This window comes from Haliotis rufescens, unplaced genomic scaffold (genome assembly GCF_023055435.1).
Source record: "Haliotis rufescens isolate VD_foot unplaced genomic scaffold, xgHalRufe1.0.p SCAF_2, whole genome shotgun sequence".
Lineage (NCBI taxonomy): Eukaryota > Metazoa > Mollusca > Gastropoda > Lepetellida > Haliotidae > Haliotis > Haliotis rufescens.
The window spans coordinates 67,011,112-67,072,059 of NW_025963890.1; the positions used below are offsets into that span (position 1 = coordinate 67,011,112).

The following is a 60,948-nucleotide window of genomic DNA, read 5'->3' on the forward strand; positions in this document are numbered from 1 at the left end:
GTGCCTGCCAAGATGCAGTATTTGCCTGCCAAGATGCAGTATGTGCCTACCAAGATGCAGTATGTGCCTACCAAGATGCAGTATGTGCCTACCAAGATGCAGTATGTGCCTACCAGGATGCAGTATATGCCTGCCAAGATGCAGTATGTGCCTACCAAGATGCAGTATGTGGCTGCCAAGATGCAGTATGTGCCTGCCAAGATGCAGTATATGCCTGCCAAGATGCAGTATGTGCCTACCAAGATGCAGTATGTGGCTGCCAAGATGCAGTATATGCCTGCCAGGATGCAGTATATGCCTGCCAAGATGCAGTATGTGCCTGCCAGGATGCAGTATATGCCTGCCAAGATGCAGTATGTGCCTACCAAGATGCAGTATGTGGCTGCCAAGATGCAGTATGTGCCTGCCAAGATGCAGTATTTGCCTGCCAGGATGCAGTATTTGCCTGCCAAGATGCAGTATTTGCCTGCCAAGATGCAGTATGTGCCTGCCAGGATGCAGTATGTGCCTGCCAAGATGCAGTATGTGCCTGCCAGGATGCAGTATGTGCCATGATCCTTTCTTCATCAGCTGGAATATTGCTGACAATGGCAGGAAACAACATTCAGTCACTCATTCACATTCAGATTAATCACGAGACCCTTTTTCTGGTAAATTGTCCAATTTCAGGATAAGAGCTGATATTTACGATGATTTAAGGTCTGTTTGTCATGGGCTCACCTAACTCACTCATGCTTGATTCTTCTCTCTTTGTACAGCTGATGGAGCCAGTGACCATACAAGACTTGCTCAGAGTGTTGGTAACAATATTCAGAAAATTACACAAAATGGTAAGTAAAGACTTGTGAACATGATGTTATACAACAAGCCATAACCTAAGTAACTCATTTACCGTATCTCCGTGTGTATAACATGGTATAAGGCGAGTGTTTCGTACAAGAATAAAGAGGTATGTAGTGAAACATTCTGAAAATGCATATTCAAATTTTTGAAATATTATAGCTGAGGTTGGTAGATTGGTAATGCCGCAATATTTTTGCAGATCATTTATCTGTAACAATTATCATCTTTTCTTGTTAAAATTCAGTTGCCCAGATTCAGAGGTTTGTTGCCCAGATTGGAACAAGGGACGACTCAGATGACATCAGGAACAGAGTGTGAGTGTCACCAACCAGTAAGGCCCCCATGAAAGTATTACCGTATTCGACGTAATAAGCTCCCCGCTCTAATAAGCGCCCACGGCGATATTTGCTAATATATTTGCTCGTGAACAATCCCAATTAGCACCCTTTTCGATTGATCAATGTACACAGTACTTATTTATTCGCGCTCGTGTGTTATATGCACCCTTAATTATGGGCAATTAAATTCTTGAAAAATATCTCTCTCGTATATAAACGTTTCAGGCTGTCAGCATAAACCACGAAATTTATCTTTCAACGTTTTTTTCGACAAAATAATATTCTAATAAGAGCCCCCTATTTCTATTTTTTGAGAGCGCCCTGGGCGCTTATTACGTCAAATACGGTATGCGTCTTTTGGTTGGCCTAAAATGTTGAGAAGACGTGACTTTTTCCAACCATTTTTTTTACAAACCTTTTGCATGATACACTACCCCGAACGGTACAATCTTTTATTTCTGGGAGGGGAAACTAAGTTTTCTCTGGTATTGAATCCTTTTCACAGCATTTCTTAAAAGTTCAGTCGAGTGATGTCTGAACTCCACTCGACAAGCCCAAAAGGTCTTATGTCATGTATATAATCTTCCCCCTCAACATACACACGATATGCATCAGTTTGAACTTCGTTTTGGAGAATGGAGGTTAGAGTTACCTGTTCTTGATTAAAATTGGGGACCAGAAACGAAATACTTAGTTGAGGGGCCTAACGCTCAGTTCTGATCATTGGATTTATCCAGCTCACATCCCTTTCTTCACTATAACTGATCAGTACCTATACTACTGAATGTGAAGACAAGCTAGGCCATGTTCATTTTTCTATATTGCTGGTATTCAGTTTAAATTAAGTTGTTTTGTGATTTGTTAGAATAGAAGAAAGAGTAGGTTTTAAGGGGGATAACTCAAACTGAACCATGATTTTTCCTCCCCTGAATCATGTTTGCCTGCTTCAGAGAGCATGATGATAAATCTGAAATCTTGGTTCAAATGACCCTAGACCATGTAGACATTGCCTTAATTAAACACACCTTGATTTAAGCAGCCTTTGACTAACAAACCTCATGACAAAACTGTTAACCTACCGCCTCTATCCCCGTGAAGATCTGGGATAGAATAGGTCTTCAGCAACCCATGCTTGCTGTAAAAGGTGACTGCTTGTCATAAGAGGCGACTGACGGGATTGTTTAGTTGGGCTTGCTGACTTGGTTGATTCATGTCATCATATCCCAAGTGCGTGGATCGATGCTCATGATGTCAGTCACTACATTGTCTGGTCCAGACAATTGTGCTACAAGTCATTGTGACTGAAGCCATGTACCATAACCAATGGTAAGTGTTGTTCCTGGCTGTTTGCAGGCATCAGACGACCCACTACACGAACCAGCTGGCCAAGGAGACCAACACCCATCTGCAGGAACTGGCTCATCTACCTGCCCCAAGCAACCCATCAGAACAGGTCAGTTCCTAGTGTACCAAGTCTATGCTCTTGTAATCTGAGAGCGTCCATCGCTCTGTCATCCAATACTGTAAGCAGTAGGTTAATGTAGTAATGGGTGGGGACAGGATCAGAACAGGTCAGCTCCTAGAGTACCATGTCTATTTGCTTATTAAACTTGAAAAACATTTCTTTCTCTGTTACCGTGGTTACCAGATATCTCCTTGTATAGTAGGGCTAAAACTGGCTACTTAAATGTGAAATTGGCTGATGAAAAATTATCTATCAAGCCCAGCTGGCTAATGCTGTTGAAGAATTATTTCACAGACTGAACACAAACATGTGATCAAGGGGAAAAGAGCATGTGTTCCTGTAACCTTGTATGTTTGTAGTTGTCATGATTGTATTCGACCTGTGAAGATCCGGGTTCGAATAGGTCTTCAGCCACCCATCTTGCTATAAAAGGCGACTATGTTTGTCATAAGAGGCGACTAACGGGATCGGCTGGTCGTGCTCGCAGACTTGGTGGATGCATGTCATTGTATCCCAATTGCGTCCAGACTCGATTATTAACAGATTGTCATCATATGGCTGGAATATTGCTGAATGGCATTAAACAAACAAACAAACAAACATCAACCAAGGCTTTTAACCAAATGCCTTGAATTGGCGTTTTGAAATTATTTTTGCCATATTGATGCTTTATTTCTGAATGTGGCATTAAACAACATACAACCAAATTTCAGAGACAGTTTAAGATGCAAAAGGAGCGTCTGACGGAGGAGTTCAGCAACGCACTGAAGAACTTCCAGACTGCCCAGCGCACGGCCGCGGAGAAGGAAAAGGCCAGCATGGCACGGGCGCGAGCACATTCCGGAACAGCATCCATGAAGGTGGGTGCATCTATGAAGACTTCGCCTGGTGGAATTTCTTAGGTTTTATTAAGCTGTTGGGTTGTCTGGATAGGTACCCTTTCCCTCCTCTTTGTTGAAACAGTGGACCACAATAGGCATCTGGGCCCTGTTCCACAAAGTGACATTAGGGCTACGACGAGCTGAGCTAAGATCGCTTTGTGGAGCGGGGATCTGGTAGGTTCTTGACTGACTTTGTTGGTTGTGTGTCACTGCTTTGAATCTTCATCATGCTATCAACCACAGGTGTTCCTGCCCTGACTTGGTTAATTCCAGGCCGCCATCCTGTGACTGGATTATCACTTACTCCAGCATGATACAACCCACAAATTTTTTAGATTTATAAACATTTCTTGTTGAAGATGTATCTTAGCCAATAAAAATCCTTGTAAAGTATCTCTTGATCAGGTAAGGGGTGATGGGGTAGCCTAGTGATTAAAGCGTCCACTTGTAACGCGGAAGACCTGGGTTCGATTCCCCACATGGGTACAATGTGTGGAGCCCACAATTGAACTAACAATACACCAGGGTGCCGTTGTACAAAGCAATCTTAGCGCTAAAGTGATCATAACTCCCTTACCTTAACATAGACTTACGACAGTCGTAGCGCTAAGGTTTTGTTCAGCAGGACCCGGCATGGCTACCTAAATGTTCATGCTCATGACTGTCTAGCATGATGAGGCACAGTGACTGGTTAATGATGTGTGCTCCTCACGCACTTACTAAAAATAATACAACTTTGATCAGTGTGCTTTAATCATTGTTAATGGAGTATATATTTAATTTGATTTGCATTTAGGGGTGGATGATATTTCATATTTCTTCATTTTCAGTCTCCATTTGATGACTTCCCATCACCAACAGAGGATCAGAGTATGGCTCCGGGGTAGGTGACTATATCTCAGATGAAAGACACTCGTAAACTCCATTGACACAAGGAGCTGTAAACTTGCTGATGCAGCATTAAGTAGTTACATCACTCACTCAAGTATTGTGTCTCTTGCATTGGTATCTTTGGTGAGGGATCAAACTCTGGTATCTTTGGTGAGGGATCAAACACTGGTATTTTTGAGGAGGGATCAAACACTGGTATCTTTGGTGAAGGATCAAACACTGGTTTCTTTGGTGAAGGATCAAACACTGGTTTCTTTGGTGAAGGATCAAACACTGGTATTTGTGGTGAGGGATCAAACACTGGTATCTGTGGTGAGGGATCAAACACTGGTATCTGTGGTGAGGGATCAAACACTGGTATCTTTGGTGAGGGATCAAACACTGGTATCTGTGGTGAGGGATCAAACACTGGTATCTGTGGTGAGGGATCAAACTCTGGTATCTTTGGTGAGGGATCAAACACTGGTATCTGTGGTGAGGGATCAAACACTGGTATCTGTGGTGAGGGATCAAACACTGGTATCTTTGGTGAGGGATCAAACACTGGTATCTGTGGTGAGGGATCAAACTCTGGTATCTTTGGTGAGGGATCAAACACTGGTATCTTTGGTGAGGGATCAAACTCTGGTATCTTTGGTGAGGGATCAAACACTGGTATCTTTGGTGAGGGATCAAACACTGGTATCTGTGGTGAGGGATCAAACTCTGGTATCTTTGGTGAGGGATCAAACACTGGTATCTGTGGTGAGGGATCAAACTCTGGTATCTTTGGTGAGGGATCAAACACTGGTATCTTTGGTGAGGGATCAAACACTGGTATCTTTGGTGAGGGATCAAACTCTGGTATCTTTGGTGAGGGATCAAACACTGGTATCTTTGGTGAGGGATCAAACACTGGTATCTTTGGTGAGGGATCAAACACTGGTATCTTTGGTGAGGGATCAAACTCTGGTATCTTTGGTGAGGGATCAAACACTGGTATCTTTGGTGAGGGATCAAACACTGGTATCTGTGGTGAGGGATCAAACTCTGGTATCTTTGGTGAGGGATCAAACACTGGTATCTGTGGTGAGGGATCAAACTCTGGTATCTTTGGTGAGGGATCAAACACTGGTATCTGTGGTGAGGGATCAAACTCTGGTATCTTTGGTGAGGGATCAAACACTGGTATCTTTGGTGAGGGATCAAACACTGATATCTTTGGTGAGGGATCAAACACTGATATCTGTGGTGAGGGATCAAACACTGGTATCTTTGGTGAGGGATCAAACACTGGTATCTTTGGTGAGGGATCAAACTCTGGTATCTTTGGTGAGGGATCAAACACTGGTATCTTTGGTGAGGGATCAAACACTGGTATCTGTGGTGAGGGATCAAACTCTGGTATCTTTGGTGAGGGATCAAACACTGGTATCTGTGGTGAGGGATCAAACTCTGGTATCTTTGGTGAGGGATCAAACACTGGTATCTTTGGTGAGGGATCAAACACTGGTATCTGTGGTGAGGGATCAAACTCTGGTATCTTTGGTGAGGGATCAAACACTGGTATCTGTGGTGAGGGATCAAACTCTGGTATCTTTGGTGAGGGATCAAACACTGATATCTTTGGTGAGGGATCAAACACTGGTATCTTTGGCCCAGGATCATATGCTGGTGTCTTTAGTCAAGGCTGATTTTATTTTGAGATAGATAAAATTTAATGTTCTGCATTATGGCAATTAAGAAGAAATTTAGTCAAGAGAACCTTGCAATTACCATAATGTTAAACATTATAGCCCCCCTGGTGATTCCAGGTTAGAATTGGTCCCCAGCAAACTTTGCTGGTTGTAAGAGACAACAAATTGATCAGGCTCAGCGAATTAGTTGATTGTGTTTTATCGTACCCCAACAGTGTTGATCGTTGCTCACAATATCAATCACTGGATTGTCTTGTATAGACTCAATTACATATAGTCCTCCATCGTGTAGCTGAAATAATGCCGAGTGTGGTGTTAAACAGACAACCAAACAAAACAAAAAAGGATTTGAGAAGGATGTAGATTCAAATCTTATAACCACCAACCCCAAGGACCTAAGGCGCCCCATTTGTTTCTATCACTGGCTGAATAAGAATAACTCAAGTAACCTTAAATTAAACAAATGGCTACTTCAATTTCAGATTGTAAATGCATCTTGTCGATGATAATTTTGCAACGTCATTCTCGTATTTATGTAACAGTACTGTCACATTTACCAAAACTGTTGTGTTGTGTTTTTCATTCATAAATGTATACCACAAGACATTTTGACCATGAATGACCCTTAGTTAGATCAAATGTTCAAGAACCATACCCTGGTAGTGAGGTATTATGTTTATTTGATGCAAAGATTGTGGCATTATTTTCTTTTGAGCATGTTTAGGCAGTTGATCAGAACATGCATATGTTTGAGTCACATTTAGTGTTCATGACCTGAATGACAGTAGAAATGTGTTGATTTCCAGCTTCTCTCAAACCAAAGCTGTGCTGCAGATGGAGCAGGATGTGGATCTGGATCTGCTGAGGGAGAGGGAGGATGCCATCAAGAAACTAGAGGTCAGCAACAATTTTCAATACTTCACGAATAAGGGAGGGGTGGTCAGGTGGTGCGTGATGTGAATAGTTGTTCAATGAGTCGTACTTTCGATAACTGGGGCGGTCGAGTAGCCTAGTGGTCAAAGTGTTTGCTTGTCACCCAGAAGACCCGGGTTCGATTCCCGACATGGGTACAATGTGTGAAGCCCATTTCTGGTGTCCCCCGCTGTGATATTGCTGGAATATTGCTAAAAGCGAAGTAAAACCTAACTCACTCACTCATGAATAAAGGTAGTGCCTGGCCCTATAGTTTAAGTCACCACCATCCGTTGTGCAGAGTTACGTCCCTTAGTGAACCAGGAATACAAACCCCAGATTCAACATGATTTTATTTCTAGGTTGTCGGCAATATACACATGCTGATGTGTATCACCAAAGTGGAAATTCTCTAAAATCTGCGTCACACCAGACTTTCTTCCCTCATCAAGCGCAGCAGTTACCAAGATACTGGTCAAAGTGGCATTACATCAAATCCACTGTTCAGGCACTATAACCTGAGACCTGACTAGATTCCGTGCCTTTGCCATGGAAGTTACACATCTATGGCCGTCTGTACTTAGGGCTCACTTTCCACATTATGTTGAAATGGCGAAATATACCTGAAATGTAGAAAATACTGAAACTCACTCACTTTCAGGAAAACGTCATAATACAGTAAACTACAGTTATAACGAACTCAAAGGGACCACTAATTTTAGTTCGTAATAACCGTAGTTCGTTATGAGCATATATACAACATATATACAACAAATGACAGGGACTAAAATATAAGTTTGTTATATCGGTCAGTTTGTTATAAGCGTGTTCGTTTTAAACGTAGTTTACTGTACTTATGTTTTCAGAACAGCTTTATTTATATTTGGGTCAAACTTGTATGCGTTATGCTGCAAGAGGCATCAAAATTGCATATGTTATGCTGCAAGAGCATAAAATAACATTCACTTACACATGCCTTTAATAAATAGTGAGTTGAAGCCCATGTCTTGGTCATTGCTCATGTGTACACTGATGTCACTAAACAGGGGCTTGGTTGTTATCATGATTGGAACATTTCTACATCAACTGAAATGAAATCCTTGCTACAATCTTTGTGACTGCTTATGTTACTTTCTGACTCAAACCTTTGTACTTTCCAGCACGACATCATGGATGTAAATCAGATCTTCAAAGACCTGGGCATGTTGGTACACGAACAAGGAGAGGTTCTGGGTAGGTACCTGCCTGGAGAGTCGATCCCTGGCTGCATCATACAAAAAGATGTTAAAATATGGTACTTGTTGTTACCCTGCTGGCACTCAGCATTAAGGGGATAAAACAAGTACTGGTCAGCTCAGAGTCAGTATACTGTGTCTGAGTGGAGTAATCTTCTCAAACATGGCATGGTATCTCAGTGGGCTAGCACTATGAGACCCTCATTAGTCCGGACTAGAACAAGCAGCCACACACACACTTTCATGCACGTCGCTATGTAAGTGCAATAATGTTTAACGTGATGTTAAACCCAATTTCAGGCAGTGGGGTTGCCTAGTGGTTAAAGCGTCGAAGGCCCGGGTTCGATTCCCCACGTGGTTACAATGTGTGAATCCCATTTCTGGTGTCCCCATCCATGGTATTTCTGAAATATTGCTAATAGAGGCGTAAAACCGTACTCACTCACTCACTAACCCCTTTTCACGTCACCAGTTTGGGTCTGCTGAAGCAGGGCTATGGAACACAACCTCCTGTCTCTAACATGCAGCCCATTCACATGAAAAACACATTTTGTCCTACTTTGAAGTTTAAAACCTTTTCCTTCTGGTTCAAGGTCAAGCTGTTGCAGTTAAATTAAATAAGATCTTTTACTCTGATACGATATCTCTCTGGTTGAATATCTGAAGTCTCCTCCATAGAAAATGGTGTCACATCCACCCTAAGCAAGCTTTACCACCCATTCTACATGAAGGTGGTGTGTGTTCTTGAGCCAATCAGTCTAAGACGGCTTTATTTACTTATAATCTAACACAGGACACAAATATTACTCCCAGAAACAGGAGTGTACAAAATATCCACCATATTAAAATGTTATTTTATTATTTACATTTGGAACTGGCCATTTAACTTATTGTTCAAGATATTATGCTGAGCTGAATTTTTTGTCCACGCATACTAAGGATTTAAGAGCCTTGACCATGTTGACACGGATTAGCTAATCAGAAAAAATTCCTGATACTTGTGGTATAAAGTTTTAACAACCTTACTGAAATTAAGTGCTGAAGACAATTTTCTTCATGTGCTATGGTTTTCTTCTTGCAGACAGCATAGAAGCCAACATTGAGCAGACCCAGATCCATGTCGAGGAGGGGACACAACAGCTGGCTAAAGCCTCCACGTACCAGGTGAGTCTCAAGCTGCTTCCCCACACAGAGGAAGGGGGGGCTACACTTGGTCCTTGTTGTATGAGGGGCCACAAGGGTGGCCCAGTCGTCTAAGGCGCTGCGATTCGCTGTGCAGAGTTGCGTCCCTTGGGCGCGCCAGAAACCTATGATTATGGGTTCGAATCCCGGTTCGCCCCGATTATGTTTCTAGGTTTGTCAGCACCATACCTGTGCTCGTGGGTTTCAGTGAAGTGGTCAACGTTTGAGACTTGCATCACTTCGGGCTTTTCTCAGACATTAAGCTGACACGCCACGATATAACTGGAATACTGTTAAAAGCAGCGTTAAACCCAACTCACTCACTCACTTTGTTGTATGAGTCTGGTGGTCATGCTAGGGCTGGGACAGGCAACTCAGGTACTGGGGCCGGTGGGTCCTGAGTAGGACCCAGGTACCCACAAGACTACCCGGACCCATCGTTAGTCACGTGATATATTGTCTAATATAAAAAATATCAAGAACTCCATGGTTATATTACAAGTCACTAATGTTCGCATTTCTTTCTGACTATGCACGCATCCCTTCTGACTTTCAAATGTTTGAATAAGAATAAAGCTTCAGTCAACTGCAGTGTATGCATGACCAGATCATTTTGTATATGTGTATCTCAATACATTTTGCCAGGGCTATGGTCAAACTATTCCCAATCAGACATTTTGTAGGGGAAGGTAATAGGGAGTTTGGTACCTGAGTAGTAGATCTGGACTGTCCCAGCCCTAGGTCTGTTTTTGTTTTGCATGGTTAATTGTGTGTTGTCATACTCTGATGGTTACTGTACCTTGTGCCACAACATGAGTGTTCCCTTGGAGGATGGAAACGTCTCCTTCACATGACAAGTGTAGAGTTTTTATGTATCACATCACAGGTATTGTATTGCGACAATGTGTATCATTACAGCACTGTTGTTAAGAAAACTACCCTACTGTCAGTGTGCATCGCCCCATCTCTATGTATAACTATGTATTTACATGTATTACAATGGAGAAATCATGTCAGAAAGTACTTGTTATTAGTACCCCACCTTGTCGTAAAATGTGGATTGTGTGAACCTGTTTGAAACTACAAATGATTTCATGGTCCCATTACACAAAGCGATCGTTGGGCAACGATAGTCGTAAGTCTATGTTAAAGTATGGGAGTTATGATCACCTTAGCCCTATGATAGCTTTGTGGAACCGTCCCCAGCCCCACTATTATATATAACAAGAATACTTCCACGCATAACAATCTTCGAGATCCCTTGAATTACAGGTTAAACAACATTCCCAAACTGTTCCCATGTTGCAGTAAACACTTGATTGCTTGGCTATTAAGCTGGTGACCATCTAGCCTGTTTGTACCATGGATGTTGTCTGTACGCTGCTAGTTTAGACTAGCCTTCCACCAGAACTTAATGGGAATACGTCAGGAAGCCTGGGTTTGTTGGCAGCTTGTCACTATAGCCCCATGTTGCTGGTACACTGTAGAACCACTAGCCCCATGTTGCTGGTACACTGTAGAACCACTAGTGCTTGTTGCTGGTACACTGTAGAACCACTAGCCCCATGTTGCTGGTACACTGTAGAACCACTAGCCCCATGTTTCTGGTACACTGTAGAACCACTAGCCCCATGTTGCTGGTACACTGTAGAACCACTAGCCCCATCTTGCTGGTACACTGTAGAACACTAGCCCCATGTTGCTGGTACACTGTAGCCCTATGTTGCTGGTACACTGTAGAACCACTAGCCCCATCTTGCTGGTACACTGTAGAACCACTAGCCCCATGTTGCTGGTACACTGTAGAACCACTAGCCCCATGTTGCTGGTACACTGTAGAACCACTAGTGCTTGTTGCTGGTACACTGTAGAACCACTAGCCCCATCTTGCTGGTACACTGTAGAACACTAGTCCCATCTTGCTGGTACACTCTAGAACCACTAGCCCCGTGTTGCTGGTACACTGTAGTTTGGATGTTTGATGTTTAGTTTCACAATCACATTTCTGTTTGTTTCAGTCCAAAGCCCGAAGAAAAAAGTGCTGTATTGCTGTTATTGTTGTTGTGATATTAGTTGTTGTCGGTATTATCATCGCCGTAGCTGTCCCAAAAAATTAAATAATATGAAATATGTGCAGGTAAGCTCCATTGCATGTCTTATTAGTTCTGTTCAGTGGTAGTGCTGCCACAAAGTGCATGTTTGTGTCACATTTATTTATTTCAAGGCAATATCTGTCAGTCGATCAACAAGTTGTCGTGTCTTCCCATTCAGCTGATTGATTAACTGGAATTAATATAATAATCATCTAAACCAAATTGGTTAATGTTATCACTCAGTATCATTTTGGACCTTTTTCCTGACACACTGTGATAAAACTGATAATGCTGTTTCTGAAATGGCTCTGGCCATTCTCACTCACTGCATAATGTAAGCTGCTGACTGGAGATATTGCTTGATAATTGAATCATTGATATCTGATATATTTTGACTGCCATGTTCAATGGAATGTATATTATCTTGCAAAATAATTCACACTTGCTTGCACCTATTTTTGTTCTGAATTATTAAAACAAAACTGCAACAGCCTCTTACTCATGTTTGATGCTGAAATATTGAAATTTATCATAATTTATTCTTCAAATATTTTTCAGAGAAAATCAAGACGGAAAACCTGTATAATCGTTATCATCCTCGCCATAGTGATTACCATCCTGGCCCTCATCATCTGGGGTGCCTCTAGGAACTGATGACATCTGTCAATCAAGCTGTCAACCACCAAAAATTAGCCCCACCCACCTGAGGTGTTGTTTAAGCAGTTGCCATGGTAACCTGTGGACATGCATTTACTCCACAGAGCACAGATGACCTACTTACCCACATCTACCGCAGCATCGCAGCATCGTCGTGTAGGCTTTGTGACCTTGGTGACCTCCCCTTGTGACCTTGGTGACATTTGCCTTGTTAAGGACGGAACATGATTAAGTGACTGGAGATGTGATCTAGCAGTCATTTGACAATTAACTGTCATTCTTGTTTTATCTACAATGACAATTGCATATGGTCATGCTGTTAATCCATTCCAAAGTCTCTTCAGTAGAATATCGTTGTTACCAGTAACGTTACCTTTCATATCAGAGGTTTTCTCATTAAGTTGTAAATATGTTACAAAATTCAGCTACTAAAAATCTTCCTTTATGATGGTGAAAAAGGACTCTCACTGAGCTAGAATGTCGGCAATAATGTGTCATACAAATGCTGTTTAACTGAGAGGTTCCGGTTTACAACTCAGTATCACCTGTAGGTGTCTTGTACAATATTTATCAAGTCTATCGAAGAATGATTATTAATAATTGTCACATGTAAGTATCTTGTACAATTCTTGTCAAATCTATCAAAGAATGTTTATTAATAATTGTCACATGTAAGTTTCTTGTACAATTTATAAGAAATCAATTGAAGAATGTTTATTAGAAATTGTCACACGTAAGTGTCTTGTACAATTTATAAGAAATCAATTGAAGAATGTTTATTAGGAATTGTCACATGAACACCAATTCTCCCCATCTGGAATTCAGGGCGGGTCCTTCTACCAGAAAGTGAATTCATACAGCAAACCCCCTCAAATCTTTCCAGAATAATCCACAGAATATTGTATGCTGGAACTCATTGGAAAATGTCTTGTCTCCCTCGTGTGATATTGCTGAAAATGCAAACGCAAATTTATGTTGTGAATAGGTCCCCAGTAGGTTGTGCTTGTCATAACTGAAGAAGTGAACAGTGGGGATTGCAGGTAAGAATCGCTTCCCAGCAACCTATGCTGGTCACAAGAGAAACGAAAATGATTGGGTGGTCAGACACGGTGATTGGTCGATAGCATATCATCCTGCCCCTGGTTCATTGTTTACACAATCAATCACAGTCTGGTCAAGACTTGATTATTTGTAGGCTGCCATATATTGCTGGAATATTGCTGAATGCAGCATCACAAACCAATAGGTGACTGAATGGGTCAGATGGTCAGGCTCGGTGAATTCAATCACAGCTTTGGGCTCATATTATCGATCACTTTAGTTACGGGAGGCCAAGATATTCCTGGGTTATTGCTGCCTGCTACATTAAGCAACAAACATATTTTGTGACAATGGTTTGCTTTCTGGAGGAAGGTCCTGTTCCTAGGTAGCCCTCACTAGTTTTGTCATCTTGTACTTTAGCATGCAAGTGCTTTGTTGAGAAACAGTGGTACTGGCACAATAATGTGAATCTGTTTTTCTGTAGGATATTAACATGCAGTTTTTGTAGATGAAACTACCAGTTTAGAAGATAGTCCTTCAACTATTGAAAGATAAACTGCGTGAACTTGGGACAAAACATTTAAAAATATTACCCCTAAAATGTTCACCAATGTGACAGAATTGTCGGTAAAGATGGACTAGTGAATAGCTGACTGTATCCCAGCTGTGAATGTATAGACAGTGTCTGCCTGTGATAGTTTTTTATGCATTAACATTTCAAAGTTGACATGAAAATATTGTTTATTTCTCTAAAAAGTAAATTTATTTATTTATATATTATGAGTTTAGTGCAATCATTAAGTCTGGTACATTATTTCAATGTCAAGACAACAATTATATTTTGTGTGTGTCTTTTTTAATTTGAAAGTAGCACGACAATGAGACCTTTAGCTACAAAAGAGTTTGCGTATCCGATACGTTCAGTGGGAATAATGACTGAGTGGCTTGGCATAACTTGAAGGGACCAAATGTTTGATACTAACTTTTACAGAATATTTTTAGAAATTGAACCAAGGTCACTCAGTATACAGGGACTTGAATACATCATGACCATATTTCCTAACAAATTGTGCTTGCTAATAGTATAACTGTTGTCAACAATGATTTTGCAAAATAAAGTTATACCAAATAAAATGATGAGGCAATCGCCCACAGATCCCAGTAGGTCATCTTTCTACCCAGTGTTCAATGTATTCTTGGCAGGAAGTATTTTCTATATTGTTTTTATGTTTTACCATTATTTGGTTGAGCGCTGAAAGAATACAAGTTCTGTCGAGATGCCTAACACAGTTACTAGTGGACAGCAAGCACCTGTTCCTTGACAGGTCCAGTTAATGTATATTTCTCTTATACATAACAGAACCACTAGCATAGCGTGATCAGAGTGCTGACACTGTTTTGTTTCCTATGCTGTAGCATAGACGAGCAATAGTTGTAGCACTGAGATCGATTTGTGCAAGTGTGTCCAAAATTGCTAGAACCACGCTCACGACTACAACAAATAACGCACTATTTTGAAGATGGGTTATGAACAAAGTGTTTGGTTGATTCTTTTTCCACATTCACAAGTTTGAAAATCTCATTACACGCTCACCTTCCCCATGTTAAAACTGCAGGTTGTGAATGTTTCTTTTTGTTGATAGACAATTAAGCAAGTGACTGGCTTTTGATAGTAAATAAGCAAAAAGAGACATTTAGTTCTATTCCAATGTGGGAAAGACAATATTCAGAGAATGCACATCACTTTACTAAATCATTGTGAAAATCTATTGTTATGAGTTATGTCCCATTGCATGGTCAAGATGACCAGATTGACTCACCTGTGCAAAGGTGCTTAGGTTATAGGGCACTGGTTTGTGTAAGTAGAAGAGCTCAGAAGGTGTGTTTACCTGTTGGTGTATTAGACTGTTTTGGTTATATTATAAAGTTTCTGTATTATGCAATATCCGATATATACCACTTTTATATTATGTTTTTACCAAATGCTGAATTTGTCTGCTGTCACCTGTTACAAGTTCACTTTAGTTTCCTCTTGTTTCAAGTGCTACATTTTTTTTGGGTTATGTCGCATTCAGTGGTCTGTACCTGTGTATATTCTTTAAAAGCTGCAGTTTGTGTGTATATTCCTTAAAAGCTGCAGTTTGTGTGTATATTCCTTGAAAGCTGCAGTTTGTATACGATAGAGTACTTTAACTGTTAATCGCTAAACCGTCTTCTGGTGTGTCATATTATTGAGGCCAGACCAATTTTTTCCGTTTTTTTAGTTTTCCCTTATGTTTATGAAAGTACATAGAAATAAAAAATGTGGTTTGATTGAAATCACCTTATTTTAACCCTGCTGGTTAATATTTAAAGTTACTGTTGATCATTCTTGTACGACAAGTACCTTATAATTTACAGACATATCCTCATAAATATTCTGAATTCTGATGTTCTTAATGGAACCTTTTCAAATGTAATCTCTGTAATTGTCCTTCAGTGAATCTAGACAAGTATGTTTTGGACTCTGGTCATCTCTGCATGTTGGACATAAGGGACTGGTCAGTTTATTATAAAAGATTGGAGGGTGTTGACAAAGACCAATCCTATAATAACTGACCAGTCCCTGAGATACCATATTCGACGTAATAAGCGCCCACGGCGATATTTGCTAATATATTGGCTAGTGAACAATACCTATTAGCACCCCTTCTGATTGATCAATATACACAACACTTATTTAGTTGCGTATAATACGGATTCGTGTGTTATATGCACCCTTAATTATGGGCAATTAAATTCTGGAAAAATGTATCTCTCGTATATAAACATTTCAGGCTGTCAGCATAAACCACAAAATTTATCTTTTAACTGTTTTTTTCCCACCAAAATAATATTCTAATTAGAGCCCCCTATTTCTAATTTTGAGAGCGCCCTGGGCGCTTATTACATCGAATACGGTAATCATAAAATGTTAAATAGACTTGGTCTGGCCTTATGACAGTACAATGTCTGATACTGCTTATGTTAATCTCTGGACAGGGTCACGCACACCACATATCTGCTTCTGTATACCTGTTTTGTTTTTGTTTAATTACTATACACTAGAAACTTTCTGATCATTTGTATGAAGAATTTGTTGAGGTAGGTGTTGCACAATGCTTTGACACGATGTAAATATTGTTATGGTTCCCTTAGAGATCCCCAATGGGTCTGTTTTTGTGCAGTGACTTCTGTGTATATTCTGTACAGTAGATACAGGGATTTGTATAGTAATGGAGTAGCATTGTCCATGTTGTTTATATATAATGAATTAATAATTAAATTATTGGCAATGTCATCTCACCTTTCTTTGAATTTTCCGCACACACCATTGTTTCAAAAGCAGGGTTGGAAATTATTTGTTATATTCACCAGTTTGCAAAAACAATAAGTTACTGAGTTGCCATCTATTAGTAAAAGCACTTTTCCCAAGGAAATGACGCTAGTCTTTCCTGAATTTTACTACATGTAGTTTTGGACTAGCGGACTTATGTTAATTTCGAACCCTGCTTTATAGCTTTTAAGTCTTTAAAAACAAATAATCAAAAGTAAATACTTGCATGAATTGATAAGATTGTATACTTCTTAATTACCACGAAGAACAATATGTCATTACTGGTGCATCTGACTTCCTACATTTAGATTTGCATAATACAAACAAAAATCTCATTTTTCATGCAGAGGATAATTTGGGTGTCACCAGCATTAATTAATGATAAACCTTGCTGTGCTAAGATTTGTAAGATTGATTCCTCTTATACCAGTACAGCTGAAGGAGTACAGAAGACATACAAATGATTATAGTGACACAAGAGTAGCGACATATCCTACATTGTTCATGGTTTCTGCAGAATCTTGATCACTGCCTTCTGAAGATCTCAAACTACAGATAATTCAATAGGATTTTGATGCTCACACAGACTTGAAGCTATGTTATCAAGGTTTAACTGAATACCTATTGCTGCGAAGATTCAAGATTTGTGAAATTGCCTGAGGCTGTCAAATTACAAGTAATAGGTATATGGTTTTGGGTTATAACAGAAACACCTCATAATGCTAAAATCTTAAAATAATAACTTAGTATATGCCTCATACATTGTTTATTAAGTATAGTGGTTTGATTTTGTATGATGTATATTTGTTATTTCCTGACTGGAATTCAAATTCCCTTCCCATGTTGCATCATTGTACAGTCCATTTAAATTTGTTTCAGATATCGGATAAAAGGTTCATTATCATTGCACAGACATATTACATCTACTAGAATTTATCAATTCTTTTAGAACAGTGTCATGTTTGAAAATGAAAAACATTCAACTGATCTAGAATACAACTATCAATTCTCAGAAATAGGTAATTTTACTACTGACAGAAATGAGAATGGATGATTCGATTAAATATTCATATTTAACTGGTTTGAGCTTATTCCTAACGTAGTTAGTTGGAGCTAACTGTGTATTGGTGAGATTTCTATATTAGTGTAGGAATTTGGACTTATCACAGTGTATTGGGTATGACATTCAGAGAGCTAACTATCTGCCTCGGTGTGCCTCTGCTTCCATGTGTCAACATTGTGCCAGGAATGCCACTTGTCCATTTCACTCCTGTTCTCTCAAACTTGCATATTGAAAGGTTCATGGATAGATCATACTTGGGACTTAACGCAAGTTCCAAGTAGGAATACAAAGCGATGCATTAGTGTTTTGTTAGGTTGTTGTTTTATGCTGCGCTCCGCAATATTCCAGCTATATGACAGCAGTCTGCAAATAATCTTGACCAAACAATCCAGTGATTGAAATCCTGAGCATGAATCCATGCAATTGGGATACAATAACATGAATCAACCATGTCAGATAGCTTGACTGCCTGATCCCGTTCCAGGCACAGGCGGATCCAGAAGGGGTCCTGGTGGTCTGGAGCCCCTCCTGTTTTTGAAAATCAAATGTAGTATGTTGTAGGCAATAAAATTATCTGACATAGGAGTTTGATATTTTGGACTCTTCCCCCCCCCCCCCCCCCCCTCCTTTTTATAAATGCTGGTATGAACCTTGCTCTGGAGTAAGGATGCACTAGGTTCAGTCATTGAGGACATCCCTTTATGTTTGTGGTTGTGGGTTGGTATTCCACATCCAGGGATCTCAGGCTGACACTCCATGATTTAGCTGTTCAAGCTCACTCACACTTTGGAGTCCAAGCACAGTTGCTAGATTATCATAGATGTCTTGTCAAGTCCTTCTACAATTGATCTGGTTCCAGTAATCCTAACAATCTCCAGTCAACTGGAGAACCACTGGTGGCCAAGTCATCTTAGGTACCACAATTCACCAGAGGCAATTTGCCCAAACCTATCATCTTTGATTCAGATCTTGGTTCACCCCGATTATGTTTGCAGGTTTGTAAGCACCATAACCATGCTCGTGAGTTTCAGCAAAGTGGGAAACACCTGAGACCTACCTCACTTCAGGCTTGCCACCTACATCAAACTGACATGTCATGATATAACTGGAATACTGTTCAACTCGGTGTGAAACCCAACTCACTCACTTTCTCCAGTCATGGTCAGTGACTAGTTCTTCAGCATCTTTGAGGCAACAGGAGTCCCTGTCCCTGTGTGACACATGTATGTCTTCCTTGTATTCTGTGGGTATTTCTCTCGACACACCATTCTCACTGTGAATATCTTTGTCTGCAAGTCATCATTGTCAGTTTCTGTATCTGTCAATGTTAGAAATATGTAAATAAATGTCACTAAATGTACCAAGTTGTTTGTTATTTTTAAATTATGAAAGTTAGATTGGCCTGTCATGCTACAGTGAATTTGCATATATATATTAGGCAGATTTGGGCAAAAGACAGGATGGAAGGAATTCCTTAAGTTTTTGAGGAGGCACATGTCCAGTCTCTGGAAAGAGATGCCTCCCTTAGCCATAACAACAATGAATGTTCATGGGTAAAGTCACATGTTCAATGATCAAACCAAAAGATGTTAAAAGATGGTAGTGTTGTTACCCTTTCTGGCGCTCAGCATTAAGGGGCTAAAACAAGGACAGGTCGGCTCGGAGTCAGTATACTGTGTCTCAGTGGGGTATTCATGTTAAACTGGTATCTCAGTGTGCTTGCACTATAAATCGGCACCAGTCCGGACTAGTACAAGCAGCCACACACACACGTGCATGCACGTTGCTATTTTAGTGCAATACTCTTGGACGCAACGTTAAACCCCATTTCACCTCACCTCACCTGTAATCTGACTTGTTATTCACAATGAATGCCGGTCTAGCTGAAGCAATAAAGAAAAGCCTGTGCCAATAGAAAACAGAATTACATCAAGACAAAGAGTTCGGACAATTGAACTGAACCTTCAGTCCTATTGATTCACTCGTGAGAATTATTGGCAAATCAATAAAAGTTAAAAGTTAAAATAGAATAGGTCTTCAGCAACCCATGCTTGTGGTAAGGCGACCAACGGGATCGGGTGGTCAGGCTTGGTGACTTGGTTGATGCATGTCATCGTATCCCAATTGCTTGGATCGATGCTGATGATTCAAAATCACTGGATGGTCTGGTCTAGACTCGATTATTTACAGACCACGGGTATACAGTTGGAGTATTTCTGAGCGTGGCGTTAAACAACGAACAAACATGCATGAAACAAACACTACATGAACTCTGGTAATATGTAGTCAACTTGGATTCATATCATACTTAGATATTCTGTATTCAGGCCTTAGTAAAAGGTGACTATGCTTGTCGTAAGAGGCGACTAACGGGATCGGGTGGTCAGGTTCGCTGAATTGGTTGATGCATGTCATCGTATCCCAATTGCGTGGATCGACGCGCATGATGACAATCACTGGCTTGTCTGGTCCAGACTTGATTATTTACAGACCGCCCCCATATAGCTGGAATATTGCTGAGTGCGACGTTAATCAACAAACAAACAAGTGGACAGTTAGGTAGTGATAAGCAGGGATTGATGCGTTGCCCAGTTAGTTATCCAAGCTGGACTCTCGGCGAGCTTCATCTCTGACACAAGCCGTTATTATACTATGTATATCTGAGCATGCTCTTTGCTCCTGTTTATTTACGGTATATGTGCCTTTGCAAGTAAATACTCCTGCACAGAGCAGGCCACCGCAATATAAATGTAGTCTGGCCGAATGGGGAGATTAGCAACATCAACGCTGCTACACAGAGCAGGCCACTCGATACACAGGGGCTTGTAACGCAAAACCCAGCAGCAACATGTTTATGGTCACAACCGAGGCTACTAATATTTGCGTTACAAGCCCCTGTGCCCCGGATATAGGTGTACTTTTGTCCGCCCCGATAACGTTTCTAGGTCTGTCGGCACCTAGCCGAGAGCCGCGATGAGGTCCTACAGTCAAGACATGACGTGATGTACGGTCATGCTTTGACTGTAGGAACCGATCGCGGCTCTCGGCTATAGTCGGCACTATACCCGAGGTCCTTGGTTTCATCAACGTGGTTAACGTCTGACACGTGCATCACTTCAAACTTTCCTACCACATTAAGCTGGCACGCCGTGATATAACTGGAATAGTGTTATAAGCGGTTTTAAAACGAACTCACTCACTATATTCTGTCGATTGCGGCGTAAAGCAACAGCCAACACCACCCAGAGGAGGTCATCCCGATACAGCCGGAGACTGCTGCGAACATTCAGCACTCCCAGACAGAGAAGGCCACCCTGATAGGGCCGGAGACTGCTGCGTAGATCCAGCACTCCCACACAGAGCAAGTCATCCCGATACAGCCGGAGACTGCTGCGTACATCCAGCACTCCCACACAGAGCAAGTCATCCCGATACAGTCGGAGACTGCGGCGTACATCCAGCACTCCCACACAGAGCAAGTCATCCCGATACAGCCGGAGACTGCTGCGTACATCCAGCACTCCCACACAGAGCAAGTCATCCCGATACAGTCGGAGACTGCTGCGTACATCCAGCACTCCCACACAGAGCAAGTCATCCCGATATAGCCGGAGACTGCTGCGTACATCCAGCACTCCCACACAGAGCAAGTCATCCCGATACAGCCGGAGACTGCTACGAACATCCAGCACTCCCACACAGAGTAAGTCATCCCGATACAGCCGGAGACTGCTGCGTACATCCACCACTCCCACACAGAGTAAGTCATCCCGATACAGCCGGAGACTGCTGCGTACATCCAGCACTCCCACACAGAACAAGTCATCCCGATACAGCCGGAGACTGCTGCGAACATCCAGCACTCCCACACAGAGTAAGTCATCCCGATACAGCCGGAGACTGCTGCGAACATCCAGCACTCCCACACAGAGTAAGTCATCCCGATACAGCCGGAGACTGCTGCGTACATCCAGCACTCCCAGACAGAGCAGGCCGCCCCGATATAGCCGGAGACTGCTGCGTACATCCAGCACTCCCACACAGAGCAAGTCATCCCGATACAGCCGGAGACTGCTGCGTACACCCACCACTCCCACACAGAGCAAGTCATCCCGATACAGTCGGAGACTGCTGCGTACACCCAGCACTCCCACACAGAGCAAGTCATCCCGATACAGTCGGAGACTGCTGCGTACACCCAGCACTTCCACACAGAGCAGGCCACCCCGATATAGCCGGAGCTTGCGACGTACACCCAGCGTTCCCACACAGAGTTGACCACCCCGATATAGCCAGAGCCTGCGGCGTCCACCCAACACACCCACACAGAGCAGACCACCCCGATATAGCCGGAGACTGCTGCGTACATCCAGCACTCCCACACAGAGCAGGCCACCCCGATATAGCCGGAGACTGCTGCGTACATCCAGCACTCCCACACAGAGCAGGCCACCCCGATATAGCCGGAGACTGCTGCGTACACCCAGCACTCCCACACAGAGTAGGCCACCCCGATATAGCCGGAGACTGCTGCGTACATCCAGCACTCCCACACAGAGCAGGCCACCCCGATATAGCCGGAGACTGCTGCGTACATCCACCACTCTCACACAGAGCACTCCGCCCCGATATAGCCGGAGACTGCTGCGTACATCCAGTACTCCCAGACAGAGCAGGCCACCCCGATATAGCCGGAGACTGCTGCCTACATCCACCACTCCCAGACAGAGCAGGCCACCCCGATATAGCCGGAGACTGCTGCGTACATCCACCACTCCCACACAGAGTAGGCCACCCCGATATAGCCGTAGACTGCTGCCTACATCCACCACTCCCACACAGAGCAGGCCACCCCCAATTAGCCGGAGACTGCTGCCTACATCCACCACTCCCACACAGAGCAGGCCACCCCGATATAGCCGGAGACTGCTGCGTACATCCACCACTCCCACACAGAGCAGGCCACCCCGATATAGCCGGAGACTGCTGCGTACATCCAGCACTCCCACACAGAGCAGACCACCCCGATATAGACGGAGACTGCTGCCTATATCCACCACTCCCACACAGAGCAGGCCACCCCGATATAGCCGGAGACTGCTGCGTACATCCAGCACTCCCACACAGAGCAGGCCACCCCGATATAGCCGGAGACTGCTGCCTACATCCACCACTCCCACACAGAGCAGGCCGCCCCGATATAGCCAGAGCCTGCGGCGTCCACCCAACACGCCCACACAGAGTAAGTCATCCCGATACAGCCGGAGACTGCTGCGTACATCCAGCACTCCCACACAGAGCAAGTCATCCCGATACAGCCGGAGACTGCGGCGTACATCCAGCGCTCCCACACAGAGCAGGCCGACCGATATAGCCGGAGACTGCTGCGTACACCCAGCACTCCAAAACAGAGCAGGCCACCCCGATATAGCCGGAGACTGCTGCGTACATCCAGCACTCCCACACAGAGCAGGTCATCCCGATATAGCCGGAGACTACTGGGTACACCCAGCACTCCAACACAGAGCAGGCCATCCCGATATAGCCGGAGACTGCTGCGAACATCCAGCAATCCCACACCGAGCAGACCACCCCGGTATCGCCGGGGACCGCGACGTACATCCAGCACTCACACACAGAGCAGGCCACCCAGATAGAGCCGGAGACTGCTGCGTACATCCAGCACTCCCACACAGTGCAGGCCACCCCGATATAGCCGGAGACTGCGACGTCCACCCAGCACTCCCACACAGAGCAGGCCACCCCGATATAGCCGGAGACTTCTGCGTACATCCAGCACTCCAACACAGAGCAGGCCACCCCGATATAGCCAAAACCTGCGGCGTACACCCAGCACTCCCAGACAGAGCAGACCACCCCAATATAGACGGGGACTGCGGCGTACACCCAGCACTCCCAGAAAGAGCAGACCACCCCGATATAGCCGGAGAATGCTGCGTACATCCAGCACTCCAACACAGAGCAGGCCACCCCGATATAGCCGAAACCTGCGGCGTACACCCAGCACTCCCAGACAGAGCAGACCACCCCGATATAGACGGGGACTGCAACGTACACCCACCACTCCCACACAGAGCAGGCCACCCCGATATAGCCGGAGACTGCGACGTACACCCACCACTCCCAGACAGAGCAGACCACCCCGATATAGCCAGAGCCTGCGGCGTCCACCCAACACACCCACACAGAGCAGGCCACCCCGATAGTTGTACTCACGCCGACTGCGGCGTTAAGCAGTATTCGTCACAACAATGCTTGAATGGTACAGCGTTGTAAACACATTGGAACAAGAACGTCATACGTAGTAAGGCTTTGATCCGTTGATTCTTTGTACACGAATCATTTGTTATGCAATGTTGTGTGAGCACCGACAACGGTAGTGAAGGACGAACGACAACTTATAATTAATAGTACACTCTATATCAGTCTTGTATTTACCTGTTATACCTGCATATGATAGATACCTTCACGTGCTACGACAAGACCGATAAAAACATAATGGAACCTGTAGTGTTCAAATGGTAATCATCAACAACACCAGGGGAGCAAAGAATTAAAACAATCTTATCCATTGCTTCAACAATGTACGACCATTGGTATGATATACAGGTATAATATTATAATAAATGTCGGCGATTAACATCTATTGTATATATCTGTAGAAAAGCATTATTTTTATAGCAAATAAAACTGCCCCATTCTTTGCATTAAACCTCGGGTACATTTGGCGTTGATCTGGACTACTATAAAAACTAAATGCTCGGTACTACAAAAATGTAATACAGAACAATCTTGCTACGTGTCATGACAACTATACGCTGCAATGTGGCGTTCTTTATGAAAACATGAACCCGACGTAAACCCCATTTCACCTCACCTCACCACCTCACCTTTTTAAAACAAATTTATTCACTGAACGTCAAGACATATAGTCCTATACGTAGCTCCGTCACTAGGAACACGAACAGTGAGTGAATGTTGTTTAACGCCGCAGACAGCAATATTGCAGCTATGTCACATCAGCCAGTAAATGATCGAATCTGGGTCAACCATTTGTTGAAAACATGAACAACGTTTACGACAACACGTGATGAGCCAACTATCCGTGTCTGACAATCCGATACACCTATTTAGTCTGTTCAGTCGACAGACATTTGGTGTTTGGTGACCTTGCCCTCCCCGGAATCTGCTTGGTTGACGAGCAAATGAAAGCGACCATTTCAAGAATCTTCCATCACGAATCACTGGATGATGTGTCACACTTGTTAAAAACCTATTTGTTCCAATGCGCCTACAACGCTCACTGAAATCACTCTTTGACCACCAGACTCATGCGAAAGCGCCTTTGAACAGATCCAATCTGGAAATTGGGGCTTTATAAATTTATATATATAATATATATATATATTATTACTTCCGGTGTTGGTGAAACAGATGATCAAGCCAGCCCTGTCCGTTGTCTGGTCAAGGTAATATTTCTTATCATAATATATTTGTAAACATCAGGCTTGAGAAATAAATTTTCTTATCGGGATTTTAGATGTTTAGCATATATATGAACAATGAAAAGATTAAGTATTTGAATATGTAATGGAGAGATGGGGCGAATCTGTGGATGCCGGACGTGGAATCAGAGCCCCGAAAGGGCGAGCTGATTCTACTTCGGAAATCAGCAGATACGATTGATAGATATCCCTCTGTAGTTTTGCATAATGACCAATAGTGTACTGGTGCTTAAGTTTTACTAGTTAAAATGTACGTCCAGTGAATCCCTGGCTCAGAATCAACGGCAAGAGTAATAGCGTGACGTCATCATAATGGTTTCATTGAGGTGGTAACCTCCCAAAACCCCTACATCCCATTTCCCCTACAGCTTAAGACAACAAAGTTCTCGGTCCATGGCACTGCTAATCCCTAGTCTGTTACCTATTTCATACAATGGAACAACCCAAGAAACTCGAATAGATTGAGATAAATATTTAATTACGATTACGATATTATTCAAAATTCATAATACATTATAATAAAATGTTCATTTTTCAAAATTCATAATACATTATAACAAAATGTTCATTTTTCATCTCAACTGTAAATCGTCTCATCTCAGTTTCTCAGTGTAATAATTGTTTCTTCCTATTGTTATTTTTGTAATTTCTAAAAATTGTCTTCTCATCATACAGGCATCTTTCATTACACTTACATTATTTTATTTTTTTTAACTTTCCTTTAAGGCCCCTAATCCCCTAAAGCTCTACCCCTTTCATTTCTACTACCTCTACTCCAGACCTTAATCTCTCCTTTAGGTGAGTTCATAATGCCAGACAGGTAAATGCCGCGTGTTGTTTTAACTAATTGTAGGGGAACTGGGTTGTAGGGGAAATGGGATGTAGGGGTTTTGGGAGATAACCATTGAGGTTATCCAATCTGTACACTTATTTAGTCAGTCGCCACAATACGTTCCTTAGCAGTGGTTGCGCCTGACGATTTCAAGTCTGGAATTAATGTGTCATGCCATCAAGATTCGATATGGGCCGCCATTTAATAATCCATCTGCTGGGAAACCATTACGCTGCCCCATGTAACACTCACAACGCAATAATAATCTTTGTTTACACAAGATGGCGTCGTCACGCAGATGAACATGCGCAGTTGCCTCGGGTCGCGTATAGTTATCAATATTCACTTTGTCTGTCAGTCATCCACATCCATGACAAATCAAGTGCACTGAAAGAGTTAGGAATAATATTAGCGACGAGTGCATTTCCTTACGAACAACATCCGTCATAAAAAAATACTCCTTTTTCCCTTGTGTTTACATCGAAATTCTGACAGTCAGTACCATGTAAAGTTTTCAAATTATTTCCAATGCCCTAAAGATGGTAAATGCTATTTGAGATTGATTATACATCGCAAAGGATACAGGTCAGATGACACAGTATGCCTCGTTTATTTCTTTGTGTGTGTTTTTGACGCGCTCAGCAATGTTCCAGCCATATGGCGGCGGGCTGTAGATAATGGAGTCGAGACCAGATAATCTAGTGATTGATATCATGAGCATCGGTCAACGCAACTGCATGGGATACGATGACAAGTAAGCGAGCCTGACCACCCGATCCCTTTACTCGCCTCGGGTTACAAGCATGGGTTGCTGAAGACCTGTATCTTCACGGTTTTCTCGATGTTGAAACTATATTAATTATAGCTTATTATTAATATACTTCAATTGTCTAAGAACAGCGAGGAACCACAGACCATCTGACTCTGAGTGGATGAGTGGGATAGCTCCGTGAGTAAGTGGATGATTATTTACAGACCGCCGTCATATAGCTGGAATATCACTGAAGACGGCGTTGAACAACAAACAAGCCAAATAATACATTTGACAACCTACAAACCTATCGGTGTTTACCTTGTACAAGTAGATCGTAAAACTGCTCAAGAGTAAACAACATGCATGACAGTACTTTTCTTCTCCCTCCAGTATGTATGGAAATACTCTGTCAGAGGACGTGACTACCCACCCAGTACACAAGGGTCCGATAATGTAAAGACGGCATTCGTGAATTCTGAACCATGAAATAGGGGGTCAAAGACCTCCACCTGTACAGATAGATCATCATAGAGATCTACTCATACAAAGTAATGGAGCACCTTTAGAATTCAACACCACAACTTCTCGTGAGGACAATCTCTGTCGTAGGTCACATGTCTCCCGTCCATTGAATAATACGCCTAATGCTCCGTGGTTTAACACACCAATACTTTACATATGAGGTTATTTATTTGGTTCTCCTCGTACAGGGGACCTTTGTGCACGCTGCATTATGGGACTGCGTGTTCACATACTGCTGTGAGAGCTCCTGGTGCATCCAGGTCTCGTACTGTTTGTTGATAAAGGGGATTAGGATTCATTGGATTTAATGTGCCTTTGCCGTCTTCAAGCAGGACGAAGGACCCGAGCCACGTATATTATAGGGACGCCATTGGGGATATTGGGTTTAGCCATTCGTGTATCTGTTAAACCCCGGGAGTGGAAGGTCGGTGGTTCGATCCCTTGGCCGCCTCATACCAAAAGGTGTCAAAAGATGGTACTTGTTGTTACCCTGTCTGGTGCTCGACGTTAAGCGGATAAAACAAGGACTGGCCAGCTCGGGGTCAGTATTGTGTCTGGGTGGTATAACTCCGGCCTTGTACAAGCAGCCACACACGTGCGTGCACGTTGCTATATAATTGGAAATAATCTTGAACGAGACGTTAAACTCCATTTCACCGCACCTCAACACTGCATAAACAATCCACTGAATTCGTTGGATGACGAAACAACGTTAAGGCTTTTAAGTACTATATTTCTGAGAAAAAAAAAGAATTTTAGACACCACAATACAAAAAAACAAACTAGAAATTGTCAAGTCAAAATAGTTTACTTCATTCAAACATCAGTGATGCTCGCTTGAGCAATGAGCAATGGTTCGGTAATACTGATCGACAAACATGAAAACTGTGCGCTGAATATAATCGGCAAGATGAAAACAACACTGATACTGCAGTAATCAACATACAACTATTCATTTCAATTTTACTTCTAATACAGTGTCCCGATCCTCCAAGCGACCTCAGCGTTACTACACGCTTTTTGTACAACCCTCCGGCAACCGAAGTGCTAAGATCGCTTTGAAGACGGGGGTCATTTCAACAACCGATTTCTGAATACCAGAGTCTCATTATATCCGAGCGCGACTTAGCTGAACATAAAGTTCAGTATTCTTTCTCTTTGAGAGTTCCATAAAACTAGGCGTATCTCTACAGTCTAAAATTGTACCGTTAATAGAGACGACTAATATTTTAGCCGGAATTCTGAAGTGTAACGATATGTAGTGGATGGGGCATTCGCTGTATCACCAGGGCTCGCATTTCGCTAAACCCACCCTAACCCCTGGATCCATTCACGTGGTTCTTGCGTTCATAAACAGCTTGATTTTAATTAATATTTAACCGACCAATTAAACGTCGAGTTAAGGAAAAAGGAACTGGGTAGGGAAGGCGGACATGGACATAAAGACATTATTTCAATCAAAAATAGTTTTGAGGGCTTACTTTTGTAGATCAGTCAGTTTTTTATTGGTGAATATCTCGAAAACTCTAACGTAATCAACTGGACTGGACCCAGTGTTGTTGATAACGCAAACCCAAAATTAACGCTGGTTTGTTACTCGTATTCTGGTTGGTCCGTTAGACTGAGTAGCGTATCAAATTGACTAATGAAAATCAAGAACAGGTAATTTAAGGCCGCGAGAACCAAGGGAATGGGTCAAGGGTTCAGTGTAAGTTTACCGAAATGCGAGTCCTGGTGACATAGAGGATGTGGATGGGAGGAGAATACCGTATTCGACGTAATAAGCCCCCCGCTCTAATAAGCGCCCACGGCGATATTTGCTAATATATTGGCTAGTGAACAATACCTATTAGCACCCCTTCCGATTGATCAATGTACACAACACTTATTTATTCGCGTATAATACACATTCGTGTGTTATATGCACCCTTAATTATGGGCAATCAAATTCTGGAAAAGTGTATCTCTCGTATATAAACATGTCAGTCTGTCAGCATAAACAACAAAAATTATCTTTCAACTCTGTTTTTTTCCACCAAAATAATGTTCTAATAAGAGCCCCCTATTTCTAATTTTGAGAGCGCCCTGAGCGCTTATAACTTCGAATACGGTATACTACTAAGTAAGTTTATAATTGGCTGACTCCTCCCCTCTGTGTACACGTTAAAAACGTGACAGTGTTGTAAACAACACACGCTGACAATGGCTTGAAATAACTTACATGATAATTTACAATGAGGCATTGCATATATACACTATATACACGTTTGTACTCATATGTTAAATATTAAAAAGCAAACAAATGTAAATAGCTTCGTCATAACAATTGATAAATAGGTTGACAAAACAATCGGTAACGTTAAATTCTTAAACTTGTTATCACAGTTCAATTTCCACAGTGGAGCGTGCACTCTGGTAAGCGATTAATACTGACATGTGACTGGCGCGTATTTGTTGGAATTGGAATCAAACAATGGTAAATAATTACGTCATAACAATAGAGCTATGAGCTTGATAAAACAAGTAACGGTAAGTTCGTAAAAGTACTACCACCGTTCCCTCAGATTTGTGGAGCGTTAATCACTGTGCGTACACTCTGGTATACAACTCTAATACTAACAAGGGAGTGGGGTGGAGCGTCAGGTACGAAAGACATTACATACCCGTAATTACAGTTATGAAGGTGAATGCTGGCATCATTGTCAGAAAACGTTATCATCATCATCATCGGACGCAAGGGGATTTATCAACCTCGCCATCGGTTTTGAGAATGCATAATCCTTGTTCAAATTAGATCGACAAACAAGGATACTCTTACAAGGAACGTACCAGGAAGGTCTTCATTATGGCGACAATCCTTATCACTGCTATTTTGCCATATAGCCACAGTCTTGACCAATAACAAATTATGTATTACCATTCATGATTTTGGTCTTCATATAACTGAACTTCGTTGGTACATCACGCTTGATACACGTTTAGGTTAAAGTTGTATTCATTTCACGCCATTCTATCTTTCTGCAATACTTTCTCTCAAGCATGTCTAATGTCCTGTTACCTCCCCTACACAGTTGGCTCGAACGCAGGGTTATCTGAGCCATTGTCATTCGTGTCGACATGCGCTAACTTCCTTCTCCTCACTTCCTCCGCGTGCTTCTCCTTAGCTTTTATTTTGTCTCTAATTTCCTTCATCCTCTTCTCCCTGTTGTCCATGACCTGGTCCATCTTCTGTGTCGTCTGTTCCACCTTCTCCTGCTGGTGCTTGGCGAAACTGTCCAGAGCAGCCAGGTGGTCGCTCTTGTCAATCTCCTTGATCTTCTCGAGTCGTTCCTGCTCTTTCCTCTGGAAGTGGACATAGAAAAAACATATTACATGGTGTCAACAGTATGTACTGTATAACAAGGCAGTAGTCGGAGGGTGCATGTTGTTTCATGCCACTGTCGCCATTAATCCAGGGCGGCATATAAATAATCACGTCTGGACATGGCAGTGACGAACAGTTATCGAAAGTGTGAGTGAGTGAGTATGGTTTTACGCCGCTTTTAGCAATATTCCAGCAATATCACGGCGGGGGACACCAGAAATGGGCTTCACACATTGTCCCCATGTCGGGAATCGAACCCGGGTCTTCGGCGTGACGAGCGAACGCTTTGACCACTAGGCTACCCCACCGCCCCAGTTATCGAAAGTACGACTAATGGAACAACTATGCACAGCTCTTCATAGACAATGTTAAATAGTCATGAATGCAGTTGCAAACCAATTTTATCATTACTCGTTAAAGAATCTAGCTAGATGACTGGCCATCTTACGTCTTGAGAAAAAACATACAAGTGGAGCCGGTTAGCCAGCCTGTTCCAATGTCACGACCTCATAATATTTGATGAGACGTCCCTTGAGTTCGCATGACGTTCTTCTGATGGCGATGAGAAAGATTTAATTGTCACGCGCATGTACTGCCCCGGAAATAAGTCTTGTAACTCGTAAACTCGTAATGATATAATTATTTCCATGTGCCTCTAGCGGAGTGTATGGGATCTAAGAGCTGAACGTTCATGTACACACATCGAGTTTCGGTGCCGTGGTGTACAAGCCTGTTCCGCTCTAAACACCAGGTACACCCCGCTAGTGGCACATGTAACGAATCTTATCATTACGAGTTTACGAGTTAAAAGACTTATATTAGGGGAAATATTTGTGCGACCATTAAATCTCGTAACACAAAACAGCTAGGGTTATTTAACTACAGACTTGGTGTTTAAGTATATACGTGTCCTCTTTGATCTTTTGTTTGATGAACGTCATTGCGGTCAAGAGCTAATAAATATTTGTCGTTGTAATTTGCCATGACATGCTGTATCGCCTTTGAAAATATATTTAATAAAGTACAGTACTGCATAAGGAAGGCCTAATAAGTCTTTATCGATCTTCTCAATCAACAGCAGCTAAACTTGAGTCCACTATTTCCTTCACAGTTCTCTGTCAATCATGATTCCGTTCCTCATTCATAAGTAACACACTGGGATAGGTACGAACTCGTAAGGCACAGTTGCCGAGAAACGCAGAACATGTTTACAGACTTCACGAAGGCGCGTGACCTCCAGCCTTGCCATCGATTCTTTTACTGATATGCCAAGAGTCTTGACACAAGTCCAGACTGCATCGATTGTAGCCGGCAGTGTATAACAGGTCTGATCATTCACTGAGTCGAGGGGTTCATGCTGTTCTCTGCAATACTGACTGAACCTGACATTAATCATGTATACGGCTTGTTACATTACGGCAACCGGGATTATGTGCCACGCCGAAGGTGTGATTGTATTAACATATGAAGTAGAGCAGAGACCAAATACCGATATCGATGTGTGGTCTCTGAGCAGAGTTACAGAAACGCAGTATCGACATTGACTATTCATTTACGATTATAACCATGCAGTATTTGAAAAGGGTTTCTTTATTCCCATTTAGGGCCCGATTTAATATTCGTGAATATCTGGCAAAAAGTGTGACTTCCGCTGTTACAAGTCAGTTATGATAATGATATCGGGTCGAACTAAAGTTGAAGGTGATGGTAGTAGATGTCGAGTGTTGAGTGGGTGTTGTTTTAGGTTACAGAGAGGGACATCTCAGTCTCAGCCGCACGACGTCGGCCTCTCAATAATCCTGTTGTTATTATTATTTTAAATTATTATTATGATAATGATTATGATTATTATTATTATTATTATTATTATCGTAAGCAACGATCCGCGCTGTTTTGGCAGGATGGCATGAACTCACCCAGGTCAAACATTGTAACCTCCCTATCCATATTAGTCAGCTCTTACAACAAGGGTACGGCGATTGTGATCTTCTGCCATGGAATGCCCACTGCATGGGTCAAGTCGTAGAGGAAGTAGGTGTATATGCATATGTAGTTTATTTTACGACGCTATACATGGCTGAAATAATGCCGATGCGACGTTAAATTATAACTCTCACTATTTTACCGTATCGTTCAAGTGTGTATTGGGTTTTTCAAACGCTAAACTCCTACCACATAGGGGCAAAAACACACCTTTCGTCTCCTTTCTGCTCTCTCGAGTTTCTCCTGAATTTCTTCCTCTGTGAGCGTTTTCTTCTTCTTCCTCCTCTTTTCCAGCTTGGCAAGCCGTGGAGGGGGTCTGGCTGCCTCCTCTTTAGCCACAATTTCAAAACTCACTCCGCCTGTGGATTCAGTCTTAGTCTTTGTGATGAGGCCTTCCTCTCTTAGAGCCTGCATAATCATGGACTCTTCAAGTCGATTCTTGTCCTTGGCGCTCAGTCTCTTTTGACAAGGTTTTCCAGTAACCATGAGATCTGGAAAAAGGTTGAAAATATAATAGATTATTCTTGTGCCGCATTAAAACGATTTTTGAAAAAAGGGAGATATTTGATATTTTGTGCGATATAAAGTGTGCAATTTCTCCCGAAGACATGTATCTTCTCAAGGCATGGTATATCTGACTACATAACCATGGGGGCACGGGTCGACCAATCCAATATCGCCCTGCAAAGTTGCGTTAGACGTTCCAGAAACATATATGATCGTGGGTTCGAATTCCAGATTCCCCGTGATGTTTTGATTTGTCGACACCATGACTGTGTTCGTGGAAACAACGAAGTGGTAAACGTCTGACGGAAACACTAAGAAAACGCGATGACAATTACGAACAATTTATAGAGTTTATTCTGATTGTACAGTCTGTACAGGTACGTCAACACTGGATGTCAATACTCAACAATAGCACCTGGTATCTGATGTAGAGAAAAGATAAACCAGAGTTTGAACCTGAAGGATATTTGTGTATTTACAACGGCAAATAGATTCGCATTGATTTTATTACATAATACATTAACGACAGGACGAGGTAGATGCCAATTCTATTGAAATCATGTTTACGTATGTGTCCATTTTGCAATATATTTGTTTAAGATGAATATCATTTCGTATTGATCCGTAAACATTATATTGAGCTACGTAAAGTATATTTGCCAGAATTGTACCGGAAATTTCCAACTTTTTATAAATTCAAACTTGGACTTCTACAGCAATCTGCATGTTGTGACTCATATCACTCTGACCGTCCAGTCGCAAACCGCCTCCAATTTGGGGTGAATAACGTTAATCAATAGAAAGATAAAACATTTTTCATAATTTGTTTCTTCCTGAAACAATAAATCGTATAAAACTACATAATAATGCATGGACACGCATGGAAATCACGGCAGTATAATCCTATTTAAATATGTTTCTGTCCGGTCAAACCCGCAACTGTGATGTTGTCTGACTGATATATATTAGTAAGACGATATATATAGGGCAGTTAATTAGCCAGCTAGCATGTATTGATACGGAATAATGACACAATGCGTTGGTCTCTAATTAGCGTGAGGGCTCACAATGGCATTTGCTGCAGAGTTAGCGTGTCTGGTTTCCCCTGATCACATCCGAGACTGGTAAGTTTCCGTAATGCCTCAGTGTGGGGTAGGCAGGTGCTTGAGTGACAGCAAACTCACGACAATGACATCGTCAACGTCTGCGTACCAACTACTTCATATACAGCTCAAGTCAAGTGGGAGTTGTTTAGCGTTTCTCGGAGTGTTTTTATTAGACTTTGCAATGTTGTCCAAACAACCTGCACGGTTGTCGGAACATAATTCAGTATTGAAATTAGAGCTTGACAAAAGGATTAATAATACTACTACTACTACTACTACTAATAATAATAATTATTATTGTTGTTGTTGTTGTTATTATTATTATCATTATTATTATTATTATTAATCCTTAGAACAATCCTTATTTCTGTAGTGTTTGTGAGACCTTAAACAACCAATACCATTATGAAGTTGAGAATAATTTGTTCTATGCCGGACACTGGAATTGAGCTAATAAGTAAATGCTCAGGACCTTTTGCTGAAAATTGAAGATCATAAAGACAAATTTGGAATCAAAAGTCTTTTAGAGTCAATAGTTCCCCCAAAGTTGATGCGATTGCTTTAATCAGATACGTGTTACTGCTATTTGAAACCTCTGATTTTACTAATCACACCTAAGCATTCTCTAAATCTACGGTGGCATTAAAGGTATTATATACTGACGCACCCATAAGATCTACTTATAATCCATACAGTCCTCGATAAAGCAACGGTTTAGTTCATGTAATCCGTTTTACGGTCAATAGAGGGTTATTATGCTGAAAATTACCGCCAACAGGGACCAATATCACTCCAGAACAGACATGTCAAGAAAACCCGGCGTTTCTTTTGAATAGGCAACTATTGAATTGTACAATGTTCCATAACGATTCTGAATATTCGTAAAGCCGGTAATCCTAGATTAGTGAGTATCGCCTCATTTCCAAATAACAATAGATTCAGATTGTGAGTGTAGGTGGAGATGACAGGGGAAACAATGATGTGAAATAATCAGGGAATGTTCAGATTTGGATACTGTTTGGTAGGGAATATGCGTGTGAAATATAGTTGATATTTCTTACACATACACTTACATCCTCCTTTTTGACCAACAGTATTGTACATATCAACATGTCATTCTAATTCACATGCACTGTGCATCTATAAAGAAAAGTATAAATGCACATATTATCTAACCTTGAAATTGCGTCTTAAAAAATAGATAGTTTCTATAATCATAATAATAAATTTAAAAAATCTATATTTGAAACGTGTGCTCTTAGTGTAACTGCTTAGTTTGTCGCTGTTTTAAAATGTGTATATTTATTAGTCATGAAGAGAAGCATTGATGCTGTTTTCTTGTTGGTTAAATACAAATACAATGCATCGTTATTATCATGTCTCATCACAGGTAAAAAATGTCTAAACGAATTTACGTTGTGGACATATTTCGTTTTGTGTGTGTGTGTGTGTGTGTGGGGGGGGGGGTAGTTAAGGGATTTATGCTGTATTTAGCGATATTGCTGCAATTACATGGCAGTGTATCCATATCTGTTTCTTTATTATACTGCATTACACGTAAATATGTAGAACTGGTACTGAATATCAGTATATAATCATAGACATATGACGTTTTTTGTACATAGATAATTGATTTTTAGCAAATAAATAAAATGTACAACACTATTATAATTAATACATGTTGCTATTGTATCATAGTCTATCGGTTGTGCATGCGTGAATCTTATTACCGTCACCTCTAGTCTAAATATTTAATTTTAATTGCGTTTCCTGTCAAACTTTTATAAAGTTTAGTTTTTACATACACTGATGAACAATAACGAAATAACCAACCTAAATCGTCCCTCTCTCCGCCAAATTCATTTTCAATCTTTTGAACTTCATTAGGATCTGAGAATTCTGTGATGACATGTCCATAGTCATCACATTCTCCAAGTCCAGAATCCGCGCTTTTCTTCGACCCTGCCGAGAACCCACGATCACTTTCCATAGACTGTTCATCCCCGAGAGTGTCACAAGAGTTCAAAGAATCTCGACTCTTAGCCGATCTGCTTTTCTTCTTTTTCCTCAGTTTCCTGACTTTATTTCCTTGATCATCAATGTCATATTCATATTGATCGTCGGGATTTCCCGACTTTATTCTGTCTTTCGTCTGAGTTCCAGAATCACAAATTTCCACATTGTCCGTGTTATCATGCCCAACAGAAGCCGGGCCGACAGGTTGGACCCGCACCGCTTTCGACTGCTTGCAACCCATGCTGAGCTGTGCAAGTGTCCAAATAAACAAGGGATCTGTCCACAAACTCCAAGACAGCCTCTGGATTCAGCAGGTGCGCCTATACGATGGCGTCCGTGGTTACGGCGAATTAAACGACCCGATCTGATCAAAACAGCATCAAATAGTTAAATATCCCTCGCGTGCTGCCATTCGGGCCTGTCTGTGTGCTCACAATACTATGCCGGCGCTGTGAGAACGCTCATTGGATATATTCCCCGAGTATCTAAGTAAATAATAACAGCCGTAGTCAGGTCGCCACCGTGTAGCTATAGACGCAGGCATAATATTTTGCCGAAGGTAGCCGATTATAACATCGGCTATTTACGTCATTCATGGGAGGTAACTCTAAATCTAAAGGAGGATCAATAGATCGAGTGGGCACGATTGTAAACAAATGACGAAACAAACTAAACATGACCTATTTGATTTCACGAATAAGGCTATAAGCCTTCCAAAATAAAATGTATCCAAATATTCTTTTCAATGGAATGTTGTACGACTTTATGAAGAGTTCTGTCTGATTATAGCTTTCCAATTAAAATAGAGCAATAGCCAGGCCTATCATTAGAAGGCGGGGTCTCATACAGGGATGACCTTTGCACATTCTACCTCGGGGGGGGGGGGGGGGGGGGGGTTGTGAATCTATGTCTTTGACGTAGTCAACCGTCCCGTTTCATACTAACTAATTAACTAATTAAACTTTGACCGTGAGACTGATGAACAACTATATCTTGGCATCGATTGAATGGCTTGTTTGTGTCTTGTTTAACGCCGCACTCAGCAATATTCCAGCTATATGACGACGGTCTGTAAATAATCGAGTCTGGACCGGACAATCCAGTGATTGATATCATGAGCATGGATCGACGCAACTGGGATACGATGCCATGCTATCAGCTAAGTCAGCAAATCAGAAAACCTGATGCTCTTACGACGAGCATCGCTAACAGGTCGCCTCTCATGGCAAGCATGGGTTGCTGAAGACCAATTCTAACCCGGGTCTTCTCGGGTGCTTTGAATAGCAACCGGATTATATTAAATCACGCAATGCATATGGGAAAAGAGTTTATTTTATCAATCATAGTTTAAATCACACACATTTAGAAACTCGTGTTGTATGTTTAGAAAAGTGCTCAAACACTGTTGTTAACAATATTCCAGCTGTATGACGGCGGTCTGTAAATAATCGAGTCTGGACCAGGGAATTGGGATCGATGACATGCATCAACCAAGTCAGCGAGTCTGACCACCCGATCCCGTTAGTCGCCGTTTACGACAAGCATAGTCACCTTTTATGGCAAGCATGCATGGGTTGCTGAAGACCTATTCTAACCCGGAATCTTCACGGGTCTCAAACACTGTACATGTATATTGAATGTATACTGTATTCGTTTCCAAACCCCACAAAATTCACTGTACCTTACAGGTGAATCGGGTGTACACAAATATATGTCACATACAAGGACAACAAATTAATATATAATGTCATTTCTCATAAACATTCACGCTGTTACTCGGCTGACCACTCCGTGATTATTACGTATTAATGCATTCACAACCCTCTGTGTAATTGTTCGACATCACGCTCTGTGTGTCCTACTTATATATTAATTATACATGTTGATTATCAGACGGGAACACTAAACTGCAACGGCGATCTTGTAGTTTGCTAGTGTATGTGTGTGTGTGTGTGTGTGTGTGTGTGTGTGTGTGTGAGAGAGAAAGAGAGAGAAAGAGAGAGAGAGAGAGAGAGTAAGTGTGTGTACACCAACCCCCACCAGCAAGAGCGCGGGCGGGCGAAAATATATTAAAATATATAAAAAATAAAAGACTTGTGTTTCACTATTTAAGTAAGGTCCTTAAATTATGTTTTGACATAGGTCGAGGCGTTATGCTTTCGAAAACGAATTTTTAAGAAATATACCTCAAGAAAGATCAAGCTGAACTGAGTTTATTTTATTAAAGTGCAATGGTATAGGTGTATTTTATTTATCACATCGGGTCATAAACATTTCCACATCGGCGGGAAAATTGAGAGAAGAAAACTTTTTTATTATTTCAAGAATGAACATTCCGGACGTGAGATGCGAAAAACAGAGAAATATACGGACAACCTAAAAGGCGCGACTCACAAAACTGGCGAAACCAGAACATTATTATCATGGCGACGGTCTGTAAATAATCGAGTCTGAACCAGATATTCCAGTGATTGACATCATGAGCATGGATCTACACAATTATGATACGATGACATGCATCAGCCAAGTCAACGAGCCTGACCACCCGATCCCGTCAGTCGCCTCTTACGACAAGCATGGGTTGCTGAAGACCAATTCTAACCCAATATGTGTTGTTAACCTTCCTGTCGCTACAGGGATAAAACAAGGAATGGTCGGCTGGCAGTCAGTATCTACTGTGTCTCAGTGGGGTATCCATATTAAGCTGAGGCCATCTTCCCGAGGCAAGAGAGTAAACTGACTATACAAGTCCGTGGTGTCTCAATGGCCTTGCACTATAAAACCGGCATTATATATCTGCTCGTCGTAAGAGGAAAATAATGGTTTCGGGTGGCCGGGCTCGCTGACTTGGTTGCTGCATATCATCGTATCCAAGTGGGGTTGAACGGTGCTCGTGATATCAGTCACTGGATTGTCTGGTCCAGACTCGATTATTTTCAGACCCACGTCATATAGCTGGAAGCGTGGCGTAAACACACAAAACATAATAACATTAAACGGTAACCATGCCCACAAGAGAGACGAACAATAAAAAAAACTAAAAACAAACAAAATAATAATGAAGGAATGTCCCTTATACCTAAATAATTTCTTTTCCCAAACAATAGATAAGCTGCCACAAATTATAACCAACGTAACAAACAGAACATAACTGTACCTTTTGGCAGAACAAGCACGTTTCGAAAGTCATTATAATAGACTCATTAAAACAGTGGAATTCACAAAATGAAAATGTTAAAAATAGTTTTTCAATAGCTGAATTTAAAACAAAAAATTAATCCCAATGTTAATAGATCTCCATATTAGTTCAGTTGTGGAAAGCGTGAAATTAATATCATACACACAAGGCTCAGGCATAGATGAAGCAATCTGAATGATGATTTATTTAGGGTTATTTATCAGACACTCTTTCTTGATCTTGCGGTTCCTCATGCGAAAATGCTTTTCACTATTTGCTCAAATGTAAGACTTTAATTAGACAATCTTTGTTTATCAGTATTATGAATAGAGGGGCTCAGCCGAACTTAGAAACAATTCTAAGTGGTAACAAAAGTCTATCCGAAGGACAAAATAATTCAATTATTAAATATGCCCGTCAACTTAAAGTGGAAACAAACAGATTGTAAATTACATTTTATGTAACAAAAACTATTGATGACTAGCTACTTTTTTTTATCGAATCTTGCACATTTAATACATGTTGGTATCAGTACAAAAGGTCTTAGTTATAGTTTATTTTTCTATTCGTTTTGGTATTGGTTATGACTTTGATTTTGATGTAAAATAATAACATTCCATGTAATTATCACAGTTTAGTAATATTCTAAAGTTCTCGCCTTTTTCTTAAATTCAAAACATAGAGGGTAAGGTATCACTGTTGATCATCAGTATCATTTTCATTTGTCAACTAAGGTTATTTTACCTTGACATTGATGTTACACAACAAACAAACAAACAAACAAACAAACAAACTGTCTCATACAGAGAGTCTAATTTTCTTATATGTCCCTGATGACACGGGAAATCTCATATTCTCTCAACCATTCGCAAGCGAAAAACACGAAGGCGTAGCCAAGGGTAGATAACTCTAAAAGAGATTTAGTGACATGTGAATTTTGTTAAACCAGGGAGGTTTACATTACAAAGTGTTCACTGTGGACATGGTTTTCCCGGTTAGCCAGGGTTATCATTCAGATAACGCAAAGTGGGTCAGCTCGGGCGACAGTGTAGATAACCTGCCCGGGCGAGCTGGACAACGAGGTTTTCGTGGGGAGACTACCAGGAAATAGCATAAAGGTGAATTAATCTACCTCAGATTTACATGATGCATGTATATACATCGACATTTATCAATAATATACATCGACATTTGTCAATATCATTTATGTAGATCGCCTCTTACTTCAATCTGCACAGTGTATAGGTACACCAAGCATGATGAAAAACTTCTGTATACAACAGGCGTGATTAAAAACTTCACCCGTGAAGATGCAGGCTTGAATAGATCTTCAGCAACCCATATGCTTTCCGTTAAAGGCGACTATGCTTGTCCTAAGAGACGACTATGCTTGTCCTAAGAGACGACTAACGGCATCGGGTGGTCAGGCTGCTGACTTGGCAGATGCATGTCATCGTATCCCAATTGCTTGTATTAATGCTCTAGATGTCAATCACTGGATTGTCTGGTCCAGACTCAATTATTTACACACCGCCGTCATATAGCTGGAATATTGACAACAAACAAACCAAATTAAAAAGTTACATTAATTAATCTTTTTGCGCATTGGATAGACCTGGTGTCAGCGACAGTATATTTATACACCTTGCCTATGCATTATTTGCACATTGCAATAATTGTACAGAATCAGATTGATCATGTTGATAGCTGGATGACTTGATAGTGATAGTAAGGATTAGTAACTGTGGATTATTCAAATGTTATATAATGGCTAATGCAACAATGTGTCAGTGTGTTGCAATTATCATACATTATAACCATGGCTGTTAAATATATTCCACTACAAGTCATTAATACAATGTTTCTGTGCACTACCAAGCTATGTCCGCTGAACAGCCTATCACAGAGCGGGTTAACCCTCTATCTGTCAACATTGATGTCGCATCACCACAAGGCATGTATATTTTTCTTGTCATGTTTTGTTTTTAATTATTTAATTTCTTCTCATAATTTTCTCATTTTAATTTCAATACTTCTTGTATTGTTGTTTATGATTGATTATATTTGTTTAAAGCATCATTGTTTCCCTTAAACTTGCTTTTGTTCCCAGATTGTGTTTGTGTGTTCCAATTTCATTTCTTTTATAGATATGATTTCAATCCTGCAAAGATGTGATGAGGAAATCTTTTCTGGGTGGCAGAATTATCCAGTGAGATGAACTGACATTTAATGCAAATGATATGATAACAATGTCTTTTATGAACCTCGTCAGGGGACACATATGTAAACGTGTAAATCAATGCTTTTGTTAAGTGGCCACATTTATTTTCCAAAAAGAAAAGGAGACAAACGGTTAATTTGTTTTCATTAATAATTTTCAAGATGATTTCAAATACACCCACCCTACACTGAATTCCTGTGAGAGCCATGCTTGGTGTCCCAGATCCATCTACACACAGATCCACCCACTCCCAGATCCACCTACTCACAGATCCTCCCACTCACAGATCCACCTACACACAGATCCACCCACACACAGATCCACCTACTCACAGATCCACCCACACACATATCCACCTACACACAGATCCACCCACACACAGATCCACCCACTCACAGATCCACCTACACACAGATCCATCCACTCACAGATCGACCTTCACACAGATCCACCCACTCACAGATTCACCTACACACAGATGTAACCACATACATATCCACCCACACACAGATCCACCCACACACAGATCCACCCACACACAGATCCACCCACACACAGATCCACCCACACACAGATCCACCCACACAGATCCACCCACACACAGATCCACCCACACACAGATCCACCCACACACAGATCCACCCACACACAGATCCACCCACACAGATCCACCTACACACAGATCCACCTACACACAGATGTAACCACATACAGATCCACCCACACACAGATCCACCCACTCACAGATCCACCTACACACAGATGTAACCACATACAGATCCACCCACACAGATCCACCCACACAGATCCACCCACACAGATCCACCTACTCACAGATCCACCCACACACAGATCCACCCACTCACAGATCCACCTACTCACAGATCCACCCACACACAGATCCACCTACTCACAGATCCACCCACACACAGATCCACCTACTCACAGATCCACCCACACACAGATCCACCTACTCACAGATCCACCCACACACAGATCCACCCACTCACAGATCCACCTGCACACAGCTCTACCAACTCACACATCTCTCAACTCACACATCTCTCAACTCACTTATGTGTGTTCTTATATTTCAGGGGATGTTTGATGCCAGAATCCTGGAGACACTGACGGCCATAGCAACCCTGGCTGCTGAAATCATGAAGGTACAGTCAGTAATATGGGGACTGACTCGCAATGTTGAAATCTGAAGTGAAACTGGAGATGGCAGTGAAAGCTGTACAACTTTCTGACACACTTGTATTTCAGCAATAAAATATGACAGTGAGACTGTATACAGTGTTCCCGTTCCCCTTCCCGGTAATTATAAGTTTTTTACCAGTAAAATTAGGCTTGGACTGGTAATTCCTGTGACTGCCAGTCCCTGTGGACCAGGTAATTTTCATTTGATTTTTATTTGATCAATAGTTGCCAGTCCATTGGGACCGGCAGTTTCAAAAGCCAAGGGGAACACTGCTGTATAGGATTTTATGCATGTCAAAGAGTATCAATTGCATCAGGTTCAGATTTTTCTTGACCATGTTGTTAATAGGTCATTTCTGTGAACGTGTGTTTGAACACTTTGTTCGATGTCTGTTCAAGCTCGGAAGCAGAGGCGCCATTGTTTTCAGTGGGTGTGGGACATCTGGCAGACTGGGTTTCATAACAGCAGTAAGAGCAATATTTCTTTGAACCATTTCACTTTACCAGTGTATGTTGATTTCATCACAGTTGTAAACGTCTTCTCCTCTGAAGAAACTTTCTAATGGTGCATTCCGATTACTCGCTGATCACCAGGGAAGTAAGTTTGCATTCATCTCTCCCTGGAAGCCATCAGTTCCATGAAAATGTACTATCCTTCAGGCGAGTAGAAATTGGGAGGCTTTTGGGCAGAATACATGACTCCCAGATGCTGAAATATTGTTGATTTAATGCAGTTTGAAATAGATTGAAGAACAGAATAGAGAAATAAAGGACCTGAGGAGATGATTGATACCATTATGAAATTATAATTCTGTTTCGTGTAGGTCAACCATTTCAGTAGAATGTGTCAAAGTTTATATCCATACTCAAGCAAGTGAGTACAAAATTAGTATTAGTCACAAGTCATCAACATTGTTTATGGAATGCAGACGTCTTTGTTTAATTAGTACCATATTGTTTCCCTTCAGCGGACGTTCAACATGAAGCTGGAGAGTGCTGGCCGGGAGCCATGTTGTCACTACATCATGGCAGGGGGAGACAGGTGGGTGACTCATGGTCCAAGATATAATCAGGAGACCTTTTATGAACACGCAATGCCATTTTGAAAGTGGTCATGGGTACAATGTGTGAAGCCCATTTCTGGTGTCCCCCGCCGTGATATTGCTGGAATATTGCTAAAAGCGGCGTAAAACCATACTCACTCACTCACTCAACACCCCGACCACGCCCATGGTTAAGTAGATTGTGAGAGAACTTGTAGGGGAAAGAGTTAGTGAGTGAGTAAGTGAGTATGGTTTTACGCCGCTTTTTGCAGCATTCCAGCAGTATCACAGCGGGGGACACTGGAAAATGGGCTTCACACATAGTACCCATATGGGGAATCGAACCCGGGTCTTCGGCGTGATGAGCCAACACTTTAACCACTAGGCTACCCCACTGCCCCTGTGTAGGTGAAAAAGCTTTTATTGCCAACAAAACATCCTGACCATGACTTAATTACCATTAAGGTGTATCTGGGATAAAGAGTGAAGTATTGACCATACATTACTGTAGGTGTTAATTTTCAGTATCTTTTTTAAACTATACATATTTTAACCATGCTACCCTCAGTTAAAATGTAAATATATAAATCATGAGAAAAGTAAAAAGATTAGGTGTTTATAAATTTGATATATAACTAAGGCCAGACCAATTTAATCGCTAGGATTATGGATTTTTTCGGGTAAAGTGGCTGAATGGAGGAGGGAATGTAAAAAAAAAAAAGTAATTGTGAGAAAAAAAATTCGCAGGTATTACGGATTTTAGGAGGCAGGAATGCTGATAGCTACAAGAAGCTATAGCAGAAGCTACAAAAGTATTTCAATATTACCCACCACGCATGTTGCAAGCAATGCACTATAGTCCCTTCTTCTAATGACACTCCTTACTCATGACCAGGGTTTACAGGTATCTTTTGGCAGTTTTCCACAAGCAGGTAGACTTCAACAACAAGCTTTTAACTTATTAAAGTTTTATTGTATTTTAAAAATATAAAAACAATGTGAAATACACTGAAATTAAAACAGCTCTTGGCTTCAAAACAAAAGAAAACATTTGGCACATACAAGTACTTGAAATACTCTGTCCAGTATCACTTTATCGTGTTTAATGATCAGGTAACACTCATGGCTGATGTGTTATGCTAACATGTGGAATGCACTAAAATTAAATAGCACTTGACTTCAAAACAAAAGAACATTTGGCAAAACACATGCACACACACTGACAGAGCATTAGTTTAAAAGTCTGGGTTTGTCTAAAACAATCCAAGTTTTATACTAGCTTCAACATAGTATTATTAAAGGTTTTCAGGTGTCAAATTATTTTTCAAACTTTTCCTAAGAAATTGCCGATTTTGTTATGCATACCTTTGGTGGTGGCTTCTGTGCTTGTACATGATCGAAGTAGCCTTCGAACTGTTGGAACATGTTGGGAATTTCCCCCCCCCCCCCCCACCCCCCTCCAGTTTACTGTGCTGTGCTGTGATGTACCATAATATTCTCTGAAGAGGCTTGCACACAGTTTTTCCTACTGAAACATTATTTGTTGTAAAACCAATGCCATGTTTGTGAAACATGTCGAGAATGTCATTGAAAAGTTTTCGATCGCCAGTTAGTTTGTCACCAGAATATTTCGCTGGCAGCTTGTCAAACTTTTGAGAACTCATTATAACATCAAACGCTGATGTTTTCTGCACATCGGCGCTGTTTATTCTCGATTTTGCCACCACTGTCACATAATTTAGTCCAAAGTCTGCTAAAACTTGCATAGGTGTTGTAAGTTCGACAATATTCCCGTAAGAACCAGCCATGGATTCTGTTGCATGCACCTCTTGAATAGAAAGTCCATCTCCATCGGCGATTGACAATACGGCTTTCGTCGCCAAATCACCAACTGTGTCATCCAGTGGACTTTCCATGATTCGCTTTGATAAGCACACACTACCCTTCAGAACGCTTACCATGAAATACTTTGCTGACATTGTCGAAAGACACCAGATAATAAAAGGCATTAAAACACCCAAACTGACACCCCATGTCCTACACATGGTCCCGGTATATTCAATACACGCTGTGCGCATGCGGGAAACACTTGTTATTGAGAGTACGTATTCGATTGGCTATGCTCGCGTGGAACGACCAATGGAATTTGCCGACACATTTGCGTAAGGAATTTTAGTTAAAAACTAGAGTTACTTCTCCTAACATGTATTCTCTCACAACAAGGCTTATCGATCGATGTCGGATGTCGGGTAGAATATTTTTAAAAAAAATGATAGAATTTCGTTGTTGTTTTTTTCCGATTTGGCGAAAAATGGTGTCGGCGGATCCATAATCCTAGCAATTAAATTGGTCTCGCCTAAGCATATATACCCAAAGCATTAGCGTGTCAGTATGGGTTTTCTCCTATGACCTGCGACAGTTCCTATACGTTTGTATTTCAATTCAGGGGGCATGGGTGGCCCAGTTAGGCACCGCAATTCGCTGTGCAGAGTTGCGTCCCTTGGGCATGACAGAAACCTATGATTGTGGGTTTGAATCCCGGTTCGCCCCAATTATGTTTCTAGGTTTGTCAGCACCATACCTGTGCTCGTGGGTTTCACCGAAGTGGTAAACGTCTTAGACCTGCATCACTTCGGGCTTTCCTCCCACATTAAGCTGACACGTCGTGATATAACTGGAATAGTGTTAAAAGCGGCGTTTAACCCAACTCACTCCTATGACCTGCGGCAGTTCCTGTATGAGACGTTTGTATTTCCATTCACTGTTTGTGTCAGGGCCCTGTTCACGTCCCAGGAGGCAGTGGAGGATGACCCACCCTGTGGTATGGACCTCCTACACAACGTAAGCAGTAGCCAGTTTTTGTCATTACTTGGTTTATGCATCTTCCGACCCAAAAGTTAATTTCAGCCATTAAGAATGAGATAAACTGTTTTGTTGCAGCCATATTATTATTTTTTATTTTCGGACATTACTCTGACGCTTCTTGTCCAATTTGTGTAGTTTGTTGTGGGATTCAACTCGCATAATTCAGAGAATATTTTGCACAGACAAAAATTTGGACCTTGTTTTGAACATTTGTTCAAAATGCATATTTGACTCTGAAAACTTTTTCTCTGAAATTGCCCAACTGAGGAAGCTGAATTATGACGTGTGCGATTCTCCTTATGTTGCCATATTTTCATCTAATTATTAGATTTTTGTGATGGTTTTTCCTTGATATTTATGAGATAATGTTTGAATGTCAACACTGACAACAGGTTATGTTAAGTTGGATATTAAGGAGTGATTTTTCTTTCAGCTATGCAAAGATAAGACAAGGGTATTATTCCTAGGAATAACATGTGGCTTGTCTGCTCCATTTGTGGCCGGACAGCTTCATCTGTGTATGGAACAGCCTGATAAATACACACCTGTACTGCTGGGATTTAACCCCACCTGTCTAGCCAGGTAATTCTAGTTTTCACCTACCCTAGCTTATTAATGAGCAAAAATGATAATAACTAAGGCTGAGACGGATAACTCGGGTCAGGTGGGTATTGTGAAGGACCCGGGTACCCACAGGACTACCTGGACCCGTGTTTTATGACAAAAATTATCTAGAACTCTATAGATACACTACAAGTCACTAATGTTCGGATTTCTTTCTGACTATGCACCCATTCCTTCTGACTTTTATATGTTTGATTAAAGATAGATCGTTTTATACATGTATCTAAATACATTTAGTCCAGGGCTACGGTCAAACTATTCCCAATCGGACATCTTTTACCTATCTCTTGAGACCTACAGAGGGTACCCAGGAAGGGTTGGGTAATAGGGGGTTGGGTAGTAAATTTGGACTTGTCCCAGCCCAAATAATAACCATTCATTGTTATGATAAGGCCAGGATCCACCATCCTTGTCAGTTTATCTGTAGAATCAGACAGGAGGAGGGCCAACATGAGCCAATTCTGTGATCATTAGTTACATCATTTTAAATGTATACGTTGAGATAATGGAGTTCCACTTTTTACAAGAATTTTTCTATTGGTTTGTTTCCTTTCCTTCCAGAGATCTCCCTATTGAAAAGTGGGACAAAACCTTCCGGCAAGGTATCACTGGAAATTATATTTCTAAATCTGAATTAAAATGTCAATTTCATTAGTTTAGAGGAGTACTTTACTTTAATTATGATATCTGTCAATCTAATTACCATTCCTGTTCGTCAGCCTCTTGTGTCCCATGCATGTCTCTCTGTAGGGCTTGTGCATCAGAAAATATATCAGAATATCCAGTACCCCGTGTTTGTGACCCATTAGGCATTCTACTGCAGGATAGGTCCCCAGTACCTCATGTTTCTGTCCCCATGGGTATTCAAGTCCCCAGCACCCCTTGCTTGTGTCCCCATGGGTATTCATGTCGCCAGTACCCCATGCTTGTTTCCCCATGGGTATTCATGTCGCCAGTACCTCATGCTTGTGTCCCCATGGGTATTCAAGTCCCCAGTACCTCATGCTTGTTTCCCCATGGGTATTCATGTTGCCAGTACCCCATACTTGTTTCCCCATGGGTATTCATGTCCCCAGTACCTAATGCTTGTTTCCCCATGGGTACTCATGTCGCCAGTACCCCATGCTTGTGTCCCCATGGGTATTCTAGTCCCCAGTACCCCATGCTTGTGTCCCCATGGGTATTCTAGTCCCCAGTGCCCCATGCTTGTGTCCCAATAGGTATTCTAGTCCCCAGTGCCCCATGCTTGTGTCCCAATAGGTATTCTAGTCCCCAGTGCCCCATGCTTGTGTCCCAATAGGTATTCTAGTCCCCAGTGCCCCATGCTTGTGTCCCAATAGGTATTCTAGTCCCCAGTGCCCCATGCTTGTGTCCCCATGGGTATTCTAGTCCCCAGTACTCAATGCTTGTGTCCCAATAGGTATTCTAGTCCCCAGTGCCCCATGCTTGTGTCCCCATGGGTATTCTAGTCCCCAGTACCCCATGCTTGTGTCTCAATAGGTATTCTAGTCCCCAGTGCCCCATGCTTGTGTCCCCATGGGTATTCTAGTCCCCAGTACCCCATGCTTGTGTCCCCATGGGTATTTTAGTCCCCATTGCCCCATGCTTGTGTCCCCATGGGTATTCGAGTCCCCAGTGCCCCATGCTTGTGTCCCCATGGGTATTCTAGTCCCCAGTGCCCCATGCTTGTGTCCCCATGGGTATTTACATAGCCCAATTTCTCTTATTTAGAAGATGCTGTGATATAGCTTGAATAGCGCTGATTGTTGCACTAAAGAGCATTCTCTCCTGTACTGAATGACGATCCATGTCTCTTGAAACACGTGAAGTCTGGTGACAATATTCGACACTTGTCCTGTTCCAGTTGTCCAGAGGCTGGAGAAACATCCAACTGGCTACATCCTGAACCCAGTTGTTGGGGTATGAACAAAAGTGTCTTTTCTGAAGAGAATCTTTAAATGACCCAACTTTAAGTTCAATATTTTATAATAGGAATCCTTTCAGTATCAGAATAAATAGTGCATTTAATTGACTTCTCATTTTGTGATCAGCGAATTTAATGAACCAAAGACATATTTTTGTAGTCCACCTGAAAAGCAAAATGCTTGTTGATTTTCTTTCAGTATCAACTTTTCATTGATACTATGTAGTGAAGTTGTTTCGTTGTTGTACATCATGGTACATAAGATATATGTATTCTAAGTTTCATCCTTGAAGTCCAAGTGTAAATGTAATGATGTCACTGACAGTGCTGGACATATGTGCCTCAAGGACGCCTTGTTTACATTTTAGATGCCTTTTGCATATTTAAGCATTTCAGAATCTTTGTAAAATATTGCAATTGTTTTTCTGCATTTGTTCCTGCAGTGTTTTTTTCTGAATTAGTACATGAAGTGTTTTGTGTCCAGCCAGAGCAAATCACCGGCTCCAGTCGTATGAAGTCTGGCAGTGCCACAAAGATCCTGCTGGAGGCAGTTTTAGTTGCCGCATACCTCAAGACATGTAAAGACATGGATGTCAGGTACACCCACCAACGTCAGTTTTGTAATCACTGTGTCAGAAGATCAGCCAGTCCTGAATTTTGCATTAGTTGTTCTGAAGAGTTAGATCCCTTTGCTGTGCCAGAATCTTCTGCTGATTCTAGATAACCAAATAAACAGTTGTGTACCTTCAACCATATAAAGGGAAGTGACTGGGTGCTATATTGGATCGCAGTGTTTTTAAGAATTAGGATTTTTTAGTTTACTAACAAAATGTGGCAGACTTTATGATGATGCGGTTGGTGCTTGAGAACCAAGACTTTCATTTTTTTAGCCTTGTTAATCTGACAAACCATGATGTAACTGGAATATTGCTTTGGTGGCGTTTAACCCAACTCACTAGAAGGAAATTACATTGATGAACACTAGCACCTCACAGCAGTACCGGGGGGCACGGGTGGCCCAGTCGTCTAAGGCGCCGCGATTCGCTGTGCAGAATTGCTTCCCTTGGGCACGCCAGAAACCTATGATTGTGGGTTCAAATCCCGGTTCGCCCCAATTATGTTTCTAGGTTTGTCAGCACCATACCCGTGCTCGTGGGTTTCACTGAAGTGGTAAACGTCTGAGACCTGCATCACTTCGGGCTTTCCTCCCACATTAAGCTGACACGCCGTGATATAACTGGAATACTGTTAAAAGCGGCGTTAAACCCAACTCACTCACTCACTCACTCACAGCAGTACCGCATTCCCTTAAGAGGGCATGACAGATGTGTCACAAGGAAGTCCCTGCAGTGTGGTTCCTGGTTGTGTTTGGGTAGCATCACCTTTAACGTAATCTGTTTTACATCTGCCAGGGAAATAATTACCATACCGTATTTGGTTTAAACAAATATCTGATCTTTCAAATCTGATGGATTCCTTGACCTACAGAACAAGACTTCCATACCAGATACTTTGTTGAGAAGTCAGGTGTGGTCCCAGCCACGCCCTCAGATAAAGGGACATACAACAGAGGGTTTACATTGGAGATGGAACTGTTCTTTCTATCCATGTTGTTGTTGACATAAAAGGACTATGCACCATGATCTGGTATTCATGTTTGGTCTATGTTGTACTCAGAATTTTATTTTTTTACGTTTTTTATTTTTGTTGCATTTTGTACAGGTTGCACATGTTACATTTTACATTGCAGTTGCAGAGATAATATAGATCTTTAACATGACATTAGTTAATAAACAGGTCATGACACAATGACCAGAATTTATAGATGTTGTCAAGTCTGGAACTTAAGTTTGCTGAACATTTTGAAAGGACATAGTATTTATAGAGTTCCTGCTGAAAGAAGGAACAGTTGTATATGCTTAGTGGATTTACACTTGAATAGGATAAATTTAAAGGGAATTAGTATTACAGTTATTGGATCGATATTTCTGTGACAAAAACCAGGAAGAATTTGTTGCCATGAAAAATTAATTCTCAATTCAATTTTATCTTGAAGTCAACATTGAAATTCTTACTCAGAAACTTGTGTGAAGCTGAGACAGTATGTGTAGGGTTATTGTTAACTGCTAGTTTGAAAGATTCGAGAAGATGAACAACAAATTAATTGAGTTATACCTGCTAGTACTGTCAGTTGACCTGAGCCGTGTCTGTATTTAGCAGTGAGACATGTTTTCTGTTCTGTGGCATCCAGAGTACAAGACCTGCTGCAGAGTTATCACACAGTGTGTGACTCGGTCTATTCCAGACAGGCTGATATTGGTGACATTGTGGAACTTGCAGGAAAAAGGTACAATTGGATTAATTATATTCTATTTTGATGCTATTAATTCCTAGTAAATCCACTTAACTTCCACTTTTTTCCCAGTAAATCCACTTATTTTGCACTGATTTCCCAGTAAATCCACTTATTTTGCACTTATTTCCCAGTAAATCCACTTATTTTGCACTGATTTCCCAGTAAATCTACTTAATTTGCACTTATTTCCCAGTAAATCCACTTAATTTGCTCTTATTTCCCAGTAAATTTACTTAATTTGCTCTTATTTCCCAGTAAATCCACTTAATTTGGTCTTATTTCCAAGTAAATCCACTCAATTTGCTCTTATTTCCCAGTAAATTCACTTATTTTGCACTTATTTCCCAGTAAATCCACTTAATTTGCTCTTATTTCCAAGTAAATCAACTTATTTTCCTGCATAAAGAGAAACATGGAAATGTGAGTGATGTTTGGAGGGTAAGGGCTCCTCTTATTGTGTGTTATATGATCGGAGGATGAAGATTGTTTCACTTGTCCTTGTCATTCTGCCATGTTTCTCTCTGACCTTGTAATGTCAAGTACAGTTGGAAGTTTTAACCTTTGTAAAACACCTTTATTTCTTGGGAAGCATGGATACTTGTCTATATAGCTGTTGTCTGTCACAGTCTGAATGCAGGGGGCCACATCTACTACCTCTCCCAGGACAGTCTCGGCATCATGGGAATGATCGACGCCTCGGAATGTCCGCCTACGTATGGAGCAAGTGGGTGGCATCTCTCAGACATCCTGGAGCACAGCTAATTATTGCATCACAAGCTGACCATATCAACTCAAATCGAGAAATATGAAACTATATAACATTAATGCCAGAGAATAAGCAACAATTTTTTGACAAAACAGATTCCATTGGGCATGCCTTTGCCCTCTAAAATGAATAATTTTGAGGAAAAGTTTCAAAAGGGATGAAAATTGATAACAATACCATTTGACTGAGAACTAGTCTTTTATGTAGACAATTAATATGTTAGACTCTCTCCTTGACTGTAGATGAAAGGTCGCTCAATATTGATGCACTGTTTACATTGTTGCTTCAGCATTGGATGATGTGCGAGGTTTTGTTGCAACGGGATTTGATTTTCTCAAGAACAATGATGGAGATATTTCAGACCAGGTACATTGAATATCAGTTATGTTTTACGCCACTTATTGTTTTAGTATCAACGTTTAACTTCTTTAATGTAAGTTGATAATTAGTTCAGGATCAATCAAGATACAGAACTGGCATGATTTTAAATTTAGGAGAATTAAAGAATGCTTAGGGACCTCTTCTAACAGTATTGTGCTAGATTTAAGAAGTTCTAAATGGCTGCTTAATTGATAAAATTTTGAATTAATTAATCATAGTTGTTGTTTTGTTGTTTACAGGGCAAACATTTTCGAATATCACTGGCCAACTTCCAACAAGAGGTGGCCCCCACAGTGACCAGTGATGACCTTGTGGTTGTGCTTACTCAAGGTAGGCATGGACAGACAATGCAAACTGTTGATTATATATGCCATCTTAGTGACAAAACTTCCTTCATGATTAATGGTATTATTCTTTTATCGGACTACCTCCGTGACCTAGTGGCCAAAAGATGTTAAAAGATTGTACTTGTTGTTACCCTGTCTGGCGCTTGGCATTAAGGGGCTAAAACAAGGACTGGTCGGCTCGGAGTCAGTAAACTGTGCCTGAGTGGGTGAATCTCAGTGTGCTAGCGCTAAGAATCAGCATCAATCCAGATTAGTACAAGCAGCAACACACACACACACACACAGGTGCATGCACGTCGCTATATTAGTGCAATAATCTTGGAAGTGACGTTAAACCCCATTTCACCTCACCTCACCTCACCTCACCTCACCTCACCTCACCTCACTTCACCTTACCTCACCTTATTCTTTTTTCAATTGTGAAGATGTAAAACTATGATGCAAAATATATCAAATGAGTCTTGGAAACAATATTGGTAATACCAATACCATCTTTCACTCACAAGGCTGAGATGTTCTCTGAGAATTAAGATTTGTAGCAGGGACAACTAATTCCAAAAATATGTGTAAGCTACATTTTCAGACAAGTTACGAATGCAATATAATGATTCTGTTTGGTGTTGATCTATATTTTCTGCTTCTATTTCAGACACATCCAGTTTTCCATGTGTGGAAGGTCTTCCATGTAGAACAGCATGTGTGATCGTAGGCCGTGAGCAGGCCCAGGTAAGTTCCATTTAGAGATAGCAAGACTTCTTTATCAGCCCCAGAGCCGAAGGGCTGATATGGGGGTCTTAGGTTGATATGGGTTTTGAAATGAGAACAGACATATAATAAATATGATATCATAACATTCAAATTGTAAAATGTATACATTTGCATATGAATGGAAGATTTTGTCATGGGAAAGCTAGCCAAACAGAAGATGCACGAAGGGACATACTGTATTCGACGTAATAAGCGTCCCGCTCTAATAAGCGCCCACGGCGATATTTGCTTATATATTGGCTAGTGAACAATACCAATTAGCACCCCTTCCGATTGATCAATGTACACAAGACTTATTTATTCGCTTATAATACGCACTCGTGTGTTATAAGCACCCTTAATTATGGGCAATTAAATTCTGGAAAAATGTATATCTCGTATATAAACATTTCAGGCTGTCGGCATAAACCACAATATTTATCTTTCAAATCTGTTTTTTCTCTCACCAAAATGATATTCTAATAAGAGCCCCCTATTTCTAATTTTGAGAGCGCCCTGAGCGCTTATTACGTCGAATACAGTAACTCCAATTTCTTACCTCCCGGGCTGATATTGATTGCAAGCCATATCAGCCCGGCAGAGGGTGCTATACAGGTCTGGTTATTATGCCTCTTGTTATAGGACCATCTCTATATTGACTCTATCGCACATGCAAAATATCTCGTATCATTGACAGGTTTATCATAATCTGTTTTTGCCAGTAGAGGATATGAGGTATTTTGCATGTGCCAGGCTCATGTAATAATCTGTATATATCGCCTATCTAGACCTGCTACCAACAATGACACACACACCCTCATGTGATAATCTGTATACAGTCAAGTCCTGTTAATCAGACATGGTTGGTTGCATATGATTATGGGTTTGTCGGATAAAGGAAATTAAGTAGTTTCAATGTTCGTGGTCGAAAATCGGACAACTCCTTGATAGATATTGAGAAAAACGTGATAAAAATATGAAAAATGAAATATTCATATTATGTTATGTTGTTATTGGAATATGTTTTCTAAGCATGCAACCTCTGGAGCTTAACACAAAACACGGGCTGTGTACTCGCTGACAGATGACCACGTAATAGCTGATCACTGTGTCGGATTAACGAGACTGATTAATGAGTGCTTTCAGTAATTCATTGCAAATTAGGTGTGTCAGAGTCGGAGTGCGAGACTGTGAGATTAACGGTCTGAATAGCACTGATGTATTCGGTTCCCATCATTTGTGTCGAATAAAGCCGATTGTAGGATGATCGAGTTTTGAATTAACGAGGCTTGACTGTATGTCACCTATCTGGACCTGCTACAACATTGACACACACCCTCGTATATAATCTAATATATCACCCGCCTATCTGGACCTTTGGTGAAGGCAGCATTTCTGTAAGATTTTTCATCCAATGCATGACTGTTTATTATAAAATTGTGTATTTCAGGTCAATCCGGTGCAACTTGAACAGTTTGCTGCAGTAGTACAAGTGTCCCTGCCCAGCATGTCCCTGGTCGGGGTAGTGGGGGAGACTGTAGTGGCAGAGTTTTGGCAGCTGTACCGGGAGATTGCCACCAAGTGGGTGCTGAACGCCGTTACTACCGGAGCACACATCCTCAAGGGCAAGGTGTTCCAGAACATCATGGTGGACCTGAAAGTCAGGTAGATCAGAGCTTAAAGTGTTGTACAAGAGACTTGTTCATTTACCCAAATACAAGATGATGTCTCTTTTAACACATGTAGTTTACAGTATGACAAACGCATTGAGGATACTCATGCAGTCTTGCATACCGGGGTAGAATAGGGCTTCAGCATCCCATGTTTGCCATAAGAGGCGACTATGCTTGTCATAAGTGACAAATAATGGGATCGGGTGGTCAGGCTCACTGACTTGGTTGATGCATTTAATCGTATTCCAATTGCATGGATAGATGCTCATGACGTCAATCCCTGGATTCTCTGGTCCAGACTTGATTATTTAAGGACCACCATACTATAGCTGGAATATTGCTGAGTGTGGCTTTAAACAACACACAAACAAACTTGCATACTGGTAATATGATGTTAATGTTATCATGTGACATTATGTTACATAATCAGTTTCATATTTTTCATTTTTAAAACCTTTCGCAAAGTTGGTCATGGAAATACATGAGACTGCTGATAAGAGTGTTGATAACTGAAGATGTATTTCAACATGAGATGTCCATGTATGTCATTAAAGGGAATTCCATTATGACATCACACATTACCTCAGGTCTACCAGCCTCCAAGTATTACTCAGAGGCTTTCTTTCGTGGTGTGTCCACAACTGTAGTCATTCAGAATAAACGTTACCATGACAACAGATGTCTTGACAAAATACACAGAGGCTTAAAAACAACTGGATTGTTTCAGTAACAACAAGCTGTTCTACCGAGCTGTCAGCATTATTCAGGTGAGCTGTCATATTGAGAACTTGAACAGGGATACCAGTGGCTGGAAAAGTCTTTTGATGCGCCATCTTGAAATGTCTAAGTTGGTTTGGTAATAATGTCTTTAAAGCACATGTATACATCATTATCCATAGGTCCTTGTTTTTGGTAGTTACTGTATTCTCTAATTGTATCACGGGAGTGGGGTAGCCTAGTGGTTGAAGCATTCTCTTGTCATGCTGAAGGCCTGGGTTCTTGTGTTCCCCACTGTGATATTGCTGGAATATTTTTAAAAGCATAACTCACTCACTCACTTTGGTGGTATCCAGACCTGACTATTATGATGTCTGTCATATTGCATGACATGTAAGGTGAAAGTCAAAAATGAGGCCATGCTGCTTGTGGCTCTTCCTTCCACCAGCTGCTGATGTCTGATGAACTATGCTGTGTTCCCTTGTAAGGCAGATATGCCTTAAAAAATTGTTTCAGCGGTATTCCAAGTTAAGCCAGAGTTGCCTTGTTTGAGAGTTACTCCAAGTTAAGCCAGAGTTGCCTTGTTTCAGCGGTACTCCAAGTTAAGCCAGAGTTGCCTTGTTTCAGCGGTACTCCAAGTTAAGCCAGAGTTGCCTTGTTTCAGCGGTACTCCAACTTAAGCCAGAGTTGCCTTGTTTCAGCGGTACTCCAAGTTAAGCCAGAGTTGCCTTGTTTCAGCGGTACTCCAAGTTAAGCCAGAGTTGCCTTGTTTCAGCGGTACTCCAAGTTAAGCCAGAGTTGCCTTGTTTCAGCAGTACTCCAAGTTAAGCCAGAGTTGCCTTGTTTCAGCGGTACTCCAAGTTAAGCCAGAGTTGCCTTGTTTCAGCGGTACTCCAAGTTAAGCCAGAGTTGCCTTGTTTCGGGGTACTCCAAGTTAAGGCAGAGTTGCCTTGTTTCAGCCGTACTTCAAGTTAAGTCAGAGTTGCCTTGTTTCAGCGGTACTCCAAGTTAAGCCAGAGTTGCCTTGTTTCAGCGGTACTCCAAGTTAAGCCAGAGTTGCCTTGTTTCAGCGGTACTCCAAGTTAAGCCAGAGTGATGCCCAGGACTACTTGCTGCGTTCCATCTACAACACAGACAGTGTGGCAGCAGAGACACGGACAGCCCCCGTAGCAGAACACATCCGGACAGCCACACCCCAACACAGGGTGAGCTTATCAACTAACACCCTATGTAAAAGTGGGTGATATATTTGACGTATTAAGCACGCTGGGTACTTGGAAAATTGACCAAATTAGCAACAAATGCGACATATGTTATGAACTGTCCTCAAGGGTGCTTATCCATTTCAGCCTGTGTGTTTGCTACAAAAGATGAGGTGAAGTGTGTGTATGTGGCGTTGCGTGGCGTGGCGTTGCGTGGCGTGGCGTGGCGTGGCGTGGCGTGGCGTGCGTGCGTGCGTACGCAATGTTATGAAATGTAAAATCATATGACAAATGTTTTCTTTATATTCCCAAGGATCAAACACACAAACTTCACATATCATAAAAAAACGTATCCTACACATAAGACAGCATGATCGATGTATTTGGCCCGCTACAGGTATGACGGATGTATTTTTCCCGCTACAGGTATGACGGATGTATTTTTCCCGCTACAGGTATAACTGATGTATTTGTCCCGCTACAGGTATGACGGATGTATTTTGCCCGCTACAGGTATGACGGATGTATTTTGCCCCCTACAGGTATGACAGATGTATTTTGCCCGCTACAGGTATGACGGATGTATTTTTCCGGCTACAGGTCGTCCCTACGGCCCTGATGGCTACCCTGTTCCAGTGCTCGGTTACACAAGCCAGGGAGAAGCTGGATGCACAGCCCGTCATCCGCACCATCATCATGTCCTCGCTGGAGAAGACTCGGGTCTTGTAACCATGGAAATCAGTAAAACAGTTCTCTCAAGCTGTGTCCAGAACCTCCTAGAACTCATTTAAGTGGGTTGTGGGACATTCAGGGAATAACGTTTCATTCAAGGGTCAGTTTATCACTGGTGAAAATAAGCCTGCAAATTAGAAACCATTCTATCTCAGGTCAAGACTTTTGTAATATTGGTGCTAGTCAAGGTGCATATTTATAGTCGAAAATCCTACATGGGTTTGTATACACTGAGTTCCTCCATCAACGGTGAATATATTCAGCAGCTTTGCATTTTTATAGTGTCACATGCCCATTTTTAACTCCGGTAATGAAATCCATGCTTGATCCGTAGGTTGGTGTTTTTCTGGGGGCCTTGTGTAACTCATGGAGGTCAAATGATCCCTTGTCCATCCATATAGTTTGTACGAACCCTACAGTGCAAATGTGTAGAGACAGCAAGGCCATGTCACATGTCACACAAGGAATATTGCTGATATAATCTGCGCTCTGATTGGTCTGACACCTCACTGCTGTCCCTCTTGTTGGAAGTGGGTCATGGCTTGACTTGGTTAAAATAGGGACCTCAAAGTGTCCATATGCATTCATGGGTGGAGGAACACAGAGTGTATACAAACCTGGGAAGTATTGACAATGATTCATATGGAGCAATATGTGAAAAGGTCAAGGTCACTGGTCAATATTAAAGGTCAAGGTCACTGGTGTTTTTGAAAGCAATCTTTTGCTGCAATCAGACCAAAGATGCTAAATAGGGCTATACTTTTTGCTCTTTAAAGTGTTGGCCTTTGTTAACAAGACATTTTCTTGATTTGTCCAATGACCATACATATATTTGGTGGTGGAAATTACATACATTGTACTTGGTAGTGCTGGCCATCTTGACGTGATTTAGCCATGGATATCAGTGGCTGCTGGTTAATTTGTTAAACTGCAAATGTTATCTTTTATATTCAAGTATTGCCCATTGCATGATAACTATAAATGCACTTGTTACGTTGCAATATTGTCGTATGCATTAAGTAACATATGCATATGTTATCAATTACTGTTTATTGCACTGTGACCATATGTTAATTCGGTTAATACCCAAGGATCTGTGATTATCTGCTTTGTTCGTAGTTACACTGTTTAAGTGTTCAGTCTGGCTATAGCAGAAGCGACATTTATACACCAGAATCACCAGGCAGAGATATCTATAGACACTTACGTTATGTTTGTTAACAGATATGTTCTATATATGTTAAAGATGCAAGATCAGAGATGGAATTTTGCACTGTGTCATGACCGGTATTATAGGGTCCACCTCAGTTCCTTCTCAGGGAAGGTTTGGACTAGCCCAGTTCTCCCCCAGGACAAAATAGCCTAGGCTATACCTTCAGCCTAGGCCAGATCCTGCCCCCTCGATTTCAGATATGCCGAACATATAGATAAGAGGTGAATGGTTCAGCCTAGGCCAGATCCTGCCCCCTCGATTTCAGATATGCTTAACATATCGATAAGAGGTGAATGGTTCGATCAGCATAGGCCAGATCCTGCCCCCTCGATTTCAGATATGCTGAACATACCGATAAGAGGTGAATGGTTCAGCATAGGCCAGATCCTGCCCCCTCGATTTTAAATATGCTGAACATACCGATAAGAGGTGAATGGTTCAGCATAGGCCAGATCCTGCCCCCCTCGATTTTAAATATGCTGAACATACCGATAAGAGGTGAATGGTTCAGCATAGGCCAGATCCTGCCCCCTCGATTTTAAATATGCTGACCATAAGAGGGGGATGGATCTTCCCATTAAAAATCTTATGAATACCTTGGAACCCTATGCAGAACCTGAACGTAGAGATTTTCATATCAAGATTCCAGATATATTTGACAAAAAATGTAGTTTGATATAACATACATTGTAATATAACAAAAGCCTGAGCTTTTAGTCAATGAAAACAGTATTTCTCAGTATAACCACCACATTTAACACTTCAAAGAGAGGGGAAGAACTGGCCTAGGGGGAAACATTGAGAGGGGAAGAACTGGCCAATAGGGAAACATTGAGAGGGGAAGAACTGGCCTAGGGGGAAACATTGAGAGGGGAAGAACTGGCCTAGGGGGAAACATTGAGAGGGGAAGAACTGGCCTATGGGGAAACATTGAGAGGGGAAGAACTGGCCAATAGCAGGGATGTGAAATCTCCGCGGAAACGCGGAAAGTCGCGTTTTTTAAAACAGTAGTCCTCGGAAAAAATCATCTTCCGCGGAATTTTTTTTAAAAATTTAAAAAAAAACACTCCGAAAAATATGATCGAAAACCGGACAATTGGCGCGGATTGTCCTGTTTTCGATCGGAGCTTTCACAGCATAGGTTTTCGGACATCATACGTTTTCTGTCACGAATACTTGCACTATAACGTGGGGCATGGCGTCACACAGAAATTGTAAATACTCAGAGTCAGCTGATGGCTTGTTTTTAAGATAAAGTTGTCTTTTAGCCTGTAAGTGAATGAGATGTTTTACAGTTGTTCATGTGATAAGCGAGAAATTTATGAATGTTTCTTCAGCGTCCAAAACCCCATGTCATGGGGATATATATTGTATTAATGTCTTATGTTGGCAATGGAGTTTTGTTTTTTTCATCAAAAGGTAAGTACAAGGTAAGTTTTTTTCAATATGCTTCAACATGGGGAAAGGGTCAGACATTGCACACTTGTGACAGTTGTCCTTGTGTCTGGGGGATG

General features: G+C 41.5%; 3 protein-coding genes across 6 annotated transcripts in view; 2 read left to right on the forward strand and 1 right to left on the reverse strand.

Moving 5' to 3' along the window:
- LOC124134580 (syntaxin-7-like) overlaps window positions 1-18,992 on the forward strand; it is a 25,142-nt gene extending 6,150 nt beyond the window's left edge. For 2 of the 3 annotated variants that reach the window (XM_046499486.2, XM_046499487.2), the window contains exons 3-12: window positions 759-830; window positions 1,088-1,157; window positions 2,535-2,634; window positions 3,360-3,506; window positions 4,358-4,410; window positions 6,901-6,991; window positions 8,167-8,239; window positions 9,323-9,405; window positions 11,442-11,560; window positions 12,075-18,992. In XM_046499486.2, the coding sequence (XP_046355442.1) occupies window positions 759-830; window positions 1,088-1,157; window positions 2,535-2,634; window positions 3,360-3,506; window positions 4,358-4,410; window positions 6,901-6,991; window positions 8,167-8,239; window positions 9,323-9,405; window positions 11,442-11,540 (788 nt within the window). In that variant the 3' untranslated portion in view covers window positions 11,541-11,560; window positions 12,075-18,992. The remainder of the gene's footprint in view (window positions 1-758; window positions 831-1,087; window positions 1,158-2,534; window positions 2,635-3,359; window positions 3,507-4,357; window positions 4,411-6,900; window positions 6,992-8,166; window positions 8,240-9,322; window positions 9,406-11,441; window positions 11,561-12,074) is intronic. The other variant, XM_046499488.2, reaches the window with a different exon arrangement.
- A 10,307-nt stretch (window positions 18,993-29,299) lies between these two features.
- On the reverse strand, window positions 29,300-36,711 carry LOC124134582 (nucleolar protein 58-like). The gene is made up of 3 exons (XM_046499489.2): window positions 36,060-36,711; window positions 32,824-33,104; window positions 29,300-30,608 (listed from the first exon to the last, which is right to left on the reverse strand). Exons 1-3 carry the CDS (start codon window positions 36,481-36,483, stop codon window positions 30,330-30,332), a joined length of 984 nt encoding a protein of 327 aa, XP_046355445.2. The 5' UTR covers window positions 36,484-36,711; the 3' UTR covers window positions 29,300-30,329.
- Window positions 36,712-40,337: 3,626 nt separating this feature from the next.
- LOC124134583 (glucokinase regulatory protein-like) lies at window positions 40,338-60,511 on the forward strand. Of its 2 annotated transcripts, XM_046499491.2 has the most exons (20): window positions 40,339-40,538; window positions 41,300-41,374; window positions 41,568-41,629; window positions 42,739-42,807; window positions 43,244-43,312; window positions 43,813-43,886; window positions 46,662-46,728; window positions 47,186-47,334; window positions 47,938-47,978; window positions 49,241-49,296; window positions 49,785-49,897; window positions 51,552-51,647; window positions 52,283-52,380; window positions 52,712-52,788; window positions 53,043-53,133; window positions 53,800-53,876; window positions 55,348-55,562; window positions 56,298-56,337; window positions 57,358-57,492; window positions 58,090-60,511. In XM_046499491.2, the coding sequence occupies exons 2-20, from the start codon at window positions 41,302-41,304 to the stop codon at window positions 58,216-58,218; spliced, it is 1,731 nt and encodes a 576-aa protein (XP_046355447.2). In that variant the 5' UTR covers window positions 40,339-40,538; window positions 41,300-41,301; the 3' UTR covers window positions 58,219-60,511. The 2 variants fall into 2 exon arrangements, with proteins under 2 accessions (XP_048256390.1, XP_046355447.2); XM_048400433.1 differs by lacking the exons at window positions 57,358-57,492; window positions 58,090-60,511 and adding an exon at window positions 56,878-57,191 and having other exon boundaries at window positions 40,338-40,538.
- Window positions 60,512-60,948: the final 437 nt, after the last annotated feature.

Coding starts and splice junctions, on each gene's coding strand:
- LOC124134582 (XM_046499489.2), bottom strand. CDS start 36,483: ATGGGTTGCAAGCAGTCGAAAGCGGTGCGGGTCCAACCTGTCGGCCCG. Junction 33,105..36,059: donor CGGAGAGAGGGACGATTTAG/GTTGGTTATTTC, acceptor ACCTTTTTCCAG/ATCTCATGGTTACTGGAAAA. Junction 30,609..32,823: donor GAGCAGAAAGGAGACGAAAG/GTGTGTTTTTGC, acceptor GTCCACTTCCAG/AGGAAAGAGCAGGAACGACT.
- LOC124134583 (XM_046499491.2), top strand. CDS start 41,302: ATGTCCGCTGAACAGCCTATCACAGAGCGGGTTAACCCTCTATCTGTC. Junction 42,808..43,243: donor TGGCTGCTGAAATCATGAAG/GTACAGTCAGTA, acceptor TGTCTGTTCAAG/CTCGGAAGCAGAGGCGCCAT. Junction 53,877..55,347: donor TAGGCCGTGAGCAGGCCCAG/GTAAGTTCCATT, acceptor TGTGTATTTCAG/GTCAATCCGGTGCAACTTGA.